The following is a 71,840-nucleotide window of genomic DNA, read 5'->3' as shown; positions in this document are numbered from 1 at the left end:
TGAGCATCCATGAGACTGGCTGGTTGATCTTTAAATTTACAAATGAGGATGATAAACTTAATGTTCTGAATGATGGACCTTATCTGGTTTTTGGTCGTCCCCTTATACTACGGGCAATACCTGAATATTTTGATTTTTCTACCTCTTAAATGCTCACCATTCCGGTTTGGGTCAAGTTTCCTAGCCTCCCGATAAAATGCTGGTCTCCTAAATGTCTTTCAAAATTTGCTAGCATAATTGGTAAACCATTCCAAAGTGACATGCTTACTTCTTCTATGTTTAGACTCTCGTATACTAGAGTTCTAGTAAAAGTTAATTTACTCTCTGACCTGCCCTATTCTGTTGATATTACTCTACCTAATGGGAATGTTCTTCATCAACAAGTGGTTTATGAAACATTACCAAGATTTTGCAAACATTACCGAGTTCTTGGACATCTCACTTCCACTTGTACCACTTCATCTGCTATGCAAAGTAAGCCAATGTCCCAAGTCAATAATGTCAACGCTCATAACAACCGTGACAGTGTTTTCCAGAGGTAGGGACCTTCTATTGTTTCTCTAGTGGTGGATGAACAAGATATATCTTTGCCTACTAGGTGTGGAGTTGATCCAATATAGTCAAAGATTAGAGCTGCTACTAATGATGGTTGGGTAACAGTTAGGAACAAAAAAATCCAGTCGTAAGCATTAAGCTTCTCCTACTAGGAGCTTGGCAACTACTGATGCTGCTCATGAGGGGATACACAATGGTAATAACAATGTTGGGACGGTGGCTGCTAGTTCTCATCCAATAACTCCTGCCGATGCTCTTGTGGGTGGTTCAGGAGCTGGTTCTAGGGTCTATCAACTCATCTGCAATCTCCAATTTTTGAGGTATGTGCTAGAGTTGATAATGCTATTATGCAAGGTTGTGTGAGTGCTAAGGGCAAAGAAGTGTTTGTTTCCAAGGGTCCAGGTGTGGCTAGATCCGTGGAAGATGGTCCAGTTGCACTGCCTCCTAGGAAGAGGGTGAAGAATCGAGCTAGCAGAGTTTCTGGCAGTGGTAAGGGGTCACCTGCCACTACTACCTCTTGATGTTAATCTATAACTAGAATATCAGAGGGTTAAACAGCCCTCTGAAACAACATGAGGTTGCTCACCTCATAAGGAAACATAATATGGATGTTTGTGGTCTTTTGGTAACCAAGCTTAGCTTTTTCAAGGTTTCCTTGTTGCAGAAATTCAGGCTTAAGAATTGGAAGTTTCTGTCCAATGCTTCTACGACTTTAAATGCTAGAATTGTGGTTTTCTGGAACCCCTCTACTATCAAAGTTGACTTATTAGATTTCTCGGCTCAAGGTATTCATGTTCTAATTTACAGTTTTATTCATCAGTTCTCCTTTTTTTGCCACTTTTGTCTATGGCTATCACACTATTATAGCAAAGAGACCCCTATGGGATAAGTTGCGGCAATGGTGTCCTAATGCTCCTTGGCTTATTTTGGGTGATTTTAACTCCATGCTCTCTCAAGCTGATAAGCATAATGGAGTAATTGTTTCTTCCTATGAAGTTGCTGATTTCAGGAATTGTTGCTCTGATCTTGGCTTGTATGATTTAAATTACACTGGTTGTCATTTCTCCTGGACTAATGGCAGGGTGTGGAGTAAAATTGACAGAGTCCTAGCCAATCCTCTTTGGTCGTTATCCCAAGTGCATGTTCATTTTGGCAACTCTGGAGCCTTATCAGACCATTCTCCTGCCATTATTCGCTTAGACTACCAGCATGCAGGGGTAAGAGATATTTTAAATTCTTTAATATGTGGGCTCAGCATGACAGTTTTCTAGAGTTGGTGGCAGATAAATGGTCTCTCTTCGTCTAAGGTTCTACCATGTTTATTCTATGCAAGAAACTCCAGCACTTGAAGGGCTACTTGAAGGAACTTAATAAGCTTCATTTCAGTCATATTTCAGAAAGGGTTTCAAGATCAGAGATGGAACTTGAAACTCATCAAACTGCCTTTCACTATGATAAGGATAATCTTCAGTATCTTGCTCTGGATAAGCAGCTTCGGCAAAAGCTTTTCTATCTCAAATTTGCTGAAAGATTATTTTTTTGCTTAGAAGCTTAAATGTAACTTCTTCAAAGATTGTGACAAGGGCTCATCTTTCTTCCATTCCCTCATGAGTCAGCGACATCGAAAGAATTTCATCCCTGCTATTCAGCTTAGCATCGGTTCCCTTACCACCTCTATTGATGAAGTAAGGGATGCTTTCGTTTGCTATTTCAGGGACTTGTTTGGCTCTTCTAAGGGCACACTTTCTTTGGATGTTGCAGTTTCTCGGTCTAGCCCTTATATTGATCATGCCTCTCATGCATCTCTCTGGCTCCAGTCACTTGTGATGTTATTAAGCAAGCTTTATTCAGCATTGATGATAACAAGGCTTCTGGGCCGGATGGATACACCTCCCTCTTCTTCAAAAAATCCTAGGATATTGTTGGTAGTGATTTCTGTCATGCAGTCTGTGACTTCTTTGTCTATGAAAACTTCTCAAACAGATTAATCACTCCATCATTGCTCTCATTCCCAAATCTGCCAATGTTACTTCGACTGCTGACTTCATACCTATTTCTTGTTGTAATGTGGTGTACAAAGTGATTTTTACGATCCTCTATGCGAGACTTGTTGTTGCCCTTGCAGATATTATTAGCCCTCTCCAAAATGCTTTCCTGGGAGGTAGAGTGATGGCTAATAACATTCATATTATTCAAGAGCTTCTTCGGCTATACGAGCGTAAGCGGGTGTCACCTCGTTGTTTGATGAAAGTTGATTTGAAAAAAGCCTTTGACTCTGTACAATGGCCTTTTCTGCAACAACTCCTACTGTCTTATGGCTTTCCAAATTGGTTTGTGCATCTTATAATGCTATGTGTGGAAACCACTTCTTTTTCTATTGTTGTTAATGGCAACATTTATGGTTTCTTCCAAGGAAAGAATGAGGTGCGTCAGGGTGATCCTTTGTCTCCTTATCTCTTTATATCCTGCATGGAATACCTTTCTAGGATGTTTAAGATAGCTTCTATGAACTCTTATTTCAGATTTCATCCTAAGTGTCGTCCTCTGGGTATTAATCATCTTACTTTTGCAGATGACATCATCTTACTTTCTCGAGGAGATAGGCAATATGTTGCCTATTTGTATCAGCAGCTCATATCATTTAGGAATATCTCTGGCTTGACAATTAACAGAGAAAAGTCTTCTATTTATTTTGGCGGAGTTGAAGAGCAGATGAAACAAGTTATTCTTTAGGACACGAGTTTTGTGGAAGGTCTCTTCCCTTTTCGTTATCTTGGTGTTCCCCTCAGTCCCCATAGATTGCTGGCTAGCCAATACTCTCCCTTATTGTAGAAGCTGGAATCTACAGTCCAGTTCTGGTAGGGAAAGAATCTCAGCTATACAGGGCGGGTTGAATTGATTAAATCAGTCCTCTTTGGCATAGTGCACTTTTGGCTGAGTATTTTTCCGTTGCCTGACATAGTTATTAAGCAGATTATTTGCATTTGTAGAAATTTTATGTGGACTGGAAATGTCTTGAAGAGTAATTCTACCATGGTTGCTTGGAAAGTGATTTGCCTAGCCAAGAAAGAAGGGGGTCTCGGTTTGTTTGATATCAAAACTCGTAACAAAAGTTTCCTTGCTAAGCAGCTATGGAACATCCACCTCAAATCTGATTCTATCTGGATTCAATGGATTCATCACTACTATCTTCCAAATGTTTCTATTTGGGATGCTGTTTCTCAGCGAACTTATTCCCCATTATGGAAGGCTATTATTTCCCTTAAGGATCAGATAGTTACAGCCAGCATCAAGCAATTGCTTTAATGTATACTTGGGACTATGGTGAACTTTATTTCACTGCCCAATCTTATGATTTCCTGCGTTTCAAATCTGATCTGGTTCCTTGGGCTAAGGTGGTCTGGGAATCTTGGTCTATGCCCAGATATAACTTCATTTTGTGGCTGGCAGTTGTGGGCAAGCTGCGAACTTGTGACAGGTTTCGCTTCCTGCAACTCGACCCTTTGTGTGTTTTCTGTCGGGTTGATGAAAAGTCCCACAATCATCTATTTTTCAGCTGTCCATGGACCTCTCTTCTTTGGAGGATGATAAAATCTTGGCTTTATCTGCATAAAAGAATGGCGACCATTAATAGTGTAATTTGCGGTCTTCCTTCTAGCAGAAACAACACTGCTAGTAGAATACGAAGAGTCTCCCTTGGTATTCTTATCTATTTGATTTGGGAAGAGAGAAGCAAAAGAGTCTTTGATAACTCTTGCAATCCAGTCCCTTTTGTTTTTCGCAGATTCCAGGTTTTGTTCTACATGATTTTACACTTTCATGAATAGTTTCTTAGCTGCTGGCATCTTTTGATTGGGGAAACTTGTTTGTATCTGTTGTGCATCCTTTGGGAGTCTGGTTGTGTTACTTGTCTTGCTTTGGTGTTGTAGCTAAGAGCTCTTTTTTGTTCTGGTTGCAGCTTTAGTCATTCTCGTTGTTTTTATTTTTTTGTGTTATGTGTTAGGCTCGGCACTTTGTCCTTGATTAGGTTCCTCATCTAACCATTGTTGTTGGTTCTCCAAATGTTTCTTTTTTTGTAAATCTTGTATATGAACTTGCTGGTTCTCCAGCCTTGTATATTTTTTGATATGATATATATTTTCTTACCCTTGATAAAAAAAAATAATCAATTATACAGGTCATCAGTAACCACGAATGCAATTAGTCCTCATCTCATGGTGGATTATAAACCTTATATCCAGTCCATACCATACTTTACTTTCTTTCATTTGTCTTCTTGTTTCCTTTTTTTCCTTATTTCCAAGTGTAATTTATCATTATTATACTATCAACAACCCATTCTGAATACTTACACCATTTTTCTATTTCAAATAGTTGCATCAATAACCTAGAGTAACATTACTGATTAGTACTTAAAAGTGCATTTTTATCAAGGTTTTATATCATCATTTTGCACTTGAAGTATCAATAACTCCTTAACTAAAGCATGTTTTATAATAACAAGTCTGATACTATAAGATACATTTAATTTATGGTAAATGTTCATCTTAAATGCAGGCCTATCACATAAATTAAATGATTGATTGATGAGTTTAACTACTGAAATTGAGAAGACAAAGAGAAGGTTAAACTTAGAAAAGAGATGCTGGTTCAGTCCAAACTGGAACATTGTTCAGTAATTGGGTCATATTTGGAGCTGTTGATCTTGGATTTCAATTTACTTTATATGGCTAGAAAGCTAAGACATAGGCCTAAAACATTCATGGGAGTCCAAGACTCAATTCTGCTGTTTGAAAGTCCAAATCTTAGCAACAACGGAGAAGTCGGAATCTGTCCTGTAGCCCAGACATTGTTCAGTGTTCAACCCATATCTCAAGTTCTAGAAGTCCAAATGCACCGATTCTTTTTTTGTTGGAAAGCTGAGACAATTTCCTAGAACTTTCATGGGGATAATCTATTCAAATTCTGGCATTAGCAATGACGTTTTGTTCAGACAAGAAGACAAGGATTGTCACCAAGTCAAGATGTGGCCACCCACTCAACAATTAGTCATCAAATCAATAGTTCCAAATTTTGGCCTATAAAAGGAGGCATTTTTCATGCATTTTGGCATCTTGGTTTTCAGATCAAGATCATGTTCTTGCTCTCTCTTTTTATATTTTTTAATGCTTAAGTTTTGTTTATATTAATCTCTTGTTTATGCTTTTCATTTCCTTTCCTTTACTTAGTTAATTTATATCTTATTTATGTTCTTATCTTGTTTATTTATGTTTCTCTTCTTCATTATGTTTAGTTAAGTTTATTATGTCAAGGTGAAAAGGTTACACTAATGGTGTAAGAATAAGTATAGTATAAACTCAACATGGACTTTAATGTTTGATATTAACATGTTTTGTATTTGTTATCTTATTCACTCGTAATACTTTGCTTGTTAAATGGTTAATCTAGATTTATGTTGTATAACCTTGATACAACAAATACATGGAACTTTCATAGCACAAACCGTATGGTATAACTGACACATGTGCTATGAAAAGAACTTGATTTGTTGTTAACATAAGTTATAATCATGAATATCTGACAACATTTACAAGTATTAGCATTATTCGAATAAGATAACTAATGTAATCATGTTAACAATTTATAATTCAATTGGAATCTCCTTTGTATGTGGTTTCTAGTTGAGTAATAAGAGTTTATAATATACTTGTTTGAAATATCATTAGTGGATCCTCTAACCTTGACAATTGTTTTTATCATTGTTTAATCTTTACATCAATATCACATCTCAAAGCTCTCTTCAACTTATTATTATTATTATTATTATTATTATTATTATTATTATTTATAATTATATAGTTAACCTCCATGTGGTTCGACCTCGGTCTTGCCGGATTATTTATTACTTCGACACTCCTACACTTGGGAGAAGACATCAATCTTTTGGTCGTGTCAATTACCCTTTCAAATACCTTTTTCGATGACTAAATGCAACTTTACACTCCCAAAATCCAAAGTCTATATTGTGTATCCACCATCTCATTTTTTCAAGTATGCATACAAATTTCGTTACAACTCCAATTTTATATTCCAATTAGTTATATTAACCCCTCATACGAACATTGAATTTCAAATAAACGTATCACATCCAATACAAACTTTACATTTCTTTTTTATCCACTATTATTTTTCCATAATATAATTATTTCATACTACAATAAAATAATAATTATCTAAGCAATAGTTAAAAATTTCAAGAGTCAGGGTGTCGAACACCTACCTTGAGCCTGAGTGTGTTCTGCCACTCTCAATTGTTGTCTTGATTCAATAACCTCCTCTGTTCCATTAGGGACACAACTTATCATGAACATATCAAGTATCATAGGAATTCCATTCCAATTTCCCACTCAATTTATATTTTCAAGCCAATAATAAAGAAATTCATATGAGTAATGCACATCCTCAAAAATCCAAGCCTTTCATATACTCAAGTCATATTCATCCATTTCCAGACAACACGTAGCCAATATTTAAACACGTAAACCACATAAACACCCTTCATTTCTTTAACCTTTATCATTTGGCCAAAACACTCATGATGCAATCTATGAGTATTCCTTTATCTTTTTTGCATATTCTCATCTAATCACATACTTTCAATCATAATCTAACAATTTATAGCTCATAAATTCAATTTAAATCTCTCCCCTCTTTAACAATTATATTTTAGTCGATCTTAGGTATATACATACCCCCCCTTTCATAACAAAAATCCACTCCTAATACAATTAAAACACATGTTTAAACATCCTATAATACCATTTAACACAATTTATACATTTCCCTCTCACTTGGCCGAAACCTCATGGATTAATTCCATGAGTTTCCGCTCAATTTTTTTTAATCAAATTATTTAAGCACATTATTTAATTGTCATAACCTATTTTTGAGCTATTCCTAAATAATGTACCCTTTTTCCCTTCCCCATAAAAAAAATAAATAATAATAGCAAGGAGACTGATAACTTGGCAAAAACTAGCTAAAATGGATTTCAGATATAGAGGAAGGTCGAGCAGTAATTTTGGATGAATTGAGAGCTTAATTGTACCTAATTGTACCCAAGACTGAAGAAACAAATGAGATTCAAAGTCGGAAATAATTATTATTGGATGAATCTGCATAAAAATTAAGTCTAAAGACATAATTGGATTTTTAATAGGCCAATTTTACTTACTCATGGGCCAAATTAAAAGTTTAATTGTGTTTAAGAATTAATTTGGGTCCAATTAAAGGATTTAATTAGATGTAAGGACTTAATTATATTTTAAATGGGTCAAACTGATTTTATTAGGGACTTAATTGGTGAAAAAATAAGTTTGGAAACCCTATTTGGGTTTAATTGTAAATATTAGAATTTTAGAGTATCAAATTTAATTTTTACCAAGATAATTGGTTGAAATAAAGGGTAAAATTGAAGAGAATTGAAAGTTTGGGGTTAATTAAAGGCTAATTGAAGAAATTCATAATGAAGGACTATTTTGAAAAAGGCGTCGAACTCTAAGGACTTAATTGATTGAAATCAGGGGTGAAATTGAAAAAAATATAAAGTTTAATAGTTAATTGAGGGTCAATATGTATAAATCAAAGACCAAGGACCAAAATGAAAAAGACGCTGAAATCCAGAGTTGACATTGAAGTTCAATGAGGGAAAAATTGTATAAAATCAAAAGTTTGAGGTCAATTAACGGTGCAATTGAAAGAAATAAAAAGACGGGGGCCCAAATTGAACTTTGGCCAAACCTCTAAATTAAAACCCTAAAAAGTATAAAACAACGTCGTGTTGAACAGTAAAAAAAGAAGGAACAAACCAAATGACACGTCGTCTGGTTAATGCTCATCATCATCTTCTTTTTTCACCCTAAAAAGTTATCCGGGTGGCTACTTTTCAGGGAAATTTAATGCTTCATCTCTTCACCAAATTTAACAAAACATACACCACCATGATAACCTGACATTTGAACATACCCCGGTATGGTTCTTTCTGGTTGATTGACACCACAACAGCCGTGGCGCTGGCCGATAGTGACCAACTCAGGTAGCCTTTAACTGCTAACTTTTGATAGACCATGATGACACATTTGAGCCAAAAGTTGGGGGGGGGAAATCAGCCCCTCCCCCTAGTTTTTCTCCTGCCATTGATGTTCTTTCTCCTCTCTCTCTGCCATGTTTTTGGCCACCACTACCTCAACACCGCCAACCAAAAGTGGACCAACCTTCTCCACCAACTCATCTGCTCATTGGTAATAGTGACAACCACCACTAACTTCCTCTTCTCCTTCTCCATCGCAGGTTTCTTATTCTCCAACAACCAACACCGACCATCAATTCTTCCACCAGCATCTCCACCATCGTCACGTCGAACCTCCCAACACTAGCAACCAAGCAGCACTCCCTTGCCCAGGTAATCTTCTTACTCTTCTTCTCCCTGCTACAGTCAGCCATTGCATGCAAAACGAGAATTTGTTTTGTATGGAGGAGGTAAGTATAATTAACATGGTTGTTGGGCTAGGCTAACAATAATGTGGGCTTGGGCTGAACCTGTTTCAGCCCAGTCCGGATGGCTGGGTCGGGTCCAACCCAGCCCCAACTCCAAAAAAAAAACATTGTTACGCTGCTAGTCCACCCAACCCGACTAAGTCGGGCTGGACCCATTTCAGCCCAGTCCGGATGGCTGGGTCGGGTCTAGCCCAACATACAATAATAATAAAAAAAATAGTTTTTTTAAAGAAAAAAACTTGAAATTTTTCAAAGGACATTTTAAAAATATTTGTGGGTTCCCTACATATTTTCCCAATAATTTTGCATAATATTGGGTTGTATTCTTACATTGTAAGATATAGATTCAGTATTAAAAATAACTAGTTCTTCAAAAATTTCAAAACAAAATCAAAAATTAAAAAAAAATCATTTCAAAGAACAAAAAAATGTTTTGTTTTCTTATAGACGGCTAAATCCTAAAAGTTTTCCAAGCATATTTTCAAAAAACAAAAATAAAAAATAAAAAATTACGACTTTCTCATATTTTAAAATGTAAAATGGGTATCATAACCAATTTATGATTATCCGTTAGGGTTTGGTCAAAATATAAAAAATCCTTCACTAATCATTTTTATTTTTAAAGTGTTAAGACTTGGTTGTAGACTTTAGTATTTGGAGGTATAAAACTACACCATAAAGTATACCCTTAGATATTAAAGATACAAAAAAAAAATGCAATGCTAAAATTTATACTTTAAAGTAGTTAGGATTTAACCCAATAAGATAGAGACTTCCTCACCAAGGGAGATTTGTCTTGAACCTTGGAAAAGACTAATGGATAGAAACATGACCTAAGAAAACAATCAACCAACAATGCAGCTTACCTTAGGTAGGGTGCACTGCGGGTGATGCGTTTTTTCCTTGCACAACCAATTCCTTACTCGGACTCTCACATTCCATTAGGTTTTCAAGTGACCATAACACTAGGTGGCGACTCCTGAACCTTATAATCATAATTTTATGATTAAACCCACAACCCCTTTTCACCAATATCTCAGGATGCAGACTCGCCTTTCTCAATGCTTCATAGGGCACGACAATAATCACCATTTAACACAACTTTCATGGCAATTCAAAGCAACAACTCAAAAATCCTCCTATTATGACTTTAGTCGAATCTATCCAAAAGAAAGGCATGAATTTTCTTTTAAATTTCTTAACAATATCTCAGGAGGCAGACTCGCCTTTCTCAACGCTTCATAAGGTACGACATAATCACCATTTAACACAACTTTCATGGCAATTCGAAGCAACAACTAAAAAATCCTCTTATTATGACTTTAGTCAAATCTATCCAAAAGAAAGGCATGAATTTTCTTTTAAATTTCTTAACAATCCTATCAAACTCAATCATTTAACATTTGGCCTAACACAATTCAATGCAATTATTACAATAATTACATCAACCAAATCAACCTCTCTTTTTTATAATCTAGGCCAAAGCTTACCCTTTTAAGAGTCAAGGGTTCCTTTTTAAAATTTCATGTGATTAAAAGAGCATATATATAGTTTATATCAACCAACTCATAATTAATTATTTCAATTAAGAATTTAAGCAACATCAAACCATTTTCATTTTATAGTTAACCAAATATGTGTTCAAAGGGAAACATGCTTTTCCTTTCAGTTTTTTTACCTAATTCTACATTACCCATTAATTTTCTATGCCCAAGAACATAACTCATAACAAGTTTAGCATCAATAACTCACTATCCAATCAAACACTAAGTTTAATCATAAATCTATAAACTAACATTCAAGAAAATCATACAAGAACTCATTAAAGCTAAAAAAAAAAAGGTTTATCATCACTTACCCACATCAAACCAAGGAGAAATTCCAAGGTTTCCAACCTTCTTCTTCTTCTCCCTCTTAAAACTTTTGTTTCTCTTTCTAGCTGCCACTTTCTCTCTATTATTTCTTATAAACCCTTGCCAATAGATCCTTCCTTTCACTCTTTTCTTCCATCATTTCATTTAATCTCTCCATTTTTAGTGAATATCCTAAGGAAATTTTAAGAAAATAAAGGAGAGAAGGTCCATCCATGGCTACTGGAAACAACCTCTTGCAGGCTGATTTTATGTTTAATTACATTTTTTCCCTTTATTTAATGTCCCTTGTATTTGTTTTTTGTGTAAATTACCTGGTTGCTGCCTAAATGACGAGTCTTTATTCTAAATTTTGGTTGTCATGAAAATACAGCCCAATGTACGACATCAAGTCGAGAGATTTCTCGTAAAAGTTTAGCCCAATCCAATTGTCAGATTGAGAGTTATGCTTGATACTGTAAAATTGGTCAATTTGTGATTTTTTGTTAGAAATTTGAATTTTCTTATGCAACCCTTGCATCAATCGTATAAATTATTTTACTAAATCTTTATATTAATTTATTTATTTATATACTAATTATTTTATTCACGAACTTATTACTATTTTGCGGTAACGTTATTTATTTTTAACTAGGGTTTACACCAACACTTTTTCATACAGTTCTTTCTTAACTTTTTATTCCTCCATTCTATTATAATTCTTGGATTTATTTTTTCATTCTCAAAACACATTTATTTTAACTTTTCCTAATTCTTTTGTCCAACAAAACTCATTACCGATTTCTCCAACATTATGAATTTTTAACTAAATTTCTTAGTCCTCATTTTAACTTTAAAAAAACGTTTAAATTCATTTATGGATTTTATCCCCTCCAATACACATCAAATTATTATTTTTCTCATTATTTATCCATTTTATTTCATCCCGAGTTGCCATTTCTTATTGAAGTTTTATTATCTTTGACCCTTTACACAGGGGTTTACAATGTTTATTTCTTTTACACAGGTAAAACAATGTATAAAGTTTTTTTTTTAATTATATTACATATCAAATGTTTGAGTTGGTTACTAATTGTTGTATGTTTTTTTACATAAAAATATGGTTATGAGAGCATTTACACATGGGCGACCAAGAATTAAGTCCAAACATATTATGTCTTTTCAGGTCTTGGAGGTAGAGCTACAACCTTCATTAGGATACGTGTAATACGTTATTGATAATGCAAATGATGTTATTTATATTAAGTATATTTTTTATTGTAACCATATTTACTAAGTTTCATTGGTTATTTATTAACAAATGGTGTGAGAGTAGATGCTTTGAAAATAATCTAACAAATATTTTGTTATTTTATCGTAGCGAGTTAGATAAATAGTAGTCAAATCAGGTATGTTATAATAAATTGCAATGTTAATTTTAAAATTGGTTGATGTTGAAAATTGCCAAATTAAGATCCTTGGGTTTGGCATGACAGCTAAACCCAAGATCCCTGGGTCTGACATGACCCAAGCGCCTTGTGTGTGGCTACCATGCCAAACCTAAGATACTTGAGGTCTAGAAGTGCCTTGGGTATGGCTGCTATGCCAGACCCATGCGCTTGGATCTGGCGTAACCCAAGCGCCTGAGCTTGGTAACCATGCCAGACTCAAGTGCTTTTTAAAAAATATATATATAAATTAACTTATAATTTTTCTAAAAACATATTTATTTTGTATTTTCATCTTTGTCTTTTTAATCAAATATATTTTTATTTTCTCTATATTTATTTCTTCTATTTTGGGACATTAACCACACGCATCCTTAAAAATCACTCAATTTTTTTATTAATCTCTAATTTTAGTGAAGAAATCATCTATAAAATTGCACAAATTAAGATAGTCAAAAGGACAATAAATCTTTTACATATACAATATTTTGTTTTCCTACAACATAATGTATCAATTCAAAAGTTTAAAAGTTTTCTCTTATGATCGTATATTTTAAATTTTTGTATATACTAATAGTTATAATGTAGAATAAACTCTCCTTGCAACAAACTTTGACAATTAAATCATGCAACAACATCTTAAATTTTAAAAAAGCATGAACCGTTTAAAAAACTGTCCAACACTTGGATGAAAACATAAAATTAATATAGTCGAGACCCAGGCGTACAGTTTTGGCATGGTTGTCACTTGGGTCTGGGTATGACAGCCATACTAGATTTGACAAACAACAAACAAAGAGGACAATTGTGCACTTTAATTGTTATGAGAGAAAAAAAAAGAAGAAAAAAACACAAATAATCCATCATCGGCGGCAATCCAATTATTATCTGTTTACACGTGTCACACCATGTAGAAGAGGGCATGACTGTGTATCTAGTGAGACGGTGGATGGCCAGATTTGACCACTGGAAAGCGTTACGCGTGTCTTTTTAATGATGCAGGCGCCATACATTCACTTGGGAAAAAAAAACTAAAAAAATTATTACAGTTCATAATAAAAAAAATCTTTTAATTTTAAGTGATTTTCCATGTTATCATAATTTTTTTATAATAATTGTTTAATACGATGTTATTTTTGTCAGCATTCATTAATAAAATCACGATTCTCGTATTGGTGGCTATATAAAAATTTACTATTTCCCAGTGCTTTTCTATCTTATCCTGTATTCTTAAAAAATTTACTCGGTAAAATACCCCTATTTAAACCTGTTAATAAGCCTAATTGCAACAAGCGGTTGAACCTGTAAGACTTTCTTCATAACTGCTTTCCTGTCTTCTAATAAAGCTCCATCCCCTCCGCGCCAATCCCCAGATCCTCCTCCAAATGGGCGACCCCACCCATGGTAAACTCTCTCAATTTTCCCACATTTTCTCATCAACCAGACACCCTTCTCTCACATCGCATTTCTTAAATTCTATTCTCTCTTATTTTTCTTTTCTTATTCTAATCTCTAACATTTCTCTACAGACTCCTCCGATTTCCTCACCGACAAATCGGCTAAAATCTTTGTGGCTGGACACCGCGGTCTAGTCGGCTCGGCAATCGTCCGTAAACTTCAATCCCTTGGCTTCACCAATCTTGTCCTGCGGTCCCACTCCGAGCTCGATCTCACTCGCCAATTTGATGTGGACTCCTTCTTTGCCGCCGAGAAGCCCCGATTTGTTATCCTAGCCGCTGCTAAAGTCGGCGGGATCCACGCTAACAATACGTACCCTGCCGATTTCATTGCTATAAATCTCCAGATCCAAACTAATGTGATTGACTCCTCATTTCGCCACGGAGTTAAGAAATTTTTGTTTTTGGGATCTTCATGTATTTACCCAAAGTTAGCACCGCAGCCCATTCCTGAAAATGCACTGCTTACTGGGCCTTTAGAGCCTACGAATGAGTGGTACGCAATTGCGAAGATAGCTGGGATTAAGATGTGCCAGGCTTACAGGATTCAGTATAGCTGGGATGCTATTTCTGGAATGCCGACCAACTTATATGGTCGGAATGATAATTTTCATCCGGAGAATTCTCATGTTTTGCCGGCATTGATGAGGAGGTTTCACGAGGCGAAGGTGAATAATGCGAAACAAGTGCTGGTCTGGGGAACTGGGAGTCCGTTGAGGGAGTTTTTGCATGTTGATGATTTGGCGGATGCGGTGGTGTTTTTGATGGACAAGTATAGTGGGTTGGAGCATTTAAATGTGGGCAGTGGGAAGGAGGTTACTATAAAGGATTTGGCAGAGTTGGTGAAGGAGGTTGTAGGGTTTGAAGGTGATCTTGTTTGGGATACATCAAAGCCAGATGGGACTCCGAGGAAGTTAATGGATAATTCTAAGTTGTTGGGGTTGGGTTGGACACCGAAGATTTCACTTAAGGATGGGCTTGTTGATACTTATAAGTGGTATGTGGAGAATGTGGCGGGGCAATGATGCAGGTGATTACTACAACGTTTAATGTGTTTTCTATTGAAGATTATTGGCTGTCGGTCTAATGATTGCAACTATATATGTTATGCTTACATTGAAATAATTTCAACACTCATTGTGTATCGGTTACCTTACATATGCATTTGCCTCTAGTTCACTAGTTATTTTTGTCTAGGAACTCCGAATGCTGTTGTTGTTTCAGTGTACTATTATTTTATGTTGAGTAGCTCATTCTGAGGATTATTACATGAATGTGGTTGGTGCTTGTGGCTTTTTATTTGCTGGATTAGGCATGATAACATTGATAATCAAAATTCATATGCTTGTCTTTATATCTTGTCCGACCTCTTGCACGAGCATTGCTTGATTTACACTTTCTAATGTGGATCTGCCTTTTATCTATGTCAATTTGCTAATTTTATTTTTCCAAGAAACATGCTTTGAATTCAACATCGAGTTTCCATTTGTCTGCAATGTAGGCAATTATATATAGTGTGGCAAGTGCTTTGTTGCTTCGTTAGTAACATGATATATGCTTTCTTGTTTCTAATGCCTGTCCCAATTGGTTATGGTTTCCTACCAGTAATTAATCTAGCTTGTTTAGAAATCTGGTACTGATGCTGTGTTATTCTGCGACTATTTCATTATAAACTCCTCTTCTGCCTGAGATATCTGATCTTCCATTCTTTCTCTAATCTTTATTTTGTTTTCCCCTGCTTTTTATATATTTTATTCCCCCCCTGACTTCTTGTACACAAGCTCGAGCAAGGCATGACGATCTCAATTGATATAGAAGCTAGTGCTATCCTGTTCTAGTTTAACCTTGATTCCCAATGGTAACACAACTTTCTTCATTTCATATACTTGTTATGAGTTGTAGTTGTTCTAACCTGCAATTGTAATCACCCAACACTGAGCATCTGAGTCCTGATATCATTGACGAGTTCATTTTCTTATATTTGAAGGTCAATTGCAATGTCAAATAAAACTCAGTCCAATAGGAAAGCTCAGCATACTTTAGATTATAGAGCTAATAGAATTATAGGACAGGGGAGACCAAAATGATAATACAGAACGTATTTGAGCTGGAAGGTAACAAAAAGAGACTGTACTGCATTATCTGTCTGCTTCTTTTGTGTTGAACATTTCCTTTCATTTGTATTCTTTAGGACCAAAAAATGAAGATATGATGATGTGGAATAGAATGGATCTTTATCCTTTGGAATCAAGAACCTATTTGCTAGTGTTGATGTGATTACCTTCTCAATTCAATTTCTTGAACCCTGGATAAAATAGTGTTGTTTTTGGAACTACCAATTCTGTTTTTGATTCACTTAAACCCAATCCATGATTTGCCTGCTCCAAGGTATTCAATTCTTCAGGGGGGGGGTTTCATGTGGGGGAAGGGGAGCTTGTTTACCTGGAGAACTTGCTTCTTCAACAAGACCGAATTCACATCCTATGATTTGTCATCTCTGAGATGGTAGTTAATGAATAAACAACCACATAACATGCATTTACTTGTGCTCCTGATACTTGGTTGTGCCTCCTTTTCTGGTTTTTGTTGAAGATATCATTAAATATAAAAGAAGAATAAGAAATGCTTTGTACCAGTTTGGGGTGCTTGATTACTAGCTCAAATATTTCCTTCTGGAAATTTGTTTCTCTTTAGGTATACCTGGTTTATGGGTACTATGCTTGAGGGTCATGAGTACATTTTTTGTGTTGCCTATAGTATACAGGAATAATTTCTGCACTCGGGAATAATTTTGGCAACTAAAAACTATGATTTTCCTGAATAAAGCTTTGATGGATGGAAACAAAAGTGATAATTAAAACGAAGGATTTCTCTTTAAACTATGCAAATTTAATTTATTTTGCTGATTAGCAGAAGTTGGGTATATTCATGTAAGGATGTGATCATGCATCAACTTCTATGCTGTAACCCTCTGGTATGTTGGAGAAAATCTTAGATAAAAGCAGATGTGCAGGTTTTCTTTTTCTATGATGGTTTTGTATTAGATAATGTTTTTAATTGGAGTTCAGGATCAGCAAGTACTCAATCCTTGGCAGTCTAAATGCCGATTACTAGTGGAGTTTTTTCATTGACATGTAGATTTTGCATAGATATTCAAATGTTTTATTTTTCTTATTTAGTGAAGCGGTTAAAAGTTTTGTTTGATCTGTGATGTTTGGCAGTGCCAAAATTGATACTAGGTCTGAACTATATTTGATACCGAAGTGTCTATGACTGATTTTTGGAATGTTGAAAAATAGAGCTAATTAGTAAGAAGTAGTAACATATGGAACACTTGTTATTCACTCAAGGTCACTGAATCCTCAGGATGCAAATGGATATAAGTCATCGTATTTGTTACTAGGGGCAACTCTTCAGCTTGCTACTTATGGGTTCTCTCTCCTTGAGGGTCTGTTTTTATTCAGGCTAACTGTGTTTCTAATTGATGACCATGTGTTCAGGTTTAACACAAAATCCTTGCATCGATATAGTGATAGACCATGTAAAACTCCAGTGCAGGGATTTGGTGTATAAAAGCTTAATCCTCAGTGAGTATGTTAAATTGAAAACTGCATGTTTAGATACATCCGTTCCTCTCCCAGGATGCAGAATCCCAATTTAACATTTTAAAAGAAAGTGGAAGTGGAGACTGAAAGTACATATCTGACATTTCCTCTTGTCCTTTTCCATTGTAGAGGAATTCTCTTCTAACTAATAGACTTGCTATCGAGTTATTCTCTTCTATGGATAGTCTTGGAGATTTTTCCACCTCACTTTCAATTTATTCATTGTTTTCCTTTTGAGACCTTTAGTTGTAAGATATGTGTGCATCTTGGGAGTTGGTTTGACTGTGGTTCTGTGAATTAACTATCTTTTCTGTTCCCAGATCACTGGCATTATGAAATTCATGCTCCTGTCCTATGCTATGTTGACTCCGAAGAAGAATTGGGGCTTGTTTGAGGCAATTTTGAGTTCATGACTTTGATACTGGCTCCCTTAAAACTAGGTTGATTGTGAATAGAAGGTTGCTTTTTCTGTGTTTCCTGTGGTACATTGGCACTGAGTTATGTTCTGAAGGTCTGGTGCTCTTATACAACTCTTGCATTGAGTACTTCTCTGCTTAGATCAATTTATCATAGAAAGTAAGGCAACAAAAGGAAAGATGGTTTCTTAACTACTAGTTACCACTTCTGAAGCATGCTGTTAATTGATCGGGAAAGGCTTATCAATTTGCAACGTCTGAGTGTTGTTGTTTCAAAACAGCTGGTCCACCGAATTTTTTCCAACTCTATATTAACTTGTCTACAACTTAGGTGATTTACTTCTAATATGATAACCTATCATATGTATGCCCTTGTTCACTTGATATAAGCTTGGAACATTTGATTTTTAGATAGATGATTGAGAAAGGTATGATGCTGGAAAAATAATTGCGGTTTACATGACATGTATTCCATGAAGACATAATGAAGATCCAGGACAATTGACAGCTAAAAGTTTTAATCCAAGGTGAGAAGGAGTTTGATTTTGTTGTTTGGAATTTATGGATTGCTACCATATCATACCTTTAGATGCATAGAAGATTGACAGTTTGAATAACAGTCAAGATTTTGTGGAATTTCAACGTGATTGGATAACAGGGAAGGATATGTATAATGAACCAAAAACACACTTCTTAGAGGACATGACAAGGAATTAAGTTATTTTTGTTGCCTTGAATGGAGCCCAATTGACCTGTAGGAGGATTGCGGGAGGGGTAGTGGTGTGTTAATGCGCTTCCATGTTATGTGGTCAGTGGTCACTTCTTTATTTTTCATAATTTTTTGTTTTTTGGGGTAATAATGGAGAGCACTGGCTCGAACCTAGGATATGCCCCTCCCAAACCTCATGCCTTCACCACCTAACCTAGCACTAGTTGGTCCTTTAATTCATGATCATGACTTTCCACTTTGGGGCAATAATTCATTAAGATAGATATGGAAGCTAATATTGGCAAGGGTCTCTGACGTCAAATACACAGGTGCCCAACTGAAATGTGAAGGAAAGAGTCCCAATGTTCTTCCTGGTTACAGGTATCTAGTCGTGAGAATGAAGAAACCTGACTTGAGTTGTAGCAGTTTTGAAGTTTTATAACACTGTTTATCGGAGAATAAGTTTCGATAACGTTGTTGCTTTACTGAAATGAAACAGTGTCTCTGTCATTTTCCTTCCAGAAACTTCACCAGAACAAGCTTTCTCCCAGCTCCTTTCAAGCAGCTTCTCTCTGGCCTCTTAAAGACCCTACGGATGCCAGCTAGCTAGCTGCCAATTCCATGCGCTTGATCTGGTCCTCATGAACGAGGGTACGAGAAAAACATAGGCACCAAGTGCTACAGCATCCATGGGCTGGGATGGGACCTAGTCTTAATTGCACTTGTATGCTGATACATGGTGCGTGTAAAAAAGAGAGATTCGGAGTGAGGAGCAGTCTAGGTTGGCCAAACAAAAGAACCAGACAGCCATTTAAGGTAGGTAAGGAAAAGTTTTGCCTTGTTAAAGTGAACACGTTAGAGCCTTGTTTAGGATTGCAAACAAACCAGAGAATCTTAACACAAGTTGCTGCTCGCTAGCAATTTTAGGAAAATATAATTGAAGTGGACGATCCACCAACTGCTGGGTAGTGGCCCTAGGCTTGAACAGGAAACTCCCTGTTCTTCCCCATGAGGTGCAAGACATTCTGACAAGTAAAATTCAGTTATTAGTGTTGTTCATGACACTTAACCCTGAATTTGGTAGACATCGATTATGATCATATTCAATTACTATTGCTGCAAATCTCATAAAGTTACCAAAAAAGTTGTCTTCTTACGTTGGCAACAAACGTTCACGGGTTATCAGAAACAGTAATAGTAATTGTGGTTGGTATTGTGGCATAAGCTAGTTGTTGTGGTTGTAATTTGAAAAATAATTGTTTTATAAAAAGTATTTTTAATTGAGGTTGATTTGGAAAAATATATGTTTGGTTAAAACTGTGATTGAAATTGAAATTGAACAAAAAATAATTTAACGTGTTTGGTTAAAAATATTTTTCAGGTTATAAAATAACTAAGAAAAATATATATTAATATTGATAGTTTTTAATTAAAATATTATACATTTAATTACTATTATTATATTATGAAATAAACAATATTTTATATAAAATATTTTTTATTATTTTATTAAACTATTTACATATAAAATCTATTTAACAAGAATTATAGTTTTCATGACTTACTGAGCTTGCAACAAATTATAAATATAATATGATGATTGACGCGCCACCACATTCGATAGTTTTTTATTGTTCCATTCTTGCAACCCCTACCTAAAGCTGAAATCAATCATCACACACGGCGTCTCTCTTCACTGCCATCTCCTCCTTCCACCGTGTCCCTCTCTTGGCAGCACCTCCACTGGAACCAAAACCAACACTGCCATTAACCAACCCCCTCATCAAGACTAGCCCTCACCTATTTACCTCCACGAATCAGCCCTCTCCCTCACAAACCCAGTAGCCTCTCACATCTTCCACTACCAACACACCCATAGTGAACCGACCTAACCATCAAACTACCACATAGCAAGCCCTATGTCTCCCTCACACAGACCCGAAAACACATCTCACCTAGTCACCTAAAACCCATCTGCATCTCTGTTTCAAACCATCAACCCATTAGATTCCCCTAACCAACGGTCAGCTTAGCATCCCCCATCGACCCAACGCGCACCAGCCCAATCGAAAGAACCTAGACTCAAACAACCATAGACCACCGCCACAACCTCCAACGCTCTCCAACAGCCCTCGTGGTTTTCTCATCTGGACAAAAGATCCACCCATACCTGAAGCACTAGTCAAGGAAGAAAGAGGAGAACGATTTTATACTATGTTTATAAACACAGTTGCAAGTTGGAGGAAACATAGGATAGGAAAAAGCATGCAATTTCTGCTTCAATAAAACTGAGTTTTGAACGAAGATAGTGGTGGGGTCATGCATGAAAATTACAACTTGTTTTGTAACCAAACGATATGTTGTAAGTATTAAATAAAAACATTGCCGTAAGCGTTGAGCCAAACGGTATAATACATGGGGCAGCTGGAAGTTGAGAACTTGGGTTTTGCTCATTGCTAGTGTTATTTCCCAGGAGGCCAGTCCTGTTTATTTATTCATTACTAATCTAATATGAAGGCACATTCCAAGCCCTTCAACCTCCCCTCCTCGCATTCCCTCCCTTCTCCCTAGCCCTCTCCGGGGATTATTGAGGTTAGTTAGGACATGCCAAAGCCTGTTTCACTTTTCCAGGAGCCCACCATCATTCCAGGTCCCACTCCCACCTTGTTCAAGGCATTAATCTTGTAAAATATAATTGACCTAGCTAGGAAAACTCATTTCACATGCAACCCTATTACCAGATGTGTAGCTGTGAGGGCCTTTCCTGGTTCCGTCCCTTATCAGACCTCATACCTCCTCGTCTTTGCGTTTGTTTTTCTTGCTGTGTCTTTTTTGATTCATACAATCACACACACTGTAACTCTACGATAGAGCATGCCCATCTCCAGGGGCCCTAGAGTTTCAGTGTTCCCTGGACCATAGAAATGATGTATTGTCCACCTCACAATCCAATCCCAGAAACAACAACACCATTAGAACTAAACTAAACTATACAGACAGAGTATCATGCAAGGGGAAATTTCATTAATAAATTTTACTATATAACTGATGTTTTTCCTCGATTGTATGTACACATGGATGAAGGTGACATAACAATTCCTTGAGGATTTGAACATATACTACAACTATCAAGCCCCTACATTTCCCGAGAAAAATTAATTAACAAAAGGGACAGAAGCAAAGACTGACAACGAAACAGTGCTGAAACATTGAAGTCTGTAGCTTTAGGGGACCCTGAGATTTTAAAGCTCTACTCACCGAATTTGTTGAGTTAGGTGCCCTCCATTTGCTGCAATTAAATTCTCTCCCCTTTCTCTATGGGGGTTTGTTCTATGCTTGAACGAGCAGTCAATTAGGCACAAAACTTGGAACACCAGACAGCTAGTATTGCTTGGAAGAAATAATAATCAAAAGTTACCATGCCAATTAACTTGTTGTTGCACTTCCACAAGAACATTTGGATGCCAATTACATATCAACAATATCATCAGCCAAAGAAGAAATACAAAGAAAAGCTAGTAACAAAAGTGAAAGCAAGAGATTAGGAAGTAGTCCTTTATCATAACAATAGAGAGATTGAGCCTTCTAGCCAATATCACCACCAAACCCCGACACCATTTACCAAAAGCCAAGGAAGCAGAAGACGAAAAGGAAGAAGAAGAAGAGAGTTTTTTGCAATGATTGGACAGAAGAAATGATTTTTCTTGCGTATCCAGACCAGCTGCCACTCAAGCCTAAAACTCCCATTTGCTTAGCAAATATTCTCATGACAAAGGCCACACATGCCTCAGTGCCCCAAGTAAATACAGCACCAACATCCCTAACCATGTTCCACCCGCAGCAGAAGCAGCAGCACCACCACCACCACCACCAGCAGCAGCAGCAAAACCCTATCATTACATAAAGCGCAAAACCAATGAGCAAAAGTTTGGTATTTAAAACTTTACCACTACAAAAGAAGAAGGGTAAAAGAAAAAGAAAACAAAGAAAGTAAATTAAAGCAAGAAAAACAATTTGTGAGTGGGTGCAAATGGCCAAAAAGAAGATGAAATCAGAGAAGAGTGACAACATGGACATGGGATTGGTTGTCTGTACGTTTTCTCTTCTAATTTCTTCTGTCCTCTGAGAAAAGCCCTTGACGGGTTCTCTTGTCCTATCTTAAAAAGATATAAAGAAGGAACGCGATGGTGCAAAGAAGCTGAAAACATGAGGGCTTTGCCTCGCGAGTACATCTACTTACTGGCTGCAATAGTTAGCGAGAGTCTTGTCTAAAACATAATGTGGCCAAGAAGTAAAGAGAGTGGTGTGTGTTTTTTTTTTTGTACGGTTTTCAACATGGGATTCTTGGTTGTAGTAGCATGCACTTCTCTGCCTCAACACCCTCCATTCACTTCACTTCACTTGCTTGTATCAGAAGCCCAGATTAGCTAGATTTGCGCAAGCAATCTCTGTCCTCTTTCTTCCTTTTTCCATGCCTCCTCTATATCTTCTTTTCAAAATTCCACTATTACCCTTCTCAATGTCGGGATCCATGACTTAAGCAAAGTAATTATTTTTTAATGCATCATCCCCCCCTAGTTTATTAAAGTTGTGTACAAATTATTTAAGACTAAGAGACTCCTGACCAAACAGGCACCAGGGTCGAGGTAAAATTTCTCGAGACAGCCACCGAAAACCTCCACAACGGTGCTTCTAACTAGGCCTAACATTCGTTTGTGGATTCTAGGGAGTTACCTTAACCAGCTTCTCTTCTTCCATAGGGTCTAGAGAAATTATGGGGCCAAATGTAATCAGTACTGTACATGAATGGGGCTTTCAGCTTTGACCCTTTGGTCAAATATTGCTACTACTTTTGGGTGGTCCACTTTCATGGCTGAAAGGCAGCTCCATCTTCCATGGCTATTTTGTGAGAAGCAGCAGGGGTGCTTTGGTCATTTGGTCGAAGAATGGTAAAAGTACCCCGGATTTTACGTCTTCATGTTAACAGAAAGTGTCATGTGATGTGAATTGCCCTTTATGGAGGTCTTTTGCAGCCTTACTTGTAATGGTTGCCAAAAATATGCCTTAACCTTCTTCGGGGCAACGGGGAGGATAATAATACTAATAATAAAGAAACCCCGACCAAGCCCGTTTTGGTGCTTTGCAAGAAATGGCAACAGAGCGACCTGTGTGTAAACTTTAGTGCACTTTTGATCATTCGATTAGAAGTTCAGAGTGACAAGATTGCCCTTCAAGTATGTCCAAGTTCAATGATATTGGGAATCACAATACACTACAGTACAGCGCAGGAAGCTGGGGTGTCGGGGATCAAGCAGAACGGTGGATTTGGATGCATGAATGGTGATGGGATTAGGGTGCATCAGTAGCACAATGCACCTCCATATGGTACATTGAGTGTTTCTAAACCATCATAAACAGCAGGAGACAGAATGTCTGAGGTAAAGCTAGACATCAGAGAAAGAGGAAAGGATTTTTCAAGGGAAAATTGAGAGAGAGAGAGAGAGAGGGGTGCCTCAAGAGAAAGTAGGGCAGTTCTTAAACCAAGACAAGGATTGATCATCAGGAATCTATCCTCATTAAAGAAAAACACAGCCAAATAAAAACAACAGAAATATAAATATAACCCATTTTTTAGCGTTTAGAAATTGTTACAGCACAAAAGCAAAAGCAGATCATAAGAAGAAAAAAGAGAAGGAAACAAACGCAGCAGAGAAAGAAAATAAATTTTGAAGGGTTTTCGAAATTGAAAATATTTGAAGTATATATTTGAAGCATCTCCATGCAATAAGAAGACAGGATAATAAGAAGCTAAGATATCGATCGTTTTCAACCAAGGTATTCAAATATCATACTAGTACTCTATTTTTCTTGGCATTACTACTGTAACCACCTTGACGGAAGCAGAAACAGCTTATATTTACCAAATTTCTTCATTAAGCTTGCAAATGACAACCTAAAACATCCTTGCTCTTTTGAGAGAATGAGAAAGATCAGAGAGCTTAGTAGCTGTTTTTGCTGTTGAATGCAAGCAAATTCTGCTTCAGGAGCCCACTTCTTGATCTTTTATTGCTGAAACACGCAGGAGAGAAATGAGAGGGGCACAAGTGTATACGAGTAAGTGTGTGTGTGTGTGTGTGTGTGTGTGTGTGTGTGTGTGTTTATATATTCTTCATGACATTAATTTTAGTTGGAAAAAGTATGCAAAAGATTCAGGATATCACGTGGAGGAAGAATTTATTGCAATAATTAACCAAAACTCTAAATCGTTTGAAGAATTCACTGTATCAATACACTCAGTTTACTGTAGATTGTTTTAGTGAATTTATCCTTTTATCCCTCGGTGGAAAAGTTGGAAGGCTGGGTGATGGGAGTATTTGTGTTTTTACGCTGATTTATTAATTATTAAAAGATTTAACATGAATATTATTGTTTTGCAGGTTATTTTGTACAATAAAAATATGTTTATGCCCCCAAGTTCAATGGAATCTAAGCCCGCTGACCAAGGGTGTTTTTAACTTTACCCATACTTCAAAATCAATAAAATACATGCGGAGATATTTTGGTATTTTCACAATGATTTATTTGTTATTTTCACGGTTACGAGGGAGCTGTTAGTAATTTAATATTATTTTTTAATATTAAATTCTGAAAAGTTGTTAGTGTATGTTGTTCACGGGCTAACATGTTGGTGGCGTCCGCACTCTTTCGACGACCATTGTTTGTCCAAAAATGGCCTTCCGCCATGTCACTAGGAGCATCGTCACGTGATCTTTCTCCCAATGTAAAGCATGTTGATGGTGGTCCGACAGTTTATCGCAAGTGATCGTTTCTTTTTTCTTCTACCTATTTTTCTCTCTCTTCCGGTTGAAGTGCATGTTTGTACCTCTTTTTTTTTTTTCAATTATGTTTTTTTATTGCTTCTTTTCATCATTGACCCTTTTAGAAAAGTTTTTTTATGTTTTCAATTCAGTCCTTAAATTACAATTGGTCATATATATATTGGTTTTACCAATTCAGTCCTTATTCTTTTGATTTGTCATTGTTACCCTTGAATCTTTTGTTAAAGTTTTATTAGTGTTCAATTGCATCCTTAAATCAAAGTTTATATTGGTTTTTTTTTTTTCAATTAGCCTTCATTCTTTTGATTTGTTTTTCTTTTGTTAATTATTTTTTCTTTTTTATTTAACCCTATAATTTAATTTTTAAATGCCCTCAAATTAATTTTTTATTATGGTTTCTACCTTTATTTTTTAATTAAATGTTTTTATATAGTTGATTTTTTTCCGGATACATCCTTCGATGTTTGATTTATTTGGGATTAAGCTTCGCGGTTTTTCCATTTGTAATGCTTCCAATTTAATGACATAGATCACAAGTTTTAAGTGTTAATATAGTTAGGAATTCTTTTTTCCTCATTATATTTTGTGATTTTATCATTCTATATTGTTTTAAAAAAATTGTTAGTGGTTACCTTCATTTGTTTTCTATTAGTTTGTCTCCGTCTCATTATTTAAAGCACGAGTGTTGCAAGTTGTTTTTGGATAAAGATTTTTTAAAAATGAGTTGTTTTGTTTTATGTTTAATTTTTGCTTATTTTTATTTTACTTCATACAAGTAGATTTTGTTTTGTACAAAAAATAGTTATTTCTTCGACCATACATATTTTTTGTCCTTTTATTTTATTCACTCTGTTTCATATGCATTTTTATTTCTATTATCTTTTATTGATTGTAATGAACAATTTAGTGAACACAAATAGGTAAATGATTTCTTTTTGCGAGATCAAATATCGTGATCTATATTCATCTCTCATTTTTTTCTGTTTCTCTTTAAGTTATTGTTAGAGAATAATATAAATCATATCTTGATACCTCACCTAATAGCTTAAGCTATTAGGTTGAATTGGTTCTCTGACATGGTATCAGAGTCTTGATGATCAAGCGATCATGAGTTCGAATCTCACCATCCCCATTTATTTGATAAACATTAAACACAAGGTAATGTGAGTCTGTGCAAGTTTTAAGCCCAAATAGCTTTCACTTGAGGGGGTGTGTTAGAGAATAATATAAATCATATCTTGGAACCTCACCTAATAGCTTAAGTTTTTAGGTTGAATTGGTTTTTTGACAGTTATTATTAACAAACTTATTTATTTATTTACAGAGATAATTATTAGATATTTGAATAAACTTTTCGATTTATACTTATAATTTATATCATGTAAAAAAAACACACATCAAAATAGTATGTATACTCAAGTTTTTTTAAAAAAGAAAAATTATGACCCGCTACAGAGCGAATACCAAATCAAATTTTTAGTTACCCTATAGTTAATGTTTTTTTTTTACTCTTATTTTTTTTAGATTATTTTGTGTAATTGATTTTTTTTTATTGATTTTATCTTTCAACATTTGATTTGTTAGAGATTCGGCTTCATACGATCTTATCACTCTGCATTTGTTTTTTTTAATATTTTTTTTAACATGTTTTTTTTTCAAGGTGTTATTCTAATTAATTTAGAACTTTTTTTGTGTTTTATACAAATGAAGTTGATATTTAAAAATAAAAAAAATATTTATTTTTAAATAATATTGCTGATGTGTTTGGCCTTGCATAATTTTATTTTTTTTGCATGAGTTTATTTGTCAGTTTCATTTGTGTTTATTTTTAAAGTCATGAGTTTTTAGGTTGTGAATTTATCTTTTATTCATTTTAATAAACAAATTCAGTAAACACAATAAGGTAAATATCTCATTTGTATGGTTGAATTTCTTGATTTACATTTCTCAATTTCTCTTTTGGTTATTGTTAACAAAAACATTTCCCATTTATTTACATAAATGATTATTAATTTATTTAATGAGATACTTGCACAGGCTTTTTAAGTTATACTTTTTATTTTTTTTATATTAAAAAATACATTGAAGTAGCTTACATAGCAGATTTTTTTTTAAAACAAATTATTACACGCTGCAAAGCGGGGTTAAATGACTAGTACTATCTATCACTCGTATAATAAAATGAGGTAGTTTTTAAAATTTATTATTATTTAGTTTTTTTATAATTAAAATAGATATTTGTATAAAACGTGATGACTTAATTTTTTAAATAACAAAATATATTTTATTAAATGAATTATTTTTTATAATACATGTTTTTTTTACCAAACGTTTTTTATTGGAAATTTTTTTTTAACTAAAAATAAAGAAAATTCAAATAATCTTTTGTAAGCATTTCAATAATTTAAAATAAGTAGAAAAGAATATATCTTTTCAATCTAAATTATATTTTTTTAATTAAGGAATGTTTTTAGCTCAAATAAATTTTCTTTTCTAGAAGCATTGTTTTAAAATTAGAAAATTTTTTATCATGATATAAAAATCAAGTTTCTATTAGAAAAAAAACATTGGAAATTATATCTCGATATTTTATATGCAATTAAATAAAAATTAATAATGAATTTGAGAAACCATGTAAGAAATTTAGAATAAAACATAACAATATATAAGTTTTATTTTCATTGAATATTCATGACCACAAATTAAAAAAAAATATTAGATTCATAATTAATGAAATTATTGTTAATATTATAAGAAAAATGTTTTGCTCTTATTTGAAAACAAAAACAAAATTGAATGGTATTTAATGCAATAATATTTTAAATATAATTTAAATTATTTTGTTTATAAATAATTTTAATTTAGAATTATGAAAAAAAATAAAGTATACACATGAGTATATATAGTTTTGAAACCCGGCCCGGCTTGGCGGGTCGACCCAGGGCTGGAACCGGGCAGGGTTTAAGAAAAAATAGAGAAAGTCACAACTCGGGGTGACCCGAATGGTTGACCCGGTAACCCGGCAAAACCCGGTCAAAAACTCTGTTGTAACCTGTTGACTATTTTTTTTGTTTTTTTATCAAAACAATATCGTTTTGATTTATAAAAAAATAAAATTGACCTGAATAACCCGATCAAAACTTAATAATCTAAAAAAAACCTATAACTCGAGTTTTAAATTAGATTAGCCGGATTTCAAAACTTTGCCTAGAAACACTATACAAAGAAGCTCACGCATCCACCCCCCTCCCATGTTTTTTTTTAATAGATGGACTCCACATGTCCCCTTCACAAGCGCTTGTGGATCCAGGGGCACAAGAAAATGGGTGATGTATTGTCCAGCTGTCAAGATTATGAGGTAAAGTTTAGAACCTAAATGTAAAATTTTAAATTTAAAAGGATAAAAAATGATATAATAAAAAATTTTTAGATGAAAATAAATTTTTTCACTTGAATTTGAAAAAACACTCCTTTATTTTATTTATTTTTAATTGTTTTTTAGTACAAATTAAAACTATACTTCATCAAATTAGTCTCTAATTCTACTCTAAAATATTATCAAATATCTAGAAATCTCAATAATATACAAAAACAAAAAAATATATATCAACACATCAAAATATCTTAAACATATTTATAGCATATTGAACAGTGTCGTCAACAGTGTTTTGCGGGTTATGAAAAACCAACGATTTCTTCTAGTTTAATTATATAATATATAATATATAATATAATGTATATATTAAAGTCATTCATTTTCATAAAAAGAAATTATTTATTTAAATGACATGCTCTTCATGCAGTCTTAAGAAAGCAAAAGGTCTGCAGTTCAATTTCTTAAAATTTCTAGAGAAGCTTTTTGACGTCAGCATTCTTTTTTTGGTCACTAATTAATAACGTGAGAGAGTAGTGCAGGTGATGATTATAAAATGCAAAATCATAAATGCGGTGAGGTTTATGGGCTTTCATGAGAAAAGCAGGTGGTGCCGCTCTCTCTTTTTTCCAGCGACCCCATGATTTAATTATGAGACAAAATTATTAGATAAAAAACTAGAAAGCATGGGGTGTTTATTTTGCAGCTGGAACTGTTTACACGTATACAAAATATTGTGAATGATAATGTGTATTTTTTATAATTTATTATGGTTTTCAAAGTTTTATTTTAGACTATTTGATTATAATTAAGGACCAATTAATTTGAATTTATTAGGCAAGAGTGAAATTGAAAGAATAGGAATTGTAATTTAAAAGGCGTCAAACATGGATGGCGTGCGAGAGATTAGATGAGAAATACACTTAGGTTCTTAAACTTTAAAAATAACAAAATTAATTATATGATTTAAGTTCCTTAAAATATCAATATAATCAGTTTTGAAACAAAAAATTATTTGTATTATTTTTCAGTCTCTAGTTAGAAAAAGAAGAGTCGCTGGATTTTGGTGATGAGAAAGAAAGTCGTCGTTCAAACCATTTCAGACCACCAAAATGAATTTTTTTGGTATCAACAAACCCGATTTGATTTCATGTTTTTGTACTCTTTTTTCGGTATTTTGAGTTGATAGATTGATTTCTGAGTGTTTCAAGGGTGTTAGTGAGGTATTTTTGAGTTGAAATAACTTGAAAATTGAATTTTTTGAACAAAAAAGCTCCACCTTGATTTTCTGGGCAGCACAATTGTGGTCAAAATATTAGCTTGTAGATGAAACGTCGTCTGCCTTGGCAGATGTCGCGTCGACTTCATTTTGATTTCCTTTTCCATGATAAATAAGAGTGGACGACCCTTTAAAATATAAAAACATAAAAACAAGCTCAGGTGTGCAGGCTTGGGCTTGAATGCCCATCCACGTGTGTAGGCCTATGGCCTAGCGCGTCTGAGCTGTTTTTTGGCCCTTTTATTTTTCCTATATATGTCAGATATAAATTTAACATAAAAAGATTATTTTTTCTAGCTAATTTCATAACCCGAAACATAGGTTTAATAAGTTAAACCGCAACTCCCAGACTATTATTTTTTTCTTTTTTTTTGTTGATACCTTTCTTTCCATATGTCATTTTGTAAAATAATTTTTAAATTTATGTTCCGATTGATATCACTTACCATGATTTTTTTTTATTTCCTTATTTACCTTTTTTTGGATAGATATTTTTTAAAAATGATTTTATGTGTATTTAATTTTTGAAGAGATTTTTTCGATTCATCTATAATTTTCTTTTTATCTTTTGCATAGATGAACTTACTTTTTAAAATAAAATTATTTTTTTTCAGATAATATTTCTGATATACACAACCTTGCACAATTATTTTTTCTTTTATTTTATTCAATTAATCTAATATATGTGTCCATTTTTATTATAGTTTGATTAAATAAAAAAATATTTGAATAAATAAAATTTAACAAACACAACATGATAAATATCTCATCTTGCGAGATTAATTATCTTGATCTACATTTGTCTCTTAATTTTTCCAGTTTTATTTTTAGTTATTATTGATGACTTATTTATTTATTTATATGTTAACATATATATTATATAGTTCTTAATTATTTGATTACATGTATACATAAATTTTTTTATTTATATTTATAATTTTTTTAACTACAAAGTTACATCGAAAAAACCTGAATATATATATATATATATATATATATATATATATATATATATATATATATATATATATTACATGTGACATGATATTGCAGTATAAGACAGGTTAAATAGCAAGTTCATTCAAAGCCTTGATTGAATAAAAACTCGTGGACCCTTTTTCTGGCTTTAGCTACAAAGACTGCCACCATATTGTTAAATGTCATTCTCAATTAAAATTGCTACCTCAGAAATAATGATGGTAGAGGTCCAAGACTCAGTTTAGGACTCAGCTTTCATTCTGGGTTCAAAGTTGATTTTCTGTGATCGGCTTTTGTGCCCACTATTCATTTGCTTGTAGTTTTTCGTCATTCTTCCATCCTATTGAATATTTCTATTCAAATGGACTAAAATACACTCATATGAAAAACTCAAACCCAAAATAATTTATTAAAAAAAATGTAAAAAGGATGAATTATATATATATATATATATAAGGTTGAAATTGAGTTTCTTAATTATATGAGAATATATCCATCCAATTGAGTGATAATATTTTATACTAAAGAATGATTTAAATTACAGGAATAAATTGAGATTTATTAGGCTTGTAAGGACAGATTAGAAGATCTAAATTATAAAAACAAGTAAGCTAATTCTTTTTCAAGATAAAACTAACATGTCCCTCCAATTTGACAGCAATTTTTGTCGTCTAAAAAAGTTGGTCCTATGGGGGAAAAAGAAAAAAAGAAAAGAAAGAGAGAAAGAAATTTGGTGTATGTCGTGGTCAGCTATTCTTCTCAAATTGTCTTGTCTACGAGGAACCAAAGGAGGCTTCCCTGTCCCTCGATTAGGTTGTGTGCTTATCTTTGTTTTGCTCTGGATCCATACTAGCAAAAAATAGCACGTATAGTACTAGGGTTATAACAAGATGAGGCTATATGTTTGTAAGATCAGATTCCACAAAAGAGTTGAATCGAGGAGGGAAATTAAGCAGTAAAGATATTCATAGCCATTTGTTTAAATTTTATAGCCAAGATTTAACCATCATGTTTAAGGAACTGAGAAGAGCTGGAGGGTGTGCTGTGTTATGGGCTCAAATCGTTCATTAGATATTAATTTGGGTAAAACGATAATGGAAATGTTATTTCACTGTGGCTGGGATCCTAAATAAACCATGGATGTAATTTCTAGCATGTCCAAGGGAATTTATTTTCATGTTTGAGGCTGTGTTGTGATATAATTCTTCAAACTACAGGATAAACACAACGCAGAAACAAGAGGGTGTTAAAGGAGAGGAAAGGAAATGTGAAGTCTGAGCCGCTGAGGCCACAAAGGAAAGATGGAGAAAAGAGAAAAAGGGTGATGTAAGAACTTTAGGAAAAAGGCCTGGTTGGGCCACAAACCTGCAGAGTGCATACTACAATGGCAGAGGCAACCTTTATCTCTCTCTCTTGTCAGAGAGGAAAGCAAAAAGAAACATACTAAAAAGAAGATTTTCTCATGATGAGACCACGCTGAGTGCGAAATGGGGTCTTTTCCAATATTTTTGTCATGATTTATTTTTTATTTTTTAAAATATTATTTTAACAACGACAACAACATAGCTATCAAAATAATAAGCAATGGAAACCAAAAAGAGTAAAGAAAAACAAGAAACTTTGAGGCCCGTTTCCAACCATCTATAGAATTCAGAGATAGAAGGATAGACAGATAAGAAAATAAAGTAAAAGAAAACGATGAAAAGATAAGTAAAGAACGAGATATAAATAAACAAGAGAACGAAAAAAATAACCCACGAGAGAAACGAAGAAAAACCACATGGGAGAAACTACAGAAATATTAAAAAAAAATTTAGCAGATGAAAATAGAAAAAAGAATAGCAAAAACTTACCATATTAAAAACTTCCATTTAACATTATATTTTTAATTCACTTCTCCATCAATCATCAATATAGTAAACCATTATCCTACCAACAAAGTCACATTCAAGATGATGATGTTTGATTTTATAAAAAAAACATATCATATTCTTTTAATATTTGTCTATAAATATTATTTTATTATTGCCTAATTTTTTTTCTTGTAAGAATATTTATTTATGATTTTTTTTAGGTTTTAGTACACATTACTCTATCACTATTAGTGATTTTGGATTAGGACAACGTGGCCCTATAAAAGCTTGTCAAGTGTAAGTAGCGGTCTTCGTATCCATTTTAGATACAATAAAAATAGAATGGATCAGGTCCCAAACTCATCATTACTATCCTCTCAGGTCTTACTCCTATATTTTAAAAGTGAAGATTGAACCTTATGGCTGAACATATTATCCCAAATCATTATCTTTGATCTCAATATTTTTCTTCCATGATAAAAACATGGGTATACTGGTTTAGGCAAACTCTTATTACAATAGGTACGTTATCATTAAAAAAAATATAAAATAGCTTATCTTAGGTGGGATGTCTTAGGATGATTGATTTTATCTTTTCCTTGGCATAACTAGCCTTTATCCAAAAATCTCTAAAGATTAGTTAATGTTTCTAGTTATCATAAAACTAGGTAGTGACTTATATTTTTAATTTTACCATAAACAACTCGTTGAGATATCCTTGACGATAGAATGGAAACTCTATTGGTAACTTGTTCAAGGTTTAGCTTCGTTTGTTTGATTTTATAGTAATGTATATTTATGCTTAGACAGCGATGAATGTCTTTATTGTGCTTATTTGCCTAACTTTCTTAATGTGTGTTGATTGTTTGTTATTGTCTAATTTCATGTGTGTGTGTGTGTGTATTTGTATGGCTATTGTGTGCTTGTATTTCATGGGTCTTTTTTTTCCATCTATCTAGATTGGATATAGACTTATAATCATACACTTTCTACATGACACCTTCTCATTCACACAGATTGCCTTAGGTTATCATAGAAAATTAGTGGTGCCCTAATAGGCTTTGATTTGGACTAGCACTCATGAAACATCATATTCTTATCAAAAGATTGTGAGGTCATGATTAGTAGATGATACAATTTCTAATCTATACTTTGCAACTCAAAGGCCTTGAATTAGCTTATTAAAGTTTGTTTACTCGAGTGACGAGAGACCTGCTGAGACCAATAGGTTATATAACTTACCCATACGTAATAGCTAAGTCTTTTCCTAGGATATCTACCTATAATATTACCAGGTAAGCCTAATATGTGTATAATATGTATAAAATTTTATGAAATGAGTGACAAGACAATAAATGTCATAAAATACACTCTAGAAAAGTTTCAATAGAATTTGAAAACTAGAGCAAGATTGTCTAATTAAAGGATTTCAACATAGGTTACTTGATCTGAAACATCTTTATTATTTTAAGAATGAAGTTAATAAGCTCCTATAATGATGGGCAAAGCATACAAATATAGATCTCAAGAAGCCTAATCATTACATGCTTTCAAGATTTACATGAGAAAATGTCATTATTAACACTAAGTAAAATGGGAGTTAGTTTGCATGATAAATTAATGAACCATTTTATATATTTTTCCTTATTCTTGGATGAGTCAAAATCCTAAATCTTTTTTTCTCAAAATATACGGGTTAATGTGGTAAGTTGTTTTCATATTTTTTGATTAAGAAAGTTTCAAATTACCTTACCACAATATATGGACAATATGTTAAATTGTTTCACACATTTTTGAATGAATAAAATTCTTAAATTTTATTCTCAAAATGGATGGATTAATATATTTTGAGTCATCACAAGGTCCAATAATTTATCATACAACCATAAAATGACACATAGATTCATGGATACTTTTAATTAATAAGAAAATGTTTTGATCTCAAATCTTTAAAAGATTAATCTCTAGACTCAGATTGTGATAAGAATCAAATAAAATTTGTTTCTATGGAAAAGTAATAACAAAGTTTATCGATCTTCAATTAAAGAAATTCCTTTTAAAAATAAGGAACATCAAAGTGATTATTAGACTTTTTATTATTTTCAAAAAATTAACAATACAATTTTCACTTTGAAAGTTTATTTTTTTTTTACAAATATAAAAAATAAAAAATTGATGTTAGGAAAAGATCATGGTAAAAAATAAGGTAAAAAAGGCTTGCTTAACTGACTTGTTTGAATAAACTGTTCAAGCTAGAAAGTTGAAAGACCCTAACATATTAAAAAAACTACATCATAGCTCACTACAACAATGCCTTTTTTTGGCTTCCCTAAATTGGTGAAGCAAAATCTATAACAATTCTTCCACCTTGTCTTTATAAGTATCTTTATTAAAAGAGAATCTAGAATGCATAGACAATTAATTGAGGCTTGTCCTACACTAATTCAATAATAGTTCTTTCACCATGTGATGACGGTTCTTCTTTTTATTTTGAAAGAGAGGGTAATCAACCTTTGTATGTCTTGTCTTGTTGCACTTGTAGCTTCTAAGTGCTTCCCTGCTAGATTCTTTCTTATTTCCATCCTTTTTTAAATTTGAGGACTTTTTGTTCCCTTGCTTTTTTCTTAGGAAATTTCAGAATTATCTTGTGATAAGTGCAAAGTCATCCTCCACTTCATCATCATCATCATCATGGTGTACGGTTTTGAATGTCAAATTTTTCTTTGGCTTCACTTTTAGTTCTTGATTTTCCATGATGGTTTTATGAGTCATAAGTGATTCGATAAGTTCTTTCAATGGAAGTTAGGTGAGGTCCTTAGCTTTTCGGATTGCCATCACCTTTATTTTTCAAGTCTTTGGCAAAGACCTAAGAATTTTGCTCACGATATCGATATTAGTATAAGTCCTACCAAGTGTATCTAAATTATTAATGAAAGTTGTCATTCTAGTAAACATACTAGTTATGGATACGTTTTGAAGCATTTTAAATAACTCAAATGTTAGCTCACATTCTTCTCTTGATTTCAAGTTAAACTTTAAAATGGAGGGGATAGTGTATACACGTGGGTGTGATCTAATAGGACAATGAGCAGTTGGTATGATTTCCTTGCATGATATGTTTTATATTCATGCATTCTTTGTGAAGTTCATTACCTTGAACTATGCAATGGAAAATGGAAGTGCAATGCATTTCTTCAGTTTTCATTTGAAATATTATCTAAGTAACAACTAGATTCAAATAGCGTGATAGTTAATTGAGTCTGATATGATATTTTTGAAAGAGGCAGCGAAAACATGCTCCAAAACTTATGTATGGGATACTGTTGGCTTGTATCATAAAAGTTTAAGAGCATGCAGCGCCAGCTCCCGATTGTCACTGGGCAGTTGGCTCAAGCTCTAAAAGGGCTTGGTAGAGTTGGGACAACCAAATCAATACCTTGCAAGTTGGTAAAAGAAAAGGAAGAAAGAAATCCAGATAAATAGGATACTAATTGTACGGTTTAGGGATAAAATATCTCTTATTTCCATTATTTTGAAACAAATTCCATGTCAGGTTCAATTTGAATTGTTGTACTACTTTAAATGCCATATCCATTCAATGATCTAGGTTTTTGTTTTCTGCTTGTTGAGAGTGATGCTTCTTTTCCTTTTTTTTGTTTTGTTCTCACATCTTTCATTTTGAAGCTTTTATAACAGAATCTTTCCATAAAAGCTTAGTAGTTTTTATTTTCTCTAATAAGAGCAGTTAACTTGGACGTTCTTATAACATCATCCTAAGTGATCAAACTGTCAACCAATGCAGATTAACATAGATGAACATTGTTTTACACTAAGTGCAGAACATGAACATAAAAAGAATAACAGAATGAAAGAAATTAAGGAGTACAATTTTATTGATTGAAAAAAACTGTACAATTTTATTGATTGAAAAAAACTCTTAAATAAAGATAAAGTTTTAGTTTGAAACAAAGACTATCAAATTTGAAAATTACATAACAAACAAATCAAATATAATCAGATTTTATTCCTAAAGACTTGGTCTTCAAGCAAAGACCTTTATTACCAAAATATCTTGATCTTTAACAGGAAAGTCTCTTGATCTTCTACAGGTCTATGACATTCTTTCAACACTACTCTTTGTCTTAAAAGCAGTAGACACCAAAGCTTGCTTCTTAGTTCTTCAAAACTTGCTTTTGAAAGAGCTTTAGTTAGAACATCTACAATCTGGTCATTAGTTCTGCAATATAGCAGAGTAATTTCTACTTCTTTCTTAACTTCTTTTAAAAAATATAACTTTGATTTTAAAGTGCTTAGTTTTGCCATGAAAAATAGGATTATTTGCAATAAAAATTATAGCTTTATTGTCAACATAAATCTGTGTTGGCTCAAGTTGATTCATATGCAAATTTACAAGTATTTTTCCTATCCAAATTATTTGATTTACGGCAACGTTAGTTGCTGCATATTCAGCTTCAGTTGTGCTTTGAGCAATAATGTCTTACTTTCTTGAACACCAAGAGAACATGCCTGATTCAAATCTAAAACAATAGCCCGAAGTGCTTTTCATATCATCCGCAATTCTTACCCAGTCACTATTAGAATAGCCATGAAGCTTAAAATTCTGAAGATGAGAGAATTTTATACCATAGTTTATTATACCCTTGATATATCGTACTATCCTTTTTGCACCTTGAAGATGTAATTCACTTGCACAATGCATGAATCGTGAGAGCAAACTTACAACAAATGCAATGTCAGATCTTGTTATTGTAAGATACATCAAACACCTAATTAGACTTCTGTATTGACCTTCATCTACTTTGTTTATTCCATCATTCTTGCTGAATTTTTGTTTCAAATTCATAGGAGTGTTTGTGTTTTTCCAATTCTTCATGTGAAACTTTTTTAGGATCTCTTTAGCATACTTCTTCTCACATATGAAGATTCCATCATTGCTTTGTTTCACCTTCATTCCAAGAAAGTAAGACATCAAACTGAGGTCTATCATCTTAAATGCATTGAGCATTTTAGCCTTGAACTCTTCTATTAGTAACTTATCACTTCCTGTTACAAGTAAGTCATCAATATAAACAGATATAATAATTAAGTTTGCATCATTTCTTTTTACATATAATGTGGCCTTACTCAGACTTTTAACAAAGCCAAGTTTATGTAGATACTCATCAATTCTACTATATCATGCTCTAGGAGCCTGTTTAAGGCCATATAATTCCTTCTTCAACAATTAGACCTTTTACTCTTGTCCATTGACTTCAAAACCTTTTGGTTATTCTATGAAAATCTCCTCCTGCATATATCCATTCAAAAAGGCAGATTTTACATCTAAATGGTAAACTTTCCAATCATTTTGTGTAGACAATGCAAGTAGCAATTTGATTGTATCAAGCAATGTTACTAGTGCAAAAGTTTCTGAGAAGTCCACTCCAAACACTTGAGCATAGCCCTTCACAACTAATCTGACTTTGTATTTGTTTATAGAACCATCTGCGTTTTATTTGGTTCTATAAACTCATTTGACTCCTATGACCTTTTTATGTAAAGGCTTGTCCATCAGCACCTAGGTATCAGTTTTTTCAATCATTCTAAATTCCTCTTCCATTGTTTAATCCATTCATTATTCTTCATTGCCTCTTCAAATCCTGCTGGCTCACAAATAGTAATATTACTACTTTTATAAATCTTAGAAAATGATTGTGTACCTCTGATTGGCTCATCATTAATATTGTCGTTACTAATCTCCCAAGTTGATGATTCCCGCTTCTTTTCTGGTTCCTCCCATTTCCATTATTTATCTTCTATAAAGTTAACATCTCTACTTACTAGAATTTTCCTATTTTACAGTTGGAATATTCTATAAGCTTTTGATGGGCTGCTGTATCCAATGAACACTCTTTGTTCAGCCTTCTTATCCAACTTGTCTCTTTTAACCTGTGGCACATAAGTGAAACAAAGGCAACCAAATATTTTCAAATGTTGCAGGTTTGGTTTGTATCCAAACCAAGCTTCAAACAAAGTTCTTTTCTGCAACATACTGGTTGGCATTCTATTCAGTAAATACATTGATGTGTTTACACCTTCAGCCCATAATTTCTTTAGCATCTCTTTTACATGCAGCATATATCTAGTCATTTTCATAATGCTCTTGTTTTTTTTTTTCATTTACACCATTATGTTGTGGTGTGTAAGGTGCTGTAAGTTGGTGTTCAATTTCGGATTCATCACAAAATTGTTGAAATCTTCCACTAGTATATTTCTTTCCATTGTCAGACCTTAAAGTCTGAATCTTGCATCCACTTTAGTTTTCCACCCATGTTTTATACTTCCAGAATATATTAGCAACTTGAGATTTGAATTTAAGAAAAAAAATCCAACAACATCTGGAATAATCATCAATAAAGGTTATGTAGCATCTGTTACCATTTAGTGAAATTATTCTCTAGGAACCTCTAACATCTGTATGTACCAGTTGAAGTTTATGTGTTGCTCTCCATATAGATTGAGGAAAAGGTTTTCTAGCCTGCTTTCCATATTGACACGCTGCACAATTGGTAGATATGTTCTTCAGTTGTGGAAAACCTCTTACAAGATTGTGTTTCTACATATATATTAGCCCAACATAATGAAAATGCTCAAGCCTTCTATGCCACAATTCGTCATTGCATGTTTTTATGGAAAAAACACTTTGCTCCTCCATAAGATTTAAAGTAAAGCCTTTTGCTTTCATTTTCACTTTGAAAACGTTGTTGCCTATGTTGTCTTTGATCAAACACTATTTGTCTTCAAATATCACCTTGAAACCTTTTTTCATAAGTTGTCTAACACTTAGCAAATTTTGATCAATGTCAGGCACATATAATACATCTGAAATGTACTTCAAACCTGACAGATTGTTTATAGCAACAATTCCTTTGCCTTTGACAGCAATATAATCACCATTTCCAATTTTGACTTTGAAAATAGCAGTTTTGTCAAATTTCTTGAACAATTCCTAATAATTTGTCATGTGCTTTATGAAACCACTATCAATTAACAAGGAATTGTTTGAGTTGTTGCTTGTTGTAAAACATGATGCAACAAACAATTGCTCCTCTTCAGGTTGTTGAGCAATAGGATTCATTTTTTTCTTCATGTTGATGTTGTTGTGATCTGCAGATTCTTTCAATGTGTCTAGTCTGACCATATTTTCTGCACTTAATGTCTGGTCTTCGCCAACATTTTCTTTGCTGGTGATTTGTTTTTTAACAGTAAGAACATGGTGGATATGTCTCCAACTTGTTTCTATAATTTTTAGCCTTTTTTCTTTTTATTAAATCTCTTGTCTTTGTCTCCTCTTGGGTATTGAGCACTTGCTTGAAAAGTCCCCTGTATTGATTCCTCATGTCTTATCAATCTTCTATGCTCTTGTGCTTGCAAAGCATTTACCAATTCTCTAAGAGATATATTGGTTAAGTCTTTTGACTCTTCTAATGAAGAAATCTTAGACTCATATTTTTTAGGCATGGTTACCAGTATTTTTTACACAATTTTGTCATTAGAAAATTCTTTTCCAAGCAATCTTACTTTGTTTATTATGCTTAGTAATTTGTTAGCATAATCTTTGATGTTTTTTTGTCTCCTTCATCTTTTGCATTTCAAATTCTCTGATTAAGTTGAAAGTCTGTATATTTTTAGCTCTTTCATTGCCCTTATATTCTTTTTTAAGATAGTCCCAAATACCTTTTACGAATTCCAGATTCATGATTCTTGTAAATATTTTGTTTAACACTGCAGCATATAAGCAACCTTTAGCTTTGGACTTCCTTGTCTTCTTTAATTTCCTGTGGATCTTTAGTTGAGCTATTGTTGGATTTGCTGGTAAATCAGAAACAACATAGTTTTCTTCTACAGCTTCCCAGAGATCTAATGCTTCAAGATGAACTATCATTCTGATAGCTCAAGTTTCATAGTTATCACCATTGAAGACCGGTGATGAACCGTGTGAGATGATGGAATCAGTTTCAATTTCTAGTGTTTTTTTTGGTTTTGTATTTGTGGTTTGGTTTGGTTTGTGTTTTGGTTTTTTTAACTCACAAGTCCCTCAAGATAATAATACTTTGATATCAATTTGTCAATTGTTTTACACTAAGTGTAGAACATGAACATAAAAAGAATAGTATAATGAAAGAAATTAAGGAGGACAATTTTATTGATTGCAAAACACTCTTAAATAAAAAGAAAGTTTTAGTTTGAAACAAAGAATATTAAATTTGAAAATTACGTAACAAACAAATCAAATATAATTAGATTTTAATCCTGGAGACTTGGTCTTGAAGTAGAGATCTTCGGCAGCAAATTCTCCTAATCTTCTGCAGCTTTCTAAGACATTCTTTCAACAAACAACAAACAATACCTAGAGCAGTGAAGCAGCTCTCACAGGAAGCTAGCAACACCGATGCTGTCTTAGCGAGAGTAGGGGGAGGATCCATCCTCACCTAAACTTAGCAAACTAAAAGTAGAACCATGCACGTTATATGCTTAAGGATCGGCAGACAACTGACGGGCTGGTCGTTTTGGTGCCAAATTGCACACGGTTTCGCTAAATGTTTGAATAAATGTAATCCATCATCTGTGGAGTATTTACAGTAGCTTGATTGTAATAAAAACCTTGGTCATTGTTGCAGACCAGAAGCTTTCCCAATAATTCATCATCCTAGTAAGAGCTTGTTATTGGAGTTACGGACTGGTGCAAGATCCATTTCCTTCCCTCCTATTCAGTTCCTATGGGAAGATTTCTATCTTGTTACAAGTTTTCCTAAGCCTGATGCAAGGGACATCTAGTCAGTGCACAAGATCTGGAATGGGATATATATATATATATATATTATACGTTTATGAAATGTTCTTAATGTCAAAGGTGCAAAAATTTGACAATATTTTATTAATTGGAACCTATTATATTGACAATTTTTTTCTTTTTTCTTTGTATCTCAATGCATGCAATATCTTCACCAATGACAACACTCCTTGAATTTCACCCATTTATGCATAACATCTGCATGTCTATGTATGCATAGACATGTAATTGTAATCCCACCAAATTCCCCTTTTTTCTTTTCTTTTCTTGATTGCATACACACAGGGCAGGGCATAAGAAAAGCCCTGCTTATCAGTTTGATCAATGTAGCTTCTTTGGGTTTTAAGAAACTCTGTTTTTTTTTTTTTTTTTCACGAATTATAGAATGGCAGATGGCGGAGGCACGCAGTAGAAAAGATATCGGAGCTTTGAAGGACTCCACAACAGTCGGATTGGCAAAAGTAAATAGTGAAACAAGGTGATGTTTATGGCTGAAAATTCTAATTAAGCTCGTTATATTGCTCATTCGCTGTCTTGGATGTTAGTCAATTGTAATTACAAAGAGATTGTCATGTGCTCTAGGGGATTGATGTTGCTATCGTGAAGGCCACGGTTGCATGATGAAGTATTGTCCAAAGAAAAAAATATCAAGAGTGAGTGCAGATACCTTCTTAATCTCCTTCTTACAAGTTCTCATTAGCGTGAAAGTTGGTTAAAATTAATGAACATGTATTGTCTTTTCCACATTCATTGAAGAAGAACACAAATGCATGCTGGAACGTGCCAAAATCAGTCAATTTCAACCATTTATTTGCTTAATGTTCAAAAGTATAGTTTACTTCTTATTGGTATTCTAATCAAATATAGAATATTCAGTCTGATCTTGTAGCATGTTGCAATAAATCTGTTACATTGTCAGAATTTCTGTTATTGTCTTCGTTACAATAGTGCACCGTATATACCTGTTCTTGTATGTTGTCAGCTATATTCGCTGCACTTTCGGCCTCAAGTCCTCGTGCTGATGTTGCTTATTGCATACATGGTCTTACCAAACGTCTTGCTAAAACACATAATTGGACGGTATGCTCTTGATCATCTTGCTGACATCAATTTCTTACGATTCTCTGCAGTGTTTCAAGAAAATATGCAAGATGGTTGGTTAAAATTACAGTGGAATGTGCATTATATAATTCTGATAGAAGTGCAAGTGTTCCATTGAACAGTGATTGTCGCTGTTTTTTCAGTTGCTTGTAAAAATTCTGGTTTGGATTTCGTCCAACCCTAGCCCACAATATACAATAACCTGAAAGTTATGGGTGCTTTCGTGTAAAGTGGGTGGAAGCTATTATTCAGTGCGTCATATATGACCTATGGTTTACAGAAAATTTCCCAGCAAAAGTCTAGAAATGGTGAGGTGCTTAACTTGATTTGTGCTTTATGTCCCTTGTTCCTTTACTTTATTTTTCCTTTTAAAGTAAGGATTTCCCATGATTCTTGTGCATCGAAGATACTAGGGCTTTTTCTCATGACGGATTCTCAACAGATAACTAAAGAGCTTGATACCCCATGCTTGCATGAGCATTTGCAACTTTTCAAGGAGCTGTAACTTTCTCGCCTACTTGCTTGCAACTTTCTCGCCTACTTGCAACAACTACATTCTCAATCATGCAACAACTACATTCTCGCCTACTTGCTTGCAACTTTTCAAGGAGCTGTCAAAGCTTTCCAATTTATAAGGGTTGGATTTCAATTCATGTAACTTTACTTCGATTTTCCCTTTCGAATCAGAACTTCCCTCAGTCTTCTCTTCATTTGGGCAAGGTATACACCTTGGCATCATGAGCTTGTTCTTCTCCTCCATTTTATGCATCCAGTAACACTGCACTGCCCAGTACTGTGCAAACGGCAGCCATGAGCCAAGAACAGCCGTACCTGATATTGCAGCAGCAGCAGTCGAGTATGGTTGGCCATGATTCAAGTTCTACTAATCCTTTTGGGAATCCCTATGAAGATAAAAAGTAGCCATCCTATCCAGCTCAAACCATAGCCTAATTTAGAGATCACAGGATTAAGACATTTCAGTCAACAAGTTTGTAGCCGAAATGACAGGAGAGGAGCTGACAGGTTTAAAAGCGTGAGCAGCACTCCTTTTTGCACTCCCGAAGTAGGGAAATGCAGTTTACATTGAATAGTTAAGTCATCCATTGTTATACAGTGGGAGATACAATCCTCCATCTCTCACGCGTAATGGAGAAAAATACGAGTATAGTCTTCATGAATGAGATTTGCAAAAGTAATAGAATAATAACAAAGAGTTACACCCATATGAAAGTCGAGGCCTAAATAGCCCAAAGTTTAACAAGGCAGGCTTTAGTTTTGTGAAAACTTTCATGGCTACCATTCAACCAAGTGATGAGCCAATGACCGCTAGTTGATCATCTGCTTAAAGAATATTGAAGGAAGAGTGGGTGAAAGAAGATTTACAAAGCAATAACCAATGTTCGCTCATCACATAAAAGTTAAGATCGCCGAGTGCTGTAGATCAGTGTGCTTCGCTGTTACAAAATGAACGGAGAGAGAGAGATGGCAATTACTTCAACCACAAAATCAAGCAATACATGATTTATAATGTAAACTTCCACAGCCAAAATATGAAACTTCATCACTTGATACTGTCGTTAAGAGAACAGAAAGAACCCTTGCACTTACTCCTTTATAAACTTTGTCCTACTTGTATTCATAGATTCTGCACACAATCTGAAGTATAGGATTGGTTTTTCCTATCTTTCTATCTGACAGCCTTCTTTCTTCCAGGAGCTGAAGATGTTGTCCTCGTTGCACCAAACCGAGCCAGAAACTAACGTTGGAATGAAATAGAATAGGAACCGGTATTCGGATCTTGAACAGCTTTGAAGTTGTCAATGCTCATGCCAAAGCGGCCTAGCAAAGAGTTTCCCATCTCTTTCAGCTTTCCTGCTCACAAAGAAAAAATTCAAATTAGACACACACGTGTGCTGCGCAGTGGTGGAGAAGACAACGAAGTTTATAACCAAGAACAAAGAGTACATAGCCAAGAAGAGGAGAGGATTTCACACAGAATAAAGTGTATATAGCCAAAGACTAATACAATGGCATGACTCCATGACTATAAAGTACCTAAGCTCCTTTAACAAAATGATTGCATGCTCCATGATTTCGATAAGAACAAATCTTTCAAGATGTCATCACATAGATTAAAAATTTTCTTATTCACCTTGCTTCTAATGAGCAGCCAGAAAAGAGTAAATGACAGACTAGGACAAGTGCAAAAAAATGTCTAAGCAATGAAAATTTAAACTTGAAAACGCTTTCATTTTATATGGTCATGCGGACCTAAAAACATTATCTGTAACTGAGAATCCAAAGTATACACTATCAAGTCTTTCTATCCATTTTATATCTTCTTGCCGCATGAGCATTGCCTCTCCTGGCTTTGGCATCCATCCGTCAACATCAGAAATTAGAAGGCAAAACACATGATAACACCACTGGGTTGATATAATCACCAAGGAAAAAAAAAAAGAAACATTGACAGTATTATTTAACAAATGATGGACAATTGAAGAGACAGAATCTAGCCACTGCCTTGCCACTAGTAGTTTCAATTGTTTTGAAGATCTTAGGGGAGCAAGAGGTGTTTCAACCTCACTTTTTTTTCTTATTTCCTCTACTTTCTATAGAAGGCATGGCTCTATGATTGGGAGCATATTGATGGGAAGAGTAAAAGGAAGAAAGCACAAGTTTTATCCTATTGAAATTGAAAGAATCATCTTCCAATATCCAACATAAAATTGGTGATTGCAGTGTAATTCCAATTAAATACGTTTCTATCAAAAGAAAAGAAATGTATTCAAGTACGAGAAAAAGAAGAAGAAGGTAGCTGCTCCTTTCAGCTCACCAATCATCTCTTCCTTCATCTTTTCTCGCTTTTCTGCAGCAAGTGGCTCCAAGCGGCGAATGGTTTTCTTTGCTTGGTCATTTGAAGGATCGAATTCCAAGGTTTTTTTCATATCTGAAAATACAAAAATATAATTAAAAAGTTTCCTCTCCTGACAAACAGAATCTTGTTTTAAATGAGAAGATAACAAGTGCAAGAACCCACACTAACCAGCAATAGCCTCCTCAAAATGCTCGAGCTTTTCATGAGCCTCTCCTCTTCTAACAAGAGCTTTCGTGTAAGAAGGATTCAATTCTAACGCTCTTGAGCATTCCTTGATTGTGTCCTCGTATTTTCCCTAAAAAAATATATTTAAAATCACGCAATTACCATCTTGATTAGGCTTTCTTTAATAGTTGCAGCATCGACAGGTAAATTGACAATCACAAGAAAATACCAATTTCAAGAAGCAAACGCCACGATTGAAATGGCAAATGGAACGCAACTCGACGGATGACGGCACGTCCTGTGGGGCAACTTGTAAAGCAAGTTCATACTGTAGTAATGCCTCCTCATACTGCCCGTTCCCAAACAATCTATTGCCTTCCAATTTTGCTTCATTTCCTTCTTCTACACCTCTCTGTTTCACAACCAAATCCAAAAACCGAAATAAGTGGACAAGTAACATCAATCTTGCCTCGTTATTCAGCTAATTAAAAAAAGAGAGGGAAAAACCTGAATCAATTCGTCATCGTTTTGAGTATGTTGTTGTTGTTGTTGATCATCAGCGCTGTTTTCGGGGTTGATTCCCTTATTGACAATATCTTCTTCTTCGTTGTCGCTGACTCCGCGCTCGCTTGCCGTTTCAAACCCATCGGAGTCGCTTCCGTTCTCTTTTGTTGTGGTGGTGTCGCTGGTGGTGGTTTTTGATGTTGAAGCTGTTGCTTGAGGCTTTGGTAGATTTTGTAGTACGGTCTCTTCGTTTTCTTCTTCTGGCTGGATCATCACCATTGTTTTGTTTCTACGAGAGAAACACAAGCTATGATTATTTTATTTATTTATTTATTTATTTATTTGATCAACTCTCTCTTTCTACCCGCCCCACAAGGAAGGAAGGAAGGAAGAAAGGAAGGAAGCAAAGCAAAGCATCCAAATGTTCTCGAACTCTCTTTTCAATCATTTTAACGACTATCATTTACCCTTTTATTGATGATAGATTGATAGTAATTGGTGCTATCCATTACCCAAACTCTAGAACGCACGGGAGATATCATAGGTTTGAAATTCGGTGAAGTCTAGCGGCTCCATTCAGGACCTGGTAAATTCAAGATTGAAATCGAACCGGGTTAAAGAAAAAATTTAGTGTGACCCTGCAAGACCCGGTCAAAACCCGGTTGCAACCTGATGACTTTTGTTTTTTTCTAATTAAAACGAAGTCGTTTTGATTTAAAAAAAAATTGACTCAAGCAACCCGATAACCTGGTCAAAACTCGAAACTCGGGCCTTGGACCTGGCCGGCCACTGGACCGGGTCTAAAAACTATGGGTTATATAGTAAAATTACTTTTTTTGTTCTTGGAATAAAAATCAAGAAGCCTTTCTAACGTCGGTATTTTAGTCTTTTTGTATGGTCTAGAAGGATTACCCCGGGTATATTTGTTCTTTTTAACTTTTGAAAATAATAAAATGATTCCAAGTAAAAAAAATATGAACATTTGATCAACAAAACACTAAAAAGATATTTTTATTTCTAGATTCAAGAAAAAATAAATTATACATCTAGAGATTTTTTCGTCCTATCACAACAATTCTTTTTTTTTTTAATTAAGATTAATGGAGGGCATTTTGGTCTTACATTTTGAATAGTTAATATAAATATTAAAAAACTTACTAGTGTGTGCTCTCTACTAGCCGGTGCATGGGAGGCACTTATATTTTTTGAACAGCACGTGTGACTTCTTTTAACGGCCAAACAAGCTCTTATGTTGTGTTGTTAGAAGTGATTTTGTGTCATGTTCCTCTTTGTATGATGCATGTCAACGACGGTAAAGTGGTTTGTCATTGGCAGACTATATTTTTTTCTTTCTTTCTTTCTCTCTAATCTCAAAAAAGTATTAGTTGACTTTCTTTGTTTTTGGTATTTCGATTTCATTTCTTATTCTTGGCTCTTTTATAAATGTTTTATTTGTTTTCAATTTAGTCCTTATAATCACAATTTATCATATTTTTATTTTCTAATTCGATTCTTATTCTTTTGATTTTTAATTTTTTTTTACCTTTCTATAAAAGTTTTATTATTTTTAAATTTTATCATTCAATCCAAGTTCATGGTGTGTTATATTTTCTTCAATTTGGTTCTTATTCTTTTGATTTTTTTCTTCTGTTAAAGTTATTTTTCTTTTCAATTTAACCCTCTAATCTAAAATGTTGGGTTGCCCTCTAGTTTATTTTTTATTTTGATTTTCTCCCTCATTCTTTTAATTATAATTTTTTATTTGAGATAATTTTGTGTAATTGATTTTTTTTTTTTATGGTTTCATCCTTCAACATTTGATTTGTTAGAGATTGTGCTTCGTAGTTTTTCTATTTATGGTGCTTCTAGTCTAATGACTTAGGTTACAGGTTTAAAAAGTTAATGGGGTCGACATCCTTTTTTTACTTACTTTTTTTCGGTTTCATCGTTTGATAATAGTTTTTTTTTTAAGATTGATTTTCTGATTTTCTTCAATTTCTTTTCTATCATGTTATTCTGGTCTAATGACCTGGAAAACAGGTTTTGCAGGTTAACCCGAGTTAGCTTGCCTCTTATTACTCAAGTCACATGTCTATCAAACTAACTTATGTTGACTCAAGCCTTTTATATATACACACTTTTAGATCCAATTTCATACTTCCATTATCTTTTTTTATCATCTAATTAAAATAAAACCAACTTATTAAACTCGATCATGGTTGTAATCCGAGTCGTTTGTTTTTCTTATTTTTTTTGAAGGCATTTGTGGCACCTAGACTATTGTTGTCTTTTTCTTATTTTCTTATTCTAATTTTGGTTTTTATTTCAAGTGATGTTTTTTTAACATGTTTTCTTTTTAAAATGATTTTTTTAATTTATGTTTCAATTAATATCCTTCCTCTATAATTATTAATATGTTTCCACATAGATGAAATTTATTTTTAAAATAAAAAATATTTATTTTTAAATAATATTTTTAATATGTGTAGTTTTGCATGATATTTTTTTCTTTTACCTTATTCAATCAATTTCATGTGTGCGTCTATTTCTATTATCATTTAATTAAATAAAAATCTGATTTTAATTAAAAAAAATTCAGTAAACACAATCTGGTAAATATTCCATGTTACAAGATCAAATATATTGATTTACATCTATTTCTTATTTTTTCAATTTTATTTTTAGTTATCGTTAATGATTTTTTCTTATAAATGGTTATTAATTTATTCAATTTGATACTTACATAAGCTTTTTAATTTATACTTATAATTTTTAATGTAAAAAAAAATACATAAGAAAAGCTGGCATATCCAAATTTTTTTATTGAAAATAAAATATTTGATCTCTAGCGGAGTGCATGTTAACTAGCTAGTTTGGCTCTAAGACACACCATTTCTTGCTACAGTAGAACTGGCTGAGATATTTTAAATTTTTCATAAAAGTTTTTCGAAGATGAAACTTCCTCCTGACTACTGATTTAAGCCATGTTAGCCTAAAAGTATTCCTCATTTTTTAATCTTAATTGTTATGCCTAGAATAGGTTAATAAACCCATTAAAGATGGGTTTGGGGCGAGGTGCAGTGGAGCCTCCTTTTTTTAACTTAGTTGTTTGTTAATATTAAATAAGCATATATGGGTTAATCATGTTTTGTTTTTATTTTTTATTTATTTGGATTTTTATTTAGAGAAACCGGAGACTGGGTGATGACTCAATACCATTGGACTCAGCCAAGTGCTGAGTCCACGTATATATAGATCTAACGACCCACTAGACCTGACACCTCTGAGCTCAGTCAAGTGTTAAGCCCATACATGTATGAGTCTAGCAATCTACCAGACCCAACACTCTTGGACTCAGTCAAACACTAAGCCCAAGCATGTATGGGTCTGGTGATATAATTAAGTCAAATATATTTTTTCTCTGATTAAGTAAAAGATATTTTTCCTCTTATTAAGTTTGAGATTATTTTTTCTCCGACATGGAAGAGGGGGGAAAGTGATCGAGAAAAAGATGAGGATGAATTATAATAACCTATTGAATTCTTAGAAGACAAGGTTTTGAATCTCCACTCTCCATGACACATTTTATTTAAGAGTCTTCTTAAAATATTAATGTATTTTCTCTCAAAAAGATACTTATTTAAGCATTGAATAATCTTTAAATTCACCAAAAAGAACTTTTTGCAGGTATCAGACACCAATTACCAGCCACCTTGGCTAAGGATGATGGATCAGATTGCCAAAACCAAGAGATTAACCAATTATCCAAAACATAAACTTTGCCTTTGAGCTACTTGGATTTTTTGGAACATCATCAATAACACCATCTATGAAAAACTAATCAAAAAGTTATCGATATTTCTTTTAAAATTAGTTTATCAACGTCTCCAATCACCATCAAATACAGATAATCAAAACACTCCTGAAATGGGATATGTTATGGCCCTTTCTACATTTGTTGGCACATTTGTTCCATTAAAGTTTCAACAACTCTTTAATAAGAAAAAAAGGCTATGCAGCAATTTCATCGCTTGAGTTAATATGGTTTTTCTACTTGCCCATGGGCTTAATGAGACAACCAAATTTAGGCTAGGCGTTTTTCAACTTCACGAATGCAATTAGAGCCTCGAGATTTTAAAAAACTTTCAATAAGTACAAGTGGAATGTTGATTCAGACCGTAAAACATGTGAAGTTTGTTTGTCAACCATCTATAAGATATCAACTAGATAAACTCTATTCTCTCCTCTTTTGGAGTTGAAACAATTATCTCAATAGAAATGTCATCAAGCGATTATTATGCCTTAAATGGGCAATAAAAATGTATCATGGTCATATACTAAGAATGTGAATTAAATTATTCACAATAATGATGTTTTTTTTTTCTTTAAATGATATCTAGGGTAATGACCTCACAACCTTTCAAGGATAAACAAATTTAGTTTTTCTATCGCGATTGTACAGTTTACCTTGGAATGGATGGATTTAAAGCCTCCCTAGTGCAATTGCACAACTGTGTAATGATGGGATTGACATGACATCCCTCCGAGGCAATGATCTCACAACTTTCAAAGGATGGAATGGACTCAGTTTTTCTAGTGTGGTTGCACAATTTACCTTGAAAATAATCAACTAAGTCTCTCTAGTGCAATTGCACAACTTACCTTTAGAAAGAAAAAAAAAAAGAATCAGCTTTTTCATATTGAGAGGCTGAAGGCAAGGGAGAAGATGAAAAAAATGTTTAACAAGTCTTTTGGAGCAACTTTCCTAACTGGCACAGGTCAAGAATCAGCTTTTGCATACCACATCCATCAATATGCAGATGTCTATACAAGCAAGCCTGAGAACTTTTTGCTCTATCCGCCTGAAGCATGGCTTCATGTACCTTTTCATATCAAGATCATGCCACATCATGTGAAGGTATGCTCACATTTTCTTCAGAAAAACTTTCATTTTTCTCTTCCTTTATGAATAGAAAATGACAGTATATTGTTGTTCTGTGAGCTATCTTGAGGCTTTCTTCATTCTATCCTGGATGCTGTGTACATGGCTGCCTCACCATATGTTACATTTCATTTTATAAATCATGCAGGGTTGTCGGAACTCAGAAACAGATTGTATTTCTTGTTTTTGTTTTCTGTCCAAAGGAATAGAACTTATCATTTTTCTGCTATATGTTGGATCTAGATGTCCCATCATCTTTCTTGTGGATGTGATTGTCACTCAAGACTGTTCCATTGAGGGAATGATGCTAGATTTCGATTCTGGAGAAAAGAAATATTTTCTTCTTTCCAGGTCACGTCTCTGCTTTTAGCACTTTGTCTCCTACTTTTCTTCATCAGTCTCCTTTGTATCTATCTGTATGAGGTGAAGCACTTTGTCAAGACATCGTCTAAAGACTAGTGATATATATATATATATATATATATATTGGCACAGAAGCTGAAAGTTTAGCGTTTTGCACTTGGGAACTTTCTTTTTTTCGTTTTGGGGAACCCAAATCAGAATAGATAAAGAACAAGGAGCATGATATTTCTCACGGAACTTCATAGATAGCAATTATGCATTATGATCTCTTGAACCAATCTCTGGTTTTTGTTTTTTTGTCAAATTCCATCCAGAAATATCTATCTACTTCTATGCTTATAATGTGATTTTTATTTTCCTAGGTTCCATCAAGCTCATTCAAGAATCAATAGATTTTCATTTTCAACACGGTTATCTGGGGCTGGTTTTGGCAATTTTAAGCATCTGACTCACGTATTTGGATGATGACTCTAAAGTTTGTTCAGACAATGATGTTTCAGAAATGAGGACATGACATCAACCTTTCAGTTATTCTGGTAGGGACTAGGAACACAGGATTATTTCTTCTTTGGTTGCATCTGAATATGCAGAACATGCCCTTATGTATGTGAGGAGTTGTAGTTTGAGGTTGCAATGAGATTAGGTGACTTTCTTGAACCCGGAGAAGAGTGCCGCCCTCCATCGTAGTTAAGTCTACAATAATATATTCTTTAAAATCTGCTCTTGGTTCTGCAGTTTCCATTATTTGCAATCTCTTACGAACAGAATGTGCATGCCAGTTGAAACACTCTCCGGCAGTTCATAATTTTCTAAATAAAGCTAATTATTTGGCCTGTTAGTGTAGTTGTTCGTAGAATTTGTGGTCTTATTTTGTTATAGTTCCAGTTATGCAGCTGGATTGTGACCTTGCATTGCAATTTGGTGCATTATGCGATGATTTGCAAGGCATGTCAAAGTGCTGTCATCTTTAATTTATGATTATATATTACTGAGAACCAATTATATATATATATATATAATAACTAAGATTTGTGCGTTGAACTGCAACTTGGAATACACCGTTGGATTCTTTTCCCTGATGGTTGTTAGTTGTCACTGTACCCGTGTCACATTCCTATAGTTAGTAGTTACCACTACTATTTTTTTCCTAAAGAATGCGTTTGGAACACCGTTTCCAAAAAATTAAATTTTTTTTTATTAAAATTTAATATGGTTTGTATGTTTTGGATCGTTTTGATGTGCTAATATTAAAAATAATTTTAAAAAAATAAAAAACAATCATTGGCATGCATTTCGGCACAAAAAATTATTTAAAAAGCAACCGCTGACACACTGCCAAACACTTTCTAAAAAATGTTTAGCTGCTGGGAGTGTTTTAAAGAAGAAAAATCTAATAATCCGGGTTATGGTTTTTACTAGATAAATAAGTTGGTTTTATTTAAATAATATGAAAAAAAAATAGAAGTAACAATAGTAAATGGATAAAAAAATCACAAAAAGCATCATGATAAGCAGGGAAAAGAATCTTTATTCAATAGCGAAAAACGATGTTTAATTCTCAATTAATTAAATATGAAAGAATAAAATAAAATAAAAAAGAATAAAAAAATCAGTGTGAGTCAACCTGAGTTAGCATGATATATAGACATATAATTTATGGATAAAGGGGCAAGCTAGTACAGGTTAATCCGTCAAACCAGCGTTCTAGGTTATAAGGATGGGATAACCCGATAGAAAAGAAATTGAAGAAAACATCAAAACTATTTTTTTTAATAAAAAAATAATGTTGAATGACAAAAATGCAAAGAAAAAGCTAAAAAGATATGTCCACCCCAATTAACTTTTTAAATATATGACCCAGGTCATCATGCTATTAGTATTATACATGAAAAAATTGTTAAGTCCAATCCCCAAGAAATGAAACACTGAAAGACAAAATAAAAAAATCACACAAAAAGATTTGAAATAAAAAATAACAATTAAAAAAATAAGTTAAAATCAAAATAAAAAATAAATTAGAGAACAACAAGTGTTAAATTGAAAAGAATAATAACATTGATAAAAAAAAAAAAAAAACCCAAAAGAATCAGAACTAAATTGTAAAAAATAACATACCATAAATTTGAATTGAATGATGAAATTAAAACTAATAAAACTTCTATAAGAAAGCCAAGGAAAAAAAAATCATAAATAAAAAAAATAAGGACAAAATGAAAAAAATTAATATATGATAAAAACAGTAAAAACAAAATGTCAACACGCATTAACTTTTCAAACATGTGGCTTAGGTAATGAGATTGCGATAACCTGATAAATCATTATTTTAAAACTCGACCTGACCTAGTGGTTTTACGGATGACCCAAGTGATTCGGGTCCTGGGCCGAGCTAAGTTAAAAAAAAAATAGGGGGACAATTGATGCGGGTTGATCCGGTCAAAACACCAGGTTGACTCGCAACCAAATCAACCCACGTAAAACCTAGTCAAACCTGTTGACTTTTTTAATTTTTTTTCAAAATGATATCATTTTTATAAAATAAAAAAATAGGGTTGTCCGAGTTAAACCGAGCAAACCCACCTGACCATTTTGTTTAGAAAAAAAAACAAAAACACAATAAATATGGATTGAACAATGAAATTGAAAATTACACCAAAACCTTGACAAAAGAGCCAAGTAAAAAATTAAAAGAAGAAATACCAAATTGAAAAATATTATAAACAACAAATTAGAATTGAGAATTAAATTGAAAATAAATAAAACTTTCATAAAAAGGCAAAGGAAAAAAATTATAAATCAAAACAATAAGAACCAAATTGGAAAAATAAAATATGTTAAATTGGAAATAAAAAAACTAATTGAAAAAAAAAATCTATAAAAGGGTAAAAAAAATTAAAAATCAAAAGAATAAGGACTGAAATTAAAATACTAAAAATAGGACAGATTGTATTTTTTAGGAGAGTATAGAGAAAAAAAAAAGAATAAAGATCCAATGATGACAAATCGTCTCACCTGCAACCACGCGCGCAACATTAGAAGGGTTTATCCGGCCACCAGGAGGCACCGCTCGTACCTCCCAAAAGGCACAAGCACCTCTCACTCAGTAAAGTGTGATAAACACACACTAGCAGCTTTATTGATTAAAAGATTAAAACTTCAAGATAAAAATACAAAATTACCCTTTATATTTATGAGATTACAATAAAACCTGTTTGAAAAGACCAAAAAGCCCCTAGATCCATGATTTATTTATTGCGAGGGCAAAGTGGACTTTCCATTGTATTTTAAAAAACACAATACCCTTTATCAGGGGTTTTAATATTTTTGAAACTGAAATAATTAAGTTATTTAACTGTTTAAAACTTTTGAAAAAAATATGCGCATACCTCTGTATAATTATTAAATGACTAATGAACTATGTAAAAATATCAAAATATCCCAAGACTTATGAATTTGTTTAGAAGAAAAAAGGCATCTTTTCATTATAACTTTACACTATAACAGTGAATAGAAAAATTAATGTTTTTATGGCTAGAGAATTTACCTTCCATTTTAGTTGTGTTTTTTTTTTAATGCGTAATATGTGACTTTACGAGGAATCTGGTGTGGATGTAGATACGAAAAGGGTTGTATTTCCTAAATTTGCATGCATGTATGTACTGTAGCCTTTAAGATATCGGAAATTTGAGTGCTCTGCGAACCCCTTCTTCTCCAACAATGGGCCTGGTGGCTTGAGCATCATCATTCGATGTCCTTTGGATGCTATCAGGTAAATATATATAGCTCATTATCCTTGAAATTAGATTACTTGGAAGCAGGTTATAACAACATTTGATACAAATTTATCTATTGCACTGAATTTGTTTATGATTTCATGCAAAAAGAGGTTCATTAATTCCATTCTCGATGATTTGCCTCTCTTTTGTTCCCTTCCTCAATTTTTTTTTCTCCTTTGGGTATCTGAAACGCCTTTTCAGTTGGCTGGAGGGTCATGAAATCTTCTGTTTAATTGTTAGTACTCGCATAATGATGTATAATACCTGCTATACAGTACTCTACGTCTCAACTACATCAACAAAGCTGTGGATTATGAGGTCAACAAGTAGATACCCAAGTAGACAAGTCAATGAAATACGAGTGGATGGCCTACTTGTAGCCATATCAAAGTAATAAGTGACGGCCACACAGGACTCCTTCAAACCGTTAGGTTCGTGGGTAACCAAAACTGCAAAAGCATAAAGCTTTCTCCTTCTCTAGGGAACGACTACTTTCTGGTGCGTTCTTTTTTCCACCTTGTTTCCGCACGCAAACCCTTCTTCCTTTCATGGAAACCTTGTCCAAGAGTGGCAACCTTGCATGCCCGCCTTCAATATTATCTTCAGGAGTTGATTTTTCAAACTAACCCTAATTAAGCTTTAATAACATAATCAAATTACTCCCACGTAAGTAATGAGGCGAGGCAAGCAAGATCATACTAACATTTGAAAAAGGTAAAGTCAATCAAGTTTCTCCTAGTGGTGAAGTTAGTTTGATCATGCAGCTCCATCCATCAAATTGGATGAATTGTGTGCTCAAAGCGAACAAAACCCAATGATTCAAGGTTTCTTAACAAGTTTCATGCCCACATGTCCCCTTGTATTGTTATCACCTAGCTAGCTATCTGCAGAGCACATGGTCGACGATTACCAAATATTATTTCACATCAAACTCGTTACAACAGAGCATGTTTACTTGTCCAACCTCAACATCAGTAGATTCCTCCCAAACACAAAGGCACGTTTTCTACCTACTTAAATTAAACGATGCTTTTTAATTTATTAAACCCAGGAAAACAAAGGGAAAATCATGCAATTCTAGTGGTATAACAAATATGCTTTGAGCCTGAAAATCACTATATTTAAAGTATTAATTGCTTTTATTATATTTGTTGCATGGTTAAAATAATATATCTTCAGAATATAGTAAAATTTTAAACTTATAAACAATAACTTCTATAAGTTTATTAAAAAGTTTTATTTTATTTTTGATAAACATAAACAGAGAATTGTAGAAACAAATTAGGGTGAGAAAAATTATTTCTTATTTTTTTTCTGTTAACATCAAACTTGTATTTATAAATAAAATATCATTTTAGATCAATATATATGTAAAGTTTAGAAACACACTTTTTTAGACTTTTATATATATATATATATATATATATATAGAGAGAGAGAGAGAGTGTTTAAAATGTAACTTTTCATTCAGATTATTTAAATAATTTGACAAGAGATATCTGTATAATTATTAGATTAATTGATTCTAAAAATTTAATTGATTATCTCAAAATAATAAATTTCAAAAATAAAAAAATATTTATATTATATATGACTTTTCCTCCAAATCTTTTCTCCAATATTCAAATCTATTAATTTGATTTTCCTCACGTTAGAAGATATAACAAATCCTTTTATTTTTTTAATATAGAATAAATGTTTTTTAACTACCTATGTACAAGGTATATTTTAACAAGCATTCCACGTCTAGACACACTCTTGACACCTGAACGCTCAATTTCAGGGACTTCGAAAACCTACCCTTCCTTCCTTGGCATTATTGACTAATAAAAAAAAGTTAACTTGTACAAAACTTATAATTTAGTGACGTCTAATAGCATTTTTACCGAAAAATTCGAGGGTTTTCGTGCAATTTACCCTTGATGAAGAAATCGAAACATAGATAGGTCTTTCAAGCGAAAAGATGGTGAGTAGATGGAAACGTGTAGGAAAATAGTTCACCAACTCTTCTTCTATTCTCTCACCTTCACATTCTCCCATAAACATTGCGACATGTGTATATAAAAGCTCATTAAAGAAGGAGCTAGCTAGCAGCAAAGAAACATCAACAGAAAGAAAATCGAGAGAAAGCTAGAATGGATATTGAAGAGCTACCCTCAGTTTGTGTTCTTGATGCCTCAACCTATGTGGGTTCTTGGATCCTCAAGGGGCTGTTGAGTAGAGGATACACGGTTCATGCAGCCATACAAAAGAACAACGGCAAGTGCTTATCTTCATAATAATTACCTGCTTTCTTTGATGATTTTGTGAATCAGTTTTTCTGTTTTGGGTGGTTTTTGTTCAGGAGAGACTGAGATAGAGAAGGAAATAAGGGGCTTGGGGAGAGAGGAGGAAAGATTGGTGGTATTTGAAGTCGATGTCTTGGATTACCATAGCATTCTAATTGCTTTGAAGGGTTGTTCTGCTATGTTCTGCTGCTTGGACAGTAGAGACGGCTACGATGTATGTTGATTAAGTGTCTACTAGACTTGCTAGCTTATCCATTGCTTCTCAAAGTAATTACATTTTGTGATTAGGAGTGATTGTTTTCATGGTTAATTTGGGCAGGAAAAAATGGTTGATTCGGAAATTAGAGGAGCAATCAATGTAGCGGAGGCTTGCGCACAGACCGATACCATTGAAAAGATTATATTCAGTTCTTCACTAACTGCAGCGATATGGAAAGAGAGCATTTGTTCAGAGAAGGATGTAGACGAGAGGTCTTGGAGTGATCAAGAATTTTGCAGGAAATTGAAGGTTTGGATCTCTGAAAGATTTCACCATCTATCTTGATTGTGCGCTTAATGCCTCTATTTATCTTTCTTTTTCTCCACTGGCGAGCACCTTGAAATAATAGACTTGTGATGATGATGAACTCTTTCTACTCACAATTTCCCATAGTAAGCGTCCTCTATACCTACGAAACTCATTTTAATTTATTTTCAAGTTTGAAAAACACATAATAATTAATTAAATAAAATAATACTAAATTAAGCGTAGTTAATAGTGGTAAGAAGACTATTTAATTAAGTCTTAATAATTCATAAAATAATTAATATGTTTTGATAAAACTAAAGAGTGTTTAGTAATAATGAAGTGCTGAATTGTCACCAATTTAGATGTTTTTCTTCCCAAAATACCCTCTTGAGATATATTAATTAAAAGAAACTTATCAGAAATCAGGTATTTTTCTATTTATTATATTGCTGAAAACATTGGGATTAAATAATTATTCACTCAGATTTAGTTATTTATTTATTTATCTGGATAGCCATGTAAATCTATGTACTATAACTACATCTTTTGCCATCTCTTGTTTAATTTACAGTTATGGCATGCCCTGGCAAAGACTCTCTCTGAACAGGCTGCTTGGGCTTTAGCCATGGACCGTATGCTTAACATGGTTTCCATTAATGCCGGCCTAGTTCTGGGTCCTGGTGTCTCTCAGCAGAACCCTTTATCAACCATGTCATACCTCAGAGGTAAACATGTATGGCACGACATATTCATTAAAAAACAAAAAGTGGCATCTTACTGTAAGATTCTGAAATGATCCTCAAGCCACCAAACATGTAACAGGGGCAGCTCAAATGTATGAAAATGGGGTGCTGGCCTATGTAGATGTGAACTTCCTGGCTGATGTCCATATTCGAGCTTTCCAGGATCGGTCCACATGTGGCCGATACTTCTGCTTCAATCAGACGGTTACTACCGAGGAAGAAGCTGTCAAGCTTGCACAAAGCCTGAACCCTTTAATATCATTACCGCCAAGGTAATTGTAATAAAATGAAGGGTTTCTGTTGACGCAAAAGATTGACCAATTTGGGCTCATTTTGCGCTTTAATTAATCATCTACAGGTATGAATACCAAGGTAATGAAGTGCACGCTGAGAGGCTTAGAACAAAGAAGTTGAACAAGCTGGTCGAGGGTGCTGCATAGACTTGTTCATGGGCAAGGCAAGGTCGAGTTCAGGTCGGGCCTGCATCATCCTGGTTTATTTTTGCCTGCCTTTGTAAAAAGTAAAGTTTTCCGCCAGCTTTGTGATAATGGAGCGTGTACATCTTCTAGTTATTTGACTGGAATCATGTAGGAAGTGTATTTGATGGTTGATCAGCTTGAAAAAAAATCACAATCTAGATATGAAATTGATGGCTAGTTGCAACATTCTACTACTATAGGAGGTAAGGGTGGCTTCCTTCGATGGCAGCCTCGCTGCCTCCATGTTAAACTTGACACCTGGTTTAAAGGAGACTCGATCATCTTTTTTGACACTGAACAAAAATAATGCTTCTGTGCTCCACTTGAACAAGGTTGGAAAGTGAATTTCCCGATATAGGAAGTAATTCATTCATGCTGGCACCCTAAAAAAATCACATAGAAAAAACAAATTGCATTTGCTCATGCCTCGTCAAATCACAAGAACAAGTCAGTGCATGTTTGTGCCAACACATCCAACATTGTAACCAGAAATCTTGCCTCTCCCATGCTGGGTAGGCATAAACCATGAGGTGGACGATTTCTCTCCTCCGCTGCTTCTTGCTAGCGCAACTCATGGAGGTTAAGGTGGGATAAATGGGAGGAAAATGTAGGACCTGCATTATTATTGGTCAAACTGAAACAAATGTTTAGGTTGTAGAATCTTGATTGAAGATGTTTTAAGCAATAAGACGAGGGGAAACTATGGAGATGATTTTCCAAATCTAATCAATCACCGGGATCTAATTAGACAATTCAAGGTCCAGGAAACAAAACAAGTACCTAAACATCTGAAAATCTCAAAGCTAGAAACTAGCGTTCCTTCCTTCTTCTTGATGCTATCTCTAAGGCCCATGCTTTCCCCACTTCAGTCTGGAACTTCCCTGCAAATTTTTTGAAAAGAATTGCTAAGGCCCTGATGGCTGCGACAAATAACACATGATATAGTCTCACCACTATGTTTTTTTCCCCAACATGAACGCATGTGTGCAAGACTTCGAATTCAAGTTATAATAATAAAAGCAGTGGAGTTTTGAGAATTTTACAATTTCAATCCCTTCTTATTTTTAAGACACGATTCTCTCTTCTTTTTCTACGACCTGAGGCATTAAATGAAGCCAAAACTGAAATGCATTGAAGTATGATAACATGGCGCCATGAAAGGGAACACTGTGCACATTAAAGTATCACCTACACTCCCAGAAAATAAACATAGCCACATTGGAAAATTTGATCATTGAATAAATTCCTCAAAGTCTTTAGTCCTCCAGCGACGTAGGTTATGAAATTTTATTTATGGATAACTGTTTATTACTGCAAACTGCTTCAGATGATATTCTACGAGTCAGCTGGGTCCTCCACATTACCACTTTAATTAAGCCCTTTGCTTTGCTATTAACCCACTGATCCAGCAACCAATTTCTTGACTCGTATGTTCTTGACCAAACCTTCAACTTTTCAAACCCCGACCAATATATAAACCTAGGCCTTCTTTAAACAACACCCAAATATCAAGAAGTTTTCTTATCTTAAGGTAACTGTTGCCTCAGACCTTACAGATAATATTAGAGGTTCCCTTCAGAAAAACAATTGTTTTACTAGATTCTTACAGCATCAATGCTTACTTCTACTTCACCGAAAAAATGAATACTCTTTCATTTTCTTTTGTCCATGAAGAAATTTAACAAAGAACAAAAAAAAATTAGAATGGTACTATCATATGCACGTAGGTTGTATTTGCTAGTCAACATTGCCCAGGTTAGCTTGGAATTAGATTTAGCTCTTCTCAGAAAAATTGAATCCTCCATTAAAATCATATAGAAAATATAAAACAGCCAGAAGATGAGCTCGGAAATTTACATACCAGCGGTTGACTGGAAAAATTCTTCCAAGTCTTTCCCTTGCTCTGCAGAAAACCAGAAATGACTTCAGTTTCCATTGTATTTTTTTTAGGTTTTAACCCAATGAAAATAATAATATAGTGAAATACTACAAAGAAAGGGCAACAATGTCAAATAATATCCATACAATTAGGCAAATGGTTATGAGATGTATGCACTATATAAGACAACTACATGCGGCTACTCGTATTTTAAATACAGAAGAATATTTGACCCTATAATACAGACTGCTACAGAAAAGAAGGCCATATAACTGTAAGAACAAGACACAGGCTTTATCTAAAACAATTTCCAGATCCTTATAAACAATAAGCAGGTGCTTGATACAACTCTGCACTTATGAATACATGAAGGAAAGGGAAACAAGAAGCCTCACCATTTTCATATTCTAAAGCTTGAAGGATCATCTCCACCTAGGTAGAAACAAAAGGAAAAGAGCAGAATCAGACCATCCGTTTTCTAATTCCTTAAAAGTACCAGTGATTAAACACAACTCATCCATTAACCCAGCACATGACATTCTAATTTGACACTGGCATTGTCCGTGCAATGAAATTCATGATTTTTAAGCTACATCATAGATTCCTTATTTGATATTCCTTCCTAGCAGATTGTTTCTTGTACAGAATTTTACAATATCCAAAACAATTTCCACATTAACAAAATCTCGAAACACTCCCACAATAAAGACATTAATAAACGCTAATACCTTATCAAAATCCTTAACAATTTTAGCTTCTGGTGTCGAATTCTCCTCGTACTCATTCCACAACTCACTCATTTCCTTCGCTACAAATTCACAAAATCAATTGGTTCGCCATTAAACAATCACATAAACAAAAAGAAAACATAGCAATAAAACAAACTACAACCTCTTGACTCTGCGCCAAGCAATTTGCACATATGCTCCAATGCTTCCCTCTCTTTTCTGCTTTTTTCAGCCTTCGGAACCCCATCCGAGGGCGTTATGTCTCCAACAATTGCCTCAGCGATATCATGAACTATCGCCATTTTTATACATCTGAAAAAACAAAAAATAATAATAATTACCAAAAACTATCAAATGCAAGCAGTAACCAAAAAAAAAAAAAAAAACTAACTTGTCACGATCAATGCCGGGAATATCAGGAGCAATCAGAGCCATTAATCCCATTCTGTACATATGATCTGATATTGACTCTGGTCCTTTTATGCCCCTCTTTACCCATCCTGCTCTCTTCGTAGTCTATTTATTTCAAAAAATCAAAACAAAAAATTATAGCATATGCAAACAGAACAACAACTTTTTGAGCCAGTTAATAAACATTTATCGATTTATTTTGATTCTCAGTTCTCACCTTGAGGCGGTGACAAAGAGAGAGAAAATCAATCGTGGAGGAAGGAGAGGGCGAAGGAGAAGGAGAAGCGGTGTCGTTTGTGGTGAGGGAAGAGGGAGAGGAGGAAGGTTGAGTGGCCATACGGCGGAGTTTGGAGGGAGTGAAGGAATTGAAACGGAGTTGAGCTGAAGTGAAAGACGGTGCGAGGAAGAGTAGCGCGGATGATGATGATTTACAGAGTAAATTTCGGCTTCCACTTCCCATTTTTGGATTTCTTTTCCTATTTGTTTTTTCTTTTTTGGCAATTGTTTATAATAATACTGTGCGAGTATTTTCTTTAACCAAAAAAAATTGAAAAAGAGGAAAAGACAGACAGAGAATCCGTATATACCTCAACCACACTACATAATGGGTTTGTATTGATTAAATCTGGATCGTCCACGCTTCCAAGAGATAGTACTTTGACTTTGCGTTATCCAGTCATATAGAGTTATAGCATATAGAAATACACTAATTGGTGGTCCAACATTCAGTCTTTTAGATTTCTAGCATACAGAAATATGGTGGTCCATGTTATTTAGGATTAAAGTCAGTTTAAGATTAATAGAGATTTTGGATAAAATTATAAATGAGTTCTTTTAAAATATTTTTTTATTATTTTTTATATATGTCTCACAAATGGGAGCAATTTTCATTTTGTATTTGGGGTCTTTTGTTAAGTCGAGAAAATCTTCATTTCATAAAATATAATCGACAAATTTATTTTACTTGTTCTTGTAGCTTTTTTGTTAAGTGAGGGATTTGGACCCTTGCTTAAGTTGCTAATATACCTTAGTAAGCTCCGTTCATGAAAATATATTCTTTTAATATTTTTAAAATGGTTCAATGATTCTATTTGATAACTTAAATTAGAAGGGGATAACCCTATATAAAGAAAAATAAAAAATATTTTTTTAACTCAATTCCTAGCAAATCAAATGTTAAAGGATGAAATTAAAATAAAAATAAAAAATGACAAAACAAACTAACCCAAGTCAACCCAAGTTAACCTGCCAAATGCATAATCTGGTCATGAAATTAAGATAACCCTTTAGAAATCAAATTGAATAAAAAATTGAAACTCATTTATTAAATCAACTCAATGTTGAGGAACAAAACTTTAAAAATTTATTTTTAAAAAAAGCAACTACAAAAAAACATGAGTCAACTCGAGTTAGTCCGTCAAGCCTGCTACTTGGGATATGAGATAGAGATAATCCTTTAGAAAAAAAAATGAAAAAAAAATCACGAATCACAATCCCCAACAAATCTAATATTAAATGATAAAATTAAAAAAAAATCAATTTTAAAAAATGACCTAAAAATATCAAAATCAACATAGGCTAACTTTCCAAATGTGTAACTTGGCTTATGAGGTTAGGATTACACCTATAGAAGGAAAACCCAAAAAAATCATAAAGTCAAATTTCCAATCAACAAAATATTCAGGGATGAAATTGGAAAAATATCAATAAAAAAGAATCTAAACAAACAGATAGCAATAAAAAGAATGAGGACCAAATTTGACATAAAAATAAAATGGAACCAAATATTGAGGGGTAAAATTAAAATAAAAAATCAATTAATAAAAGGATTCGAAACAAAACAAATAGCAATTAAAAGAATGAGAACTAAATTTCATATAAAAATTGAATGATACCAAATGCTGAGGGAAAAAATCAATTTAAAAAGTATTTAAAACAAATAGAAATCAAAATATTGAGAACCAAATTTGATAAAAAAAAAATGACAAAATATCTTTAAATTTTGGCATACTTGGCTTGACATTTGAGGAGATGAGAGAGAAAATAAAGGAGAAGAAAGAAAAAGCCACCAAAAACTCAATGTTGATATACCATTGACATACATCCCACCACTAGATAGAGCTCGCTTAGACAGTTCTACGCCACCATGAAAGGCAACACAATGACATTGGAACAGGTCACATATATCACAAAAGTGTGGCGGCCTCATCACACACGCCAGCCTAGTTGCTCTTCCTGACTTTTTCAATCCTTGTTATTTCTTTTATAAAAAAAAAAATTGGATCCCTTTTAATGAGAGTCATCAAGCAACACTGCATGATTCATTACATGATAAGGTCAAAAGCTAAGAAGGTTGAAAAGGCATTCAATTGGTTAATTCAGAGATATTTGAGCCCTATTTCTTACAAGACTTCAAATTCAATTTATTTTTCTACTTACATGCAAATTGTGCTTAATTTTGTAATATATAGTTTTATGTTAGACATATTTTTCGATCTGGCCATTGGATTTGGATGATATTTTATCGGATGACTCTAAAAGCATTTTTTTTTCTATAAAGTTAAAATTTTATAACAATTAGACATAAAAAAAGCCTTACAATAAAGACTAGAAACTATCATGCAGAAATTACATTAGTTTCCTAGTTGATTTAGGATTATTTTTCTATTTTATTCGAAACTCTTTTATTATTTTTTCAGTTTTGTTTAGGATGTTTTACCTAGTATGAATATGGATTATTTATCTTATGTTTAGGTTTTAATATAAGAGATGGATTGATTATTCAAAAATAATACTTATGTGTGATAGTTTATTCTTACTTTTGCTTCATCATAAAAAAATTTAAGAACTTATCAAAAATTAATTGGCTTTGTAAAGTTCGTCCTTAACCAACAGTTTTTGGTTCATTATACTCTATGGCTAGAACAGCTTTGTGGTTGAAGCCACGATAAAAATCTTAAAAACCAAGACTTAGATGGTATATCATGTTGTTGAAGCCACCAAATGATAACTTTGTCAGCTTCTTCAAATATTATTTAAAATTAAACATGCTTCTTCGTTGAACCAGCCCCGGTTGTGCGGCTCAGACAACACTTGTGTGGATGGGTTATAAAACAAATGGAGCTAGGTTGGGACTCACCAAGGTCTTCCATGGCATGGTGGTTTGACCACTCCCACATCATGAAATTATTGGAAAAACGAGCTTCATTGATCCTTCACCGGGTTCTAAAGAAATTTGCAATCTGATACATCAATGTTGCTAGATAGACATCCAGAGCAAGAGGATGAAAATGTGGATTCTAGATTTTGGCCATTTCGTTCGTTCTAGGACTCAAGAGTGCATCGATTTCTATTCCAGTGAATTCCATGGAGTCCTATGGCTATGAAACCAACCTTGTTGGCTATCCTAGTCCACTGCGTAAAAAAAATTGAACCCTTTTAACAATCTGAAAACCCAGTTCCTCCTTGAGTTGATCCCAGGGACTTCTTTTTGTCACAGTTGAAACCAAATTCCTTGCTTGCTTTCTAGACATGTCGACGAAAGGAAAGCTATTTGACATTAAAGATCAACCAAATCTCCTTCGACACTCTCCACAGCCTCTCCCATCAACCAATATTATAAATCTTTGTTTTAATTCGTTTTATAAATAAAAATAATTTCTCAAATGAATAACATAGATTTTATGGATAATTTATTCCTTTGGAGTAAAAATCAATACAAGACAATAACAAAACATTTTCTATAAGAAATAAGAATACAATTTAACAATTTGATGAACTTTGATATAGTTTTGTTTGTATTTAATATTATTTGTTTTTTAGGTTATTTTTAAGTATTTTTAGTTTTTTTATAGGCAAATAAAACGCTAATAATATAAAATATAGGTTAGGAGTGATTTACAAATTTTATTCTATGTTTTTTAAGGTTTTAGATGGTTAATAAATAGGAAAATAATGAAAAAAGGGGATTACCTAAAACTTTTTAGGTTTTAAAAATTTCATTCAGTCTTTTTTCTCCTTCTTAGAGGTGAGGTGAGATTTGTATATTAGTATTGGAGATATGTTATAATGTTAATAATATATTAAAGGTATAATAGTTAATAAAGAATTTGAAGGATCTGGTGCTTTTATGCTTTTATATATAATTATGAATTATAAAATTTCTTCTTTTATTTAAAAAATACAATCTTGGAGGTATATTAAAGGTATATAGTTTGGACTTTGGGTTATATGGCACAATCTTGGAGGGTGTGTGTGTGTATTAGGTTATTGCCTTAAGTTACATTATGGTCTGACTAAATTTCTCTTAAAGCAAAAAAAAATCCTATATGACAAAAACAATCCAAGAACATGGATTCAAAAATAATTTGTCACGGTGACATATTGAACCCTAATTAACTTGAAAAACTCGTGATCTAGATATTAAGACAATGATAACCCTATAAAAAATAAATCGGAATGAATTAATCATATAGTAACAAAAAAACAAAATATATAACAAATGCTAAATCAAAATATATATTTAAAAAAAAAACATTTAAGACGATAATATATTGGATTGATCTTTATTTCGTGGCTTAACTCGTCAAACTCGCGATCTAGGTCATGGACTCTATTAGTTTAAATAATTTTTTATAAATTATTTTTACCTAAATATATGATAACAAAAATAGAGAAATTTTATTTTTAAAACAATTCAAAGAAAAAAAAATTAAATGAAAAATAAAGATATGATAACATAGTGGATTAATATGGTTTTGTAGCTTTATCTATCAAACCCACAACTCGGATCATAGATTTCATTGAGTTTAATAAATTTATTTTTATATTTATATTTTTTCTAGAAATATGAAAAAAAAAATAAAGGGAAAAAATTCTTTTAAAAAAGTTAAAGGATGTAATTGGAAGGAACAAAATTGAAGGACATAAAAATTAAAAAAAAAATACAAAAAAGACTAGGAGCACGGGCTTTCAACCAAAGTCCGCATGCTTTTTTTTTTAAAAAAAAAAGAGAGATAGACGATGCATTATTTGTTTTTACCTAGATTGCAATCACTAGTGGTGGTTGGAAAATCATGGGTTGTTTTTTTAGGTTAAAAATCGATCTTTCAACCCATTTTTGCCTAAAAAACACTTAAATGACAATTATAACATAATAAAACTGTTTTTTCAATCTAAAAAATGGTTCAAGAACATAAAATCAAATTGGGTAAAAATTTCATTTCTCGGCTTCGATATGTTTTTTAGGCAATATTCAGGTTGAAAACACTCACCATCAAACTTTTTTTGTATAATAGAATTCATTGACACTAAAACCAACCCTTTTTTTCTTCAGAATTGATGTCAATCGATAAACTTTTCTCTTCTCGTTCCAATCTAGTGATTTTCTCTCCATTTTCAAATTCAATGATTGAAAAATACGGTGAAATAAACTTTTGGATTGAAATTGAAAAGGGGTTGTGAAGGTTGAAAAGAGAAAGCACGAGGATAAAAATAAAATTTTCAATAAAAAAATTAATTTGTAATCGGATTTCTCTGTGTTTTACATTTTAGTCCTTTATGTTTTAATTTTTCCCAAACTTATCAAATTTTAAGAAATTATACTTTTATTTTTGTATAGAAGGATGCAATCGAAAAAAAAAACTACAATAATTGTTGCAGGCATTTTAGTTCAATAAAAAATTTAATTGATACTGTGATTTCTTCATGTTTTATATCTTCATCCTTTATGTTTTAATTTTTCTCAAACTTAACAAATTATACTTTTATTTTTGCATAGAAAAAACAATTAAGAACACAAAAAAGAAACTACAAACGTTTTAGCATATGTTATAATTTAATAAATCATACTTCTATTTTTGCTTAGAAGGATACAATACAAAAAAGAAGAAGCTAAAGTGATTGTCACACACACACACACACGAAATGAGAGAACATACAAGTTCAATCAATAAATAGCAAATAAGTACACATAAATACATGCACAGAAAATTGGTCTGTGTGGCGAACATACTCAGTGAGCTACCGAAGTGCTTGGTTCGGTGTTGAATCGTACGAGCAAGCTCATCAGTAATAAAGAGCGGTCCCCTTTGCAGAGAACGACCGCTGCAATAGTGCAATCATTGGAGCAAGCCTGTTTCCTCTTCCGCCACATTCTCCCACGTTATAGTTTTCTCTTGATCGCATGATTGGCTGCGTTTTAAGGTTCACATTTAATTCTTCTGGCATGCAAATGGAAAAGATCACCAGCTTTTGACAAGAATGATTTACCTTTATCACATGATTATTAGCTTTTCGATTGGTAGAAGAAAAAGAAAAAAAGTGGCCTTGCCGTTGCAACATTCATTTGGTCGATGACGACATCGAAGAATTTCAAATTGAATTTGAGTCTTTTCACAATTGGTGTGATGTTCTTCAGATAAAAATTGTTTTCCAAAATTAGGTTGGGCTCATACCTAATTAACTCCTGCAAAATAAGTTCTATATAGCTAAAATATAAAAAAAAACAAATCATGTATCAGAACGTATGTTGTGATTGTTATATGTGATATTGTATAGTTGTTTATGTTTGATTACCTAGTGACATTATGTATTTATACACCCCATGTCATGCCGTAACCAATTTTCGATGTCTTTGTTTTTTAACGTACTTTCAAAAATTAAAAATTAAAAGCAACAAAATTAAAAAATAATAAGTAAAAACATATATTTGTAAAGAGTCAAATTAAGAGAGTAGCACACAGGCTCCTTTTAGTTTTTTGGTTGTATTTTTTATTGAAGAGAGTGTGTTTGAATACATAGTATAGTTGAAGAGGTTGCTTATAGCCGAATGAAAAATTAGATAGAGATGGTAAAACAAGCATGGAGAATTTTTATAAAGACTTTCTAGTTACTTAGAAATTTTTTAAACCTCTGGGTGAGATGATCCCTAGTATCCTTAGGTTTTATTAAATGTTTTAGCATTTAAGATGAATGATGGATGTCTTGGAAGATAATTATACGGAGACACGAAGATTTCATTTAAAGATATAAAGATTTATCATGAAGATTATTTTTTTGATGGAAAATGTCTAAAATTAAGCCAGACAAGTCCTATACTAGAACAAAGATCATAGTTTATGGAATGAGTAATTGTATATGCTAGAATGAGGTGTTTGTAATAAAAAAAAAATTGTTTATGCTTTAACTATAAATCATTTGGAGAATTTGTATGGATACATAGAGATGAACAATACTATGGAAAAAAAACATATAAAGACTAATAGGAGAGATAATATTCCTTTTTTATTGAAAAAATTAAATAATTTTGTTATGCAAATTGAGGTATAATTCCTGAAAATTATCTGATCTATAGAAATGTTGATTAGTACTTAAAAGTGCATTCTCATTAAAACTTTATATCATCATATTACACTTAAAGTATCATTAAATTCCCTAACTTAAGCATGTTTTATAATAACAAGTCTGATAATATTAGATAGCTTTAATTTATGGTAAATGCTCATTTTAAATACAAGCATATTTCACAATTCAAAAGATTGATTGATGTGATTAACTATTGAAAGTGAAAAGAAGAAGAGATGCTGGATCAAACTGGAACACCATTCAATCATTGGAACATATCTGGAGTTGTGGACATTGGATTGATGTTTGGTTTATTGTTCTGGAAATTTAAGACATAGGCCTACAACTTTCATGAAGAGTGGAAGACCCAAATCTGCCGTTTGCAAATTCAAAGCTTGGCCACAAAAGAGAAGTCAGAACCTGTCCTGCAATCTAGCTCAAACACTGCTCAGAAGTTTACCCATAGCTGGAGTTCTAGAAGGCATAATAACATCAAATTTGGTGGGTGGAAAGATAAGACAATTTACAACAACTTTCATGAGGACCACCTGCTCAAGTTCTGATGTTAGCAATGACATTTCATCCAGACAAGAGCTTGAAGGATATTCACCACGTCCACAAGAAACACTACTCAGTATTTTAATCATATCTTGATCTGTAGTGATCCAAATGCTCTGAAATGTTGTGGGTGGAAAGATAAGACAATTTCCAACAACTATCATCAAGAACACTTTGCCAAATTCTGATTGCATCAATGTCATTTCATCCAGCCAAAATGCTTGAGTGTTACTATCCACCAAGTCCACTAAATCAATAGTTGGCCACTACATCAATAATCAATTACCAAATGAATAGTTCTGAATTTTAGCCTATAAAAAGAGGCATTTGCCATTCATTTAGGCATTTTGGTTTTCAGATCAAGATCACTTTTTTGCATGCTCTCTTTGTAATGTTCAAATTCCATTTCATGTTTTATTTTTATTAATCTCTTGTTTATGCTTTTCATTTCATTTACTACTCTTAGTTAACTTATATCATAATTATGTTCTTATCTTGTTTATTTATGTTCTTCTTCTTCATCATGTCTAGCTAAGTTAATATTGTCAAGGTGAAAAGGTTTCACTAATGGTGTTAGAATATGTATAATATAAACTCAACATGGACTTCAATGTTTATATCCAAGAAATTTTGTTATTAATATGTCTTATCTTTTTATCTTACTAATTCTTAATACCTTGCTTGTTAAATAATTAATCTAGATTTGTGTTGTATAACACTTGGTACAATAAATGCTTGCTAATTCTTAATACCTTGCTTGTTAAATGATTAATCTAGATTTGTGTTGTATAACACTTGGTACAATAAATGTTTGATCCTTCATAGTCTTCGGCCGACATCGTTGTTATGAAAGGAGCTTGATTTGTTGTTAACATAAGTTAGCATCATGAATTCCTGACAATATTTAAAAGTATTGTGTTACTAAAATAAGATAATTAATATGATCATGTTAAAAATTTATAATGAACTATTAAGGATAAATCATCCGATTAGAACCTCCTTTGTGTGTGGTTTCCAATTGAGTAATAAAAAGAGTTTATATTATACTTATTTCTAATATCATTAGTGGACCCTCTAACCTTGACATCTGTTTTTATTATTGTTTAATCCTCACATTAATCTCACATCTTAAAGATCTCTTTACTCTTTGTTAATATATATATATATATATATATATATATATATATATATATATATATATATTTGACCTCCCTATGGTTTGACCCCGGTCTTGCGGGGTTATTTATTACTTTGATACTCCTGCACTTGGGATAAGACTTCAACTCTTTGATCGTGTCAAATGGATTATGGGATAAACCAACCTTTATCTTTTTTTGTTTGGGTTGTATTTCTCTCCTGGTAAACTATTAGAAGTAACCCTTAACAATTGATCTTTCTATATCT

The 71,840-nt window shown here is 33.3% G+C and overlaps 4 protein-coding genes and 2 long non-coding RNA genes across 16 annotated transcripts; 3 read left to right on the top strand and 3 right to left on the bottom strand.

Annotated features, from left to right (window-relative positions):
- The first annotated feature begins 13,661 nt into the window (after positions 1-13,661).
- LOC7485271 (putative GDP-L-fucose synthase 2) lies at positions 13,662-19,137 on the top strand. 7 transcript variants are annotated; one of them, XR_002982646.2, is made up of 4 exons: positions 13,662-13,813; positions 13,939-14,896; positions 17,367-17,453; positions 17,792-18,226. XR_002982646.2 is itself a non-coding variant. In XM_024604539.2 (3 exons), exons 1-2 carry the CDS (start codon positions 13,795-13,797, stop codon positions 14,889-14,891), a joined length of 972 nt encoding a protein of 323 aa, XP_024460307.1. In that variant the 5' UTR covers positions 13,662-13,794; the 3' UTR covers positions 14,892-14,896; positions 19,119-19,137. The 7 variants fall into 7 exon arrangements, 5 of the variants coding, with proteins under 5 accessions (XP_024460307.1, XP_024460306.1, XP_024460305.1 ...); XR_002982647.2 differs by lacking the exon at positions 17,367-17,453 and adding an exon at positions 15,648-15,724; XM_024604539.2 differs by lacking the exons at positions 17,367-17,453; positions 17,792-18,226 and adding an exon at positions 19,119-19,137.
- A 2,461-nt stretch (positions 19,138-21,598) lies between these two features.
- On the bottom strand, positions 21,599-23,761 carry LOC18100562 (uncharacterized). Its single transcript, XR_002982443.2, has 2 exons — positions 22,666-23,761; positions 21,599-22,486 (listed from the first exon to the last, which is right to left on the bottom strand). It is a non-coding gene; the product is annotated as an uncharacterized LOC18100562 (long non-coding RNA).
- A 17,527-nt stretch (positions 23,762-41,288) lies between these two features.
- LOC112327876 (uncharacterized) lies at positions 41,289-44,051 on the top strand. Of its 2 annotated transcripts, XR_008059382.1 has the most exons (4): positions 41,289-41,832; positions 42,165-42,425; positions 42,903-43,181; positions 43,316-44,051. It is a non-coding gene; the product is annotated as an uncharacterized LOC112327876 (long non-coding RNA). The 2 variants fall into 2 exon arrangements; XR_008059381.1 differs by having other exon boundaries at positions 41,289-42,425.
- Positions 44,052-46,880, bottom strand: LOC7465983 (uncharacterized). 2 transcript variants are annotated; one of them, XR_002982296.2, is made up of 6 exons: positions 46,424-46,880; positions 46,146-46,328; positions 45,920-46,046; positions 45,710-45,823; positions 44,482-44,745; positions 44,052-44,327 (listed from the first exon to the last, which is right to left on the bottom strand). XR_002982296.2 is itself a non-coding variant. In XM_002309338.4 (5 exons), the coding sequence occupies exons 1-5, from the start codon at positions 46,697-46,699 to the stop codon at positions 44,630-44,632; spliced, it is 816 nt and encodes a 271-aa protein (XP_002309374.2). In that variant the 5' UTR covers positions 46,700-46,880; the 3' UTR covers positions 44,052-44,629. The 2 variants fall into 2 exon arrangements, 1 of the variants encoding a protein (XP_002309374.2); XM_002309338.4 differs by having other exon boundaries at positions 44,052-44,745.
- A 10,729-nt stretch (positions 46,881-57,609) lies between these two features.
- Positions 57,610-59,702, top strand: LOC7465984 (cinnamoyl-CoA reductase-like SNL6). The gene is made up of 6 exons (XM_024604670.2): positions 57,610-57,757; positions 57,843-58,000; positions 58,106-58,294; positions 58,866-59,019; positions 59,117-59,309; positions 59,396-59,702. The coding sequence occupies exons 1-6, from the start codon at positions 57,634-57,636 to the stop codon at positions 59,475-59,477; spliced, it is 900 nt and encodes a 299-aa protein (XP_024460438.1). The 5' UTR covers positions 57,610-57,633; the 3' UTR covers positions 59,478-59,702.
- A 147-nt stretch (positions 59,703-59,849) lies between these two features.
- On the bottom strand, positions 59,850-63,043 carry LOC7465985 (uncharacterized). 3 transcript variants are annotated; one of them, XM_002309339.4, is made up of 8 exons: positions 62,752-63,043; positions 62,515-62,639; positions 62,287-62,435; positions 62,124-62,203; positions 61,791-61,827; positions 61,378-61,419; positions 60,297-60,397; positions 59,850-60,150 (listed from the first exon to the last, which is right to left on the bottom strand). In XM_002309339.4, the coding sequence occupies exons 1-7, from the start codon at positions 62,992-62,994 to the stop codon at positions 60,327-60,329; spliced, it is 747 nt and encodes a 248-aa protein (XP_002309375.2). In that variant the 5' UTR covers positions 62,995-63,043; the 3' UTR covers positions 59,850-60,150; positions 60,297-60,326. The 3 variants fall into 3 exon arrangements, with proteins under 3 accessions (XP_002309375.2, XP_024460440.1, XP_024460439.1); XM_024604672.2 differs by having other exon boundaries at positions 59,850-60,130; XM_024604671.2 differs by having other exon boundaries at positions 59,914-60,397.
- Positions 63,044-71,840: the final 8,797 nt, after the last annotated feature.

Source organism: Populus trichocarpa, chromosome 6 (assembly GCF_000002775.5).
Source record: "Populus trichocarpa isolate Nisqually-1 chromosome 6, P.trichocarpa_v4.1, whole genome shotgun sequence".
In the NCBI taxonomy this organism is placed as follows: domain Eukaryota; kingdom Viridiplantae; phylum Streptophyta; class Magnoliopsida; order Malpighiales; family Salicaceae; genus Populus; species Populus trichocarpa.
The sequence above is the reverse complement of the archived record's forward strand: the minus strand, read 5'-3'. Positions and strand labels throughout refer to the sequence as shown.

Bases quoted from the DNA above. Each gene is read 5' to 3' on its own strand.
- LOC7465983 (XM_002309338.4), bottom strand. From the start codon at position 46,699: ATGGTGATGATCCAGCCAGAAGAAGAAAACGAAGAGACCGTACTACAA. The intron at 45,824-45,919 runs GTTAGTGTGGGT...TTGTATTTTCAG, and splicing joins TTTTGAGGAGGCTATTGCTG to ATATGAAAAAAACCTTGGAA. The intron at 44,746-45,709 runs GTGAGCTGAAAG...CTTTGTGAGCAG, and splicing joins GATGAAGGAAGAGATGATTG to GAAAGCTGAAAGAGATGGGA.
- LOC7465984 (XM_024604670.2), top strand. From the start codon at position 57,634: ATGGATATTGAAGAGCTACCCTCAGTTTGTGTTCTTGATGCCTCAACC. The intron at 57,758-57,842 runs GCAAGTGCTTAT...GTTTTTGTTCAG, and splicing joins AGCCATACAAAAGAACAACG to GAGAGACTGAGATAGAGAAG. The intron at 58,001-58,105 runs GTATGTTGATTA...TAATTTGGGCAG, and splicing joins ACAGTAGAGACGGCTACGAT to GAAAAAATGGTTGATTCGGA.
- LOC7465985 (XM_002309339.4), bottom strand. From the start codon at position 62,994: ATGGGAAGTGGAAGCCGAAATTTACTCTGTAAATCATCATCATCCGCG. The intron at 62,436-62,514 runs GTTAGTTTTTTT...TTGTTTTTTCAG, and splicing joins CCCGGCATTGATCGTGACAA to ATGTATAAAAATGGCGATAG. The intron at 62,204-62,286 runs GTTGTAGTTTGT...GTGAATTTGTAG, and splicing joins GCTTGGCGCAGAGTCAAGAG to CGAAGGAAATGAGTGAGTTG.